General features: G+C 43.6%; 5 protein-coding genes across 7 annotated transcripts; 4 read left to right on the forward strand and 1 right to left on the reverse strand.

Annotated features, from left to right (window-relative positions):
- Positions 1 to 2,886: 2,886 nt before the first annotated feature.
- On the forward strand, positions 2,887 to 6,154 carry LOC115122702 (zinc finger protein 616-like). 2 transcript variants are annotated; one of them, XM_029651944.2, is made up of 2 exons: positions 2,887 to 2,963; positions 3,564 to 6,154. In XM_029651944.2, the coding sequence occupies exons 1-2, from the start codon at positions 2,925 to 2,927 to the stop codon at positions 5,079 to 5,081; spliced, it is 1,557 nt and encodes a 518-aa protein (XP_029507804.2). In that variant the 5' UTR covers positions 2,887 to 2,924; the 3' UTR covers positions 5,082 to 6,154. The 2 variants fall into 2 exon arrangements, with proteins under 2 accessions (XP_029507804.2, XP_029507805.2); XM_029651945.2 differs by having other exon boundaries at positions 2,888 to 3,057.
- Positions 6,155 to 6,340: 186 nt separating this feature from the next.
- On the forward strand, positions 6,341 to 12,055 carry LOC115122704 (small nuclear ribonucleoprotein G). Its single transcript, XM_029651948.2, has 4 exons — positions 6,341 to 6,435; positions 11,180 to 11,202; positions 11,570 to 11,694; positions 11,829 to 12,055. Exons 1-4 carry the CDS (start codon positions 6,404 to 6,406, stop codon positions 11,877 to 11,879), a joined length of 231 nt encoding a protein of 76 aa, XP_029507808.1. The 5' UTR covers positions 6,341 to 6,403; the 3' UTR covers positions 11,880 to 12,055.
- Positions 12,056 to 12,377: 322 nt separating this feature from the next.
- plpbp (pyridoxal phosphate binding protein) lies at positions 12,378 to 28,167 on the forward strand. 2 transcript variants are annotated; one of them, XM_029651946.2, is made up of 8 exons: positions 12,378 to 12,502; positions 18,052 to 18,159; positions 18,259 to 18,294; positions 18,387 to 18,462; positions 18,750 to 18,890; positions 27,030 to 27,172; positions 27,292 to 27,390; positions 27,532 to 28,167. In XM_029651946.2, the coding sequence occupies exons 1-8, from the start codon at positions 12,413 to 12,415 to the stop codon at positions 27,679 to 27,681; spliced, it is 843 nt and encodes a 280-aa protein (XP_029507806.2). In that variant the 5' UTR covers positions 12,378 to 12,412; the 3' UTR covers positions 27,682 to 28,167. The 2 variants fall into 2 exon arrangements, with proteins under 2 accessions (XP_029507806.2, XP_029507807.2); XM_029651947.2 differs by lacking the exon at positions 12,378 to 12,502 and adding an exon at positions 12,686 to 12,790.
- Positions 28,168 to 28,195: 28 nt separating this feature from the next.
- On the reverse strand, positions 28,196 to 30,921 carry LOC115122701 (transmembrane emp24 domain-containing protein 4-like). The gene is made up of 5 exons (XM_029651943.2): positions 30,705 to 30,921; positions 30,286 to 30,386; positions 30,015 to 30,140; positions 29,754 to 29,900; positions 28,196 to 29,573 (listed from the first exon to the last, which is right to left on the reverse strand). The coding sequence occupies exons 1-5, from the start codon at positions 30,841 to 30,843 to the stop codon at positions 29,424 to 29,426; spliced, it is 663 nt and encodes a 220-aa protein (XP_029507803.1). The 5' UTR covers positions 30,844 to 30,921; the 3' UTR covers positions 28,196 to 29,423.
- A 62-nt stretch (positions 30,922 to 30,983) lies between these two features.
- On the forward strand, positions 30,984 to 39,244 carry fam50a (family with sequence similarity 50 member A). The gene is made up of 13 exons (XM_029651942.2): positions 30,984 to 31,300; positions 31,465 to 31,549; positions 31,667 to 31,766; positions 31,917 to 32,053; positions 32,154 to 32,230; positions 36,758 to 36,824; positions 36,994 to 37,055; positions 37,196 to 37,272; positions 37,572 to 37,626; positions 37,719 to 37,767; positions 37,912 to 37,982; positions 38,093 to 38,203; positions 38,848 to 39,244. The coding sequence occupies exons 1-13, from the start codon at positions 31,190 to 31,192 to the stop codon at positions 38,854 to 38,856; spliced, it is 1,011 nt and encodes a 336-aa protein (XP_029507802.1). The 5' UTR covers positions 30,984 to 31,189; the 3' UTR covers positions 38,857 to 39,244.
- Positions 39,245 to 63,244: the final 24,000 nt, after the last annotated feature.

A 63,244-nucleotide genomic window follows, 5' to 3' on the forward strand; every position in this document is an offset into this window, starting at 1 on the left:
TGATATTGGGGTTATGTCGTAGCCTACCTGCCTTGACCTCACTTAGCTGATGTAAATCAGGAATAGTAATTACATTTCCAACTTTCATACCCATTTCTCTGCTATGGTAGGAAAGATGTGACAGTCATTCTTGTATTCATGGTTGCTTGTTTCGTCACAATATGGTTTTGAACGTTTGTTTTGAACTGATGCCCGAGACTGAGCATTCTACTCAATGCATTTTAGATCAAGGGCAGATGGAGAACGTTCATAAGAATGGTATGACGCGACCGAGTGATGGAGGTGCAACCAATGAATTGATTGGCATTTAGGTTCAGTTTCAACAATATGGGTTAGGGTTAGTTTTGTCAGGTTTTTTTTGTGACCCTATGACAACCTAACATAATAAAACTGAAGTACCTTTTTTCGTGCATCAGTTTTTCTGGCACAATCTGAAGATCCTGGTTAGTTTTTCAATAATCAGTGCTAGAACAGTGAACTTGGTGGTATTGGATGTGTAATCATGATAATGAGAAAACTGAAGTGCCATAACTTCTGTACCAGTATAATTCTCATATTGGTTTTTAACATCACTATGTAGTTCAATTGGGATTTTTCTGCAATTAAATCATCTAATTGTCATTCTACTTTAGATTTCTGCTTGTTCCAGGTACATATTTTACCATATCTTCTGAAGTCAGTGTTTTTGTAGGAAAAATGCAGACTTGTGTTCTTAGTTGGCATTTTCACATTTTATAATGATTTGTTGGTGTATTTAAGTAGTTGCCTTTCAGCCTTAAACTGTGCTCTGTCCTCATTTGTTTATTTGCTCAAAAAAAAATCTGACTTTGTGTCATTTTAATTTAATTCATTCTACGATTGTATTATTCACTCCATGTCGCACTGTTTTATGGTCATGCAAAGGTTCACTGCATTTTGATTTTAAAAACAGGAGATTATAGGACAATGAAACCTGAAGTCATTGTCTAAATTCAAATTTCCAATCATTCATTTGTCTTTTTCTAATCTTCAATGCCAAACTATTCGGCCAATAATTATTTTCTTTCAGTTCCATGCTTCTGTAGTCATTACTGGTTTTAGCCTTAAATGGAGGAAATATTACAGTATTCTGCTGTATATTAAATTGAGGAAATATTACAGTAATCTGCTGTATATTAAATGGAGGAAATATTACATTATTCTGCTGTATATTAACTTTCTGTTTATATTAAACGATTGTTACCCTTTGTTTTGACTGAGCCATGTTGTTATGTGTTGTGCATTAGGGGGGTTTAGTGGGAGTGATCGATGCACACATCACCTCACTGACATGCACCCAATCAGATTTATACTCCTCTCTGACTAAATCAAATATTTGTATATTTTACATTCCACTTAATTCTCTAATCATAAACTTTGGGGTTCATCCAATGATATATATATATATACACACACACTAGATAACTGATAGGGGTTGCTGTTTTGAAGCCAACGCGCCTCCATTTTAGTACTACTCCACTGGTGTAACAAATATTTTGGTTGGTTGTTTAGCAACCAAACCGATGTGCGCGCAACCATGGGGCAAAACAGACTGGTTTGACTTTGATTTTTGACAACATGTAAACTATATTTCATCTCCATGTTTATTGAAAACATAAATAAATTGGCGCAATGAGCACTTGTTGTCTCTCAAATACATTGTTACAGTTGTTGGTTAGCTAGGGAATTCTTTGCCATATTAGCATCAGTCAAAACACCTCAAAACAGGACATGGTATCAAGAACCAGTTAAAAAACTAGCTGAAACAAGTCACTTATGATTCCCCCACATGGCAGTTTCTTGTCATTGTTGATAGCTATCTGGCCATCTAGAATCACAACAACTTGCGGACTTCTGCCAGAAGTCAAGAGACCTGGCAGTGTGGTGCCAGGACAAAACAGCAAACTCTCCCTCAACGTGATCAAGACAAAGGAGATGATTGTGAACTAGAGAAAAGGAGGACCAAGCACGCCCCCATTCTCATCGACGGGGCTGCAGTGGAGCAGGTTGAGAGCTTCAAGTTCCTTGGTGTCCACATCACCAACAAACTATCATGGTCCAAACACACCAAGACAGTCGTGAAGAGGGCACGACAATACCTATTCCCCCTTAAAACACTGAAAAGATTTGGCATGGGTCCTCATAAAGTTCTACAGCTGCACCACCAAGAGCACTGGTTGCATCACAGCCTAGTATGGCAACTGCCCAGCCTCTACAGAAGGTAGTGTGTACAGTCCAGTACATCACTGGGGCCAAGCTCTTACCATCCAGGACCTATTTATTTTTTACCTTTATTTAACTAGGCAAGTCAGATAAGAACAAATTATTATTTTCAATGACGACCTAAGAACAGTGGGTTAACTGCCTTGTTCGGGGGCAGAACAACAGATTGTTTTACCTTGTCAACTCAGGGATTCAATCAAGCAACCTTTTAATTACTAGTCCAACGCTCTAACCACTAGGCTACCTACCGCTATATACTGAGTGGTGTCAGAGGAAGGCCCTAAAAAAATGCCAAAGACTCCAGCCACCCAAGTCATAGACTGTTCTCTCCGGAGCTCCAAGCCTCGGACCAAAAGGCTCCTAAACAGTTTCTTCCCTCAAGCCATAAGACTGCTGAACAGCTAATTAAATGTCTAACTGGACTATTTGCATTGACACCCCCCCCACACACACACACATTTTTAACCTGCTGCTACTCGCTGTTTATTATCTATGTATAGTCACTTTACCCCTACCTATATGTACATTACATCATTGGGTTGTTCTATAACATTACCAACTTTCCTGAACCCGTTAGTGTTCTTGAATGACTCATTGGTGGAAACGGAAGTACCAGAATGCTAGGTTTTGTAGTCTTATCTAAACTCAAAGTACACAAACAACTTGGCTTCACTTTGGAACACATGGCAACGGTGTTACATGGAAATGAAAACAAAGTTTTGGTAACGTTAGCCAAGTGCTTATCTTGAAAAATTACTTCTACACTTGTTGGAAACGAATATGTTGCCTGTATTCAAGTTTGTTTGACAAAAAAAGGTACGCTCATTTCGTTGTAGGAGTGGGGGCACTTTTAACATTCGGTCTTGTTTAGCTAGCTAGCTAACACAACTAGCTAACGTTATAGCGATTTCCTGCTATTGGTTTTATTACCACTGCCTGTAGACTTTGTTAAATACTCAACTACCACATTTGCAGTGCCTGCTATAATTTGAATTGCGAGACGCCGTATGTAGTTAAGGAATTTATATATGAAATGTAGCAGACACTTTTATCCAAAGCGAATTACAGTCATGCGTGCACGCATGGGTGGTCTCGGGAATCGAACCCACCACGGTGCATGCGCCATGCTCTACCAACTGAGCTACAGAGGGTGACAAATGTACGGCCGTCTCTGCAGCCAACCGTTGTACTATAAAAAGAGAGAACAAGGAAATGTTTTGTAGGTTATATCTACGTTTCCCCTTGTATTAGGATGATGAATTTTCTATATTGACTTTATTCATTAACGTGTCTAATAGACTGTCCTCTGTACCTTCAACTAGGTGCCTTGGTTGAAGATGGATGCAGTTCCCTGCAGTTGGAACACAACAAGAGTTCAGGAGTCGTTTGCTCGGACTAAGCCTGCATCAGACGCGCTAACAAAGCTGGCAAAACTTGTGGCACAAAAGCAAGAGAGTAAAAGCCAAAACCAACTACTGCCTGATGTGTGCCCGTGTGTGTGTGCAGAGTGCGGACAGGGATTCTCTGACATGGCCGAGTTATTGCACCACCAACAGGGAGAACATGCCTTACCTAAGCGTCACCGATGCCTTTCCTGTGGCAAGGAGTTCTCTCTCCTATCCTCTTTGCAGTTGCACAAGTGCATTCATGATGCTGCTCCTTGTCAGGTCTGTTGTGGTAAACCTCAGCTAGATGCTCCATGCAATGCATGCAAGGCTTCAACCTCAGACTCTCAGAGTGTCCAGGATAAGTCCCTTCATCACCAGTCCCACCATCATGATAGCAGATCATATGCCTGTGCTCCGTGTGGTAAAGGCTTTAGCCAAAAGCAAGCGCTGCTTCACCATCAGCAGGCTGGCTGTAGTAAATCTGCCTCACGAACTGCAAAGGTTGTCAGCCCTCCCGCTGACTCTCCCTCGCCTGAATCTGCCCTGTCTGACTCTTCTCCCCCTGACTCTCCCCCCTCGGACTCTCCTTCCCCTGATGCCACTAGTGCTCCAGTTCCTGACAGGCCAGAACAATGCCCACTTTGCTCCAAGAGCTTTCGCTCAGGGGCTGGCCTTGCCTGCCATCAGCGATCCTCACATCAGAAGGAGTGGAGTATCTCTAAGTATCTCCCGCCAAAAGGAGGCACAAATGGGGTAAATAGAAGATCCAAGCAGAAGAGTCAACTCCTCTCCTGTCGTTCCTGTGACATGGTCTTCCCAAGCACTGCCAAGCTGTACTTGCACAGACAAGAATCCCACAGCAGAGAGAAGGATATCAGAAGAGATCCAAGGCCGCTGATTAGCAAGCGGAGGAAAAGAGAGACTTACCCGTGTGACGTTTGTGGTAAAGTGTTCTTGCACCATTTGTCACTTAAAGCACACGTCAAGAATCATAGTCAAGAACCACCAAGCCATGTTCAGCAGGTTGGGAAAGCAGCCAAGGAGCCCAAGTTAGCTGAGAAGATGCCAAAAAAGACTAAACGCAACCTATCACGGAAGATGAGAGGAACTTTGGTCAAGGCTAGCAGAGGGAGACCAAAGAAAATTCCCATGAAAGAGGAAGAGGGAGAGTTTCCTTGCCCGTCTTGTGCTGAGGTGTTTTCTTTGCAGTCTGCCCTGAAGGAGCATGAGGAGTTGCATCAGCCTACAGGGAGTATGAGACACTGCAGCGTGTGCAATCAGGGCATGAGTATCTCTAAGAAGCCTGGGGCCAAGCTTCGGAGGGCCTACCATTGTGTTCCCTGCCTGAAGGCTTTTGTAACACTGGACACTTTCTTACAACACTGCCAAGATCACCTCGTTGTCAGTGGCGATGAGGAGAGGAGCTATTCAGACACTGATGGCAAAATCTGAGATGATGTACTCTTCCTTTTTTTAACAAGCTGTACTGAGTTTCCAAGAGAATATTATGTGTACAAGTACATTTTAAAGTGTGAAATATTTAGGCCTCTCGCCAGAATAGCTGTTTGGATGTAACTCATGTCAACATGCCATTCCAGTTGCAACAATACATTGAAACAACAAAAATGTGTGTGTTGTCTGATACCTTTTGTGACTGACCAACAATGGTACACTGGAAGCGCTGAAGACAATCTTCCTAGGCCTAAATCCTTGTCATGTTAATTCTTGATTTCTACATTTTATATCCCATCACAAATCAGATCCAACCATCCATTTGTTGATTTGGTTTAAATGAAATTAATATACGCAAGACCTAATTTAGCATGTTGCTGGATCATTAAAATATATTACTTTTCATCTTTAAAAACAACACGATTCAACTTCCAACAAATCTGGGTTGCAATATTAACTGCACTGTTACAAATAACATGGCCTAAGATGTGGTTTCAAAAATCTTTTAAATAAAGTATTTTTTTATGGAACATAGCAGTTGGAATGGACAGTGATATAGTTTACTATAATATTGACAGGTTTTGATTTGATGACTCAAATGAAGACCATATTTCCATTTAATGTGATATTTTTTTTTTCAACTCTTGATGGCATTGTACTTGTAAGTGTGACACTGGTTTAGCATCAATTTCATGATTATTTACCTGTGTGTGTTTGTGTATGTGTGTGTGTGTGAGAGAGAGAGAGATATGCATACTCATGGAGCCTCTTAAGGCCGTCTAACAATGTGACATAACAGGTTCATTTTCTCTGGAAGAAGCTTTGTCTTGGATATTATTATGCAAAACAAGCAGTGATAGCAACCTTCCTGCAATTGTTTGTTAGCAATTGGTGTACCAGGTTATCCATTTTCTGCTGTTTTGTAAAAAAATTAAATATAATAAAATCTTAAAAGAATGTCAAATGTTATTTTTAAAAAGGATTTTAGGTTTCAACTTAGGAAAGTGCCTTTGTATCCGAGTTAGCAAACTTTTCTTAGAACATACCTCATTAAAAGTATTCTCCCATGAAAATGTTTTGTGTTTACTCCATTCGTGTAGTTACAGAATTCAACATGGCAAGACACTTGTAAGGAATATGTTCTTAATGTTTTGTACACCGTGTGTATACGAAGAGAAAAAGCAAGCTGCAATTACATCTAGTCAGTAGGCGGCGATGTGCCCACTTATGTTAGAGGAAGTCTGCATGACTGTTTCCGATTCTGCTTGTTGCGCATTCTTTCCGCCTTTTCACGAACTGAAGGAACCACTATAAAAAGAAACATGAGTAAAGCACACCCACCAGAGTTGAAAAAGTGAGTTCCTTTTTTAATACACATTTGGTCTACGATCATATTTCAATTCGCGTTATTGGCATGACGTAACAATGTACATATTGCCAATATTACCATATTTCACGGTCCATTGTAAGATCATGTGCCTAGCAAGCTAACATGATTAGCTACGCGCTAGCCAACAAAGCTACCGGTAGTCGGTAACGTTAATGAATGAAAATGTCAGCTAGTTAAACCATGCAAACATGTACATTGAATATCGTTAAAAAAATGTTAATGTTTTACAAACGAAAGTGTTTTTTTAATGGATGGGGTCTCTGTTTTTGGTTTATTAATCTTGTGGCAGTCTAGTTCTGGTCCATTGCCGACGCTCTGCGCTCAGTCACATTAAAATGAGTCCTCCCCCACATGTGGGTTAGTGTCAGTCCATGTTCAATAGTGGTTGGAAAGATTATGGATATACTGACAAGATACATGTCTCTCCGTCCATCCTTCCTTTGGATTGGTGGATACAGTATTGTAATCTTATTTTGAATGTTCGTGTTGTTGACGTGAACCCGCCTGTATTCAATGGAAAGACGATATGATATTAGCCTCAAACCCTTTAATATGCATAGCCATCTCGAGGAAACTCTGCTATAAAGTTTTTTTTCTTATTTTTCTCAAAGTTGACAGGATGTCACGTGTCCTACTGATATCAGTACACTCGTAATAATTTAAGCGTATACAAAAATACAAAAAACCCTTGTTTGGTGGGCGAAAACGCCACCTGCTGGGGGGAGACAGATTTCCACCGAATTGGGCCGCTCCTCCTCTGGTGGTGGTGAGGAGTCAACCCAGGGGGCCAGGGTTCTGGTCTAAAAGCACGGTTTCGACTGCTCCTACAGTTTTTTTTGTTTTCGTTACTGCAGTTTAACTGAAGCCCGACCCAGAAAGACAATTTTCGTACACAGTCAAATTTGAAACGTTAGTCATCACCTTTGTGCACAAAACATCCATAAAATTATTTTAAATGTAGCTGAGGCCAAAGATATTTACATTTAATATTCATCCAATGTAGGGCTGGATGATACACATTGTGTGACGATAGAAAAACGTCTTATCGTTTCATATTATGCTGTATAATTTATTTTGTGTCACAAATCACTCTTTACGGCAATATTTTTAGTCAATTGGATAACGCTTTGCACAAACAAACACGGAGGAGAGTGAACGTGACACAGAGCACGGAGACCGTACCTAAAAAAGGGGCAACTTCGGTCTCATGGACGTGGTTTGGGTATGAAAAGTCTGACACGGACCAGAAAACTGTCCTCTACAGAATATGCAGCAGACCAGTCCTGACAACAGACTCAAACACCACTAACCTCTTACCACCTACACGGTCCTGACAACAGACTCAAACACCACTAACCTCTTACCACCTACACTGTCCTGACAACAGACTCAAACACCACTAACCTCTTTTACCAGCTACACGGTCCTGACAACAGACTCAAACACCACTAACCTCTTACCACCTACACGGTCCTGACAACAGACTCAAACACCACTAACCTCTTACCACCTACACGGTCCTGACAACAGACTCAAACACCACTAACCTCTTACCACCTACACGGTCCTGACAAGACTCAAACACCACTAACTTCTTTTACCGCCTACACTGTCCAGACAACAGACTCAAACACCACTAACCTCTTTTACCAGCTACACGGTCCTGACAACAGGCTCAAACACCACTAACCTCTTACCACCTACACGGTCCTGACAACAGGCTCAAACACCACTAACCTCTTTTACCAGCTACACGGTCCTGACAACAGACTCAAACACCACTAACCTCTTACCACCTACACTGTCCTGACAACAGACTCAAACACCACTAACCTCTTACCACCTACGCAAGAATCATGTGAAACAGAACGGGAAGAGTCTACGGACGAGACACAAAAAAGTACAGTCGAGTGCTCAAAACAAACCCCCGTCTCAGACGTTGCAAGAGGCTTTTGCCCGCGGCACAACATATGGTAAAGAACCATGAAGATGGAAGGAGAGAACAGCTGCAGTTACAACTTACATCTGTAAAGACATGGCACCATTTACACTGTTGGGAAACGGGGGTTTCGTGAGTTGGTGCCAACACTCAACCCAAGGTACCACATGCAAATTGATATGTACACGTATTAATGCCAAAATAACATGCAAAACAGGCAAGCCCCCCCAAAAATATATATGTATTGTAATGAAACAGGCAGGGAGCAGGCCTCAAACCCTCGACCTTCTAGCCCGAAGTCCAGCTCGCTGTCGACTGTGCCCCAAAATCATGCTCAAGCGGCAGAGTCCATTTCCGCGCTTATAAACCCAGGTTCGTTATATATATATTAGTATTTTAGGCCTATATTTATTTTTGTTTGCAACTATAGTTGAAGTGTTTTCTATTTACTTTTTTTTTTAAAAGATTTTATACATTAATATTTTATATTTTATTACATGCTTAATTGAAAATTTGCACATGTTTTAAATAATAAAATATGAGTAGGTACCTTTTTATTTGTTGAGTATAATTCAAAATGTAATAAGAAATAGGCCTTTACATGTGGTCATTTTATATAAAGTATTTATTCATTGAATTTACAGAAAATGTGCAATATCGTGATATGTATCGTTATCGGGATATGAAATGACCTATATCGGATATGAGATAATGGCCATATCGTCCAATATATGTTTTTGGATGATGTGATGATGCTACTTCCTGTGCACATGGAGTGCTAGTGCGCATGTAATTTTGGTCCATATAACCCGGATATAGACGGTTCATGAATCGGCGTATGCGAACGTGAGTTACCTTGAAAACAACTGGGTGGACATCTTGGACGCAGTCTCCAGTTCTTATTGTACTTCAGGTTCGGCAGCGACTTCACCGTTCATTTATTTTGGGAGAGGCTATACGGACACGCCTGCTGCCCAAATGGATAACTTATGTTGCGCAGCTGAGAGTCAAGTGTGGAGACGAATGGATTCAGTTCAGTCACTGGTCCTGATGAGCCCTTCCCAGCTAGCTAGTTTATGCTGGCAACAACAGCAGCATGGCACTAGTAAAATAAAGTGTTTATTTTGATGGGTAAGGGCGGGGGGAAACATGTAGTATTGGTCACCATCTGGATTTGGTCCCATCTCCAATTTGTTTCCTCCCACTTGATTCGATTTGTAGTAGGATAGCAGCCTACACGATAAATAACTTGTGCTTTAGCTGTTACCCTGGCCTGCTATTGGCTACTTCCCTCTCTTTACTGCCAGACAGCAGTCGGCAAGCAGGCCAAAGGTCACTGTGCCCAGTGTTCTTGTGTTGCCGGCTTGAAACGCACACTCTCCCCATTGAGAAGTGTAGACTGTATCACAGTGACAGATGGGTTTCTACCAACATTACATTTATTGTAGTCATTTTCACTGAAAATGTACAACTACAACATTAACGTTTCACGTTACATGTTTCTAATAAAAAAATAATAATAATAATAATTACTCAGATAAACTGAAAGATTCTGAACACTCAAATCAAAAAGACGTTTCAATTTCTTGCTAAGGTTTCTATCCACAAGCATATTAATTTGACCTTTATTTAAAAAGGCAAGTCAGACGGCCTAGGAACAGTGGGTTAACTGCCTGTTCAGGGGCAGAACGAGAGTACCTTGTCAGCTCGGGGATTTGAACTTGCAACCTTTCGGTTACTAGTCCAACGCTCTAACCTCTAGGCTACCCTGCCGTCCCAGTGTGAAGACCTGTTACCTATGTTTGCCAACACAGCCAGACACAGTTTTGTACACTTAACTTTTTTTTTTTTAATTGACTTGTCATATTTGGTAATCAAATCACACTATTAATATAGTGAGTAATCTAGGAAAGCCAGGAGTTAATTGACATGAGAAAACTCGAGAAAATAGCAACTCTCCTAAAGCTCCGACCTGGCTGCACTCCTCTTTTCGCAGTTATGGTTCCGGAACTGAGACACCCACTCACGTGGTTCCAAACGTTGAATAGGTATAACAATCTCCGGGGTGAAGCATTCATTCAAAAGATAAGAAATCACTTTTTTTTTTTTAAGTTATATGAAAGAAAAGTCAAGACTGTGTACCTACCAGAGTTAGTTGGCAAACAAACTAATCATCCAATACAGCATTGCTGTCTGTTTCGTCCAATCACAGAGCAGATACAAGTCACGTGATCGCTAACCGATCACATGACTTGTATCTGCTCTGTGATTGGACGATAGTGACCACAAGGCTCATGGTTAGTGTACGTTTTGGTGCCCTTTGAGACGAAAACTGACGAACAATAAAAACCAACGTATTTTTACCAACACAGAGGCTGATGGGCTCTACATCAACATATGAATTGTTTTGCGATCTCTGTAGAAAATAGAAAGTACTGCATCTCAGTGCTAGAGGCGTCACTACAGACCCTGGTTTGATCCTGGGCTGTATCACAACTGGCCGTGATCGGGAGTCCCATGGGGCACAATTGGCCCAGCGTTGTCCATGTTAGGGGAGGGTTTGGCTGGGCGAAGGCCATCATAAGAATTTGATCTTAACTGACTTGCCTAGTTCAATAAAGGTTCAATTTAAAAAATGACCACGCAGCTCGTTGACCAGAGCTAGTCTGGTACACTCACACATAGCCAATCACTCTGGTATAGCCATACAGTTTGTGGTGTAACTATCTTTATTAATAATAATAATAACATGTTTTCTGCTCATTTCAGGTTCATGGACAAGAAGCTTTCTCGTGAGTACTGATTCTGAATATCGATGGTTCTGCCGAGTTGAATTGACAAACTATGAATGATGTATTTGCATGCAAAGCCAAACAAGGCTTTGATTACATGAATTGACAAACCCAATTTACAATTTCTTAGCCATAACTTCAAGGACTGACATAGAAAGTGTCTCCAATTTGGCTTGCCTCATTATTACTGTTGTTGAAATGTTGTCCACGGGTGTAATCATTAAGTCCAAACGGAGAGTTTCTAGCGGACAAATTCTGGTATGTCCTTCCCTGTTGACTTTGCTAGCATTTTTATGAAACTTTTTGGAACAGAAGCTGTGTAATTAATGCACCCCGGGTCTTCAAAGTTCTACATCTCGTTCCTCAGTGAAGCTGAACGGTGGCAGGCAGGTCCAAGGAGTCCTGCGAGGTTTTGACCCCTTCATGAACTTGGTGATGGATGAGTGCTTGGAGATGGCCCCTGGGGGAATACAGAACACCATAGGCATGGTGGTCAGTACCAACGGCGTTGTCAACTACATTTACACACTACCTCTGGGGACAGACACATTTAGATTTTATTCATCAATGTCACCACACTTTTTTTTTATGCGTGTAAATCTTTTTTGTTTGTTTACTTTCTGTAGGTAATCAGAGGAAACAGCATCATCATGTTGGAGGCACTTGAGAGAGTATGAGGGCGGGGATGACAGAATCATCTTGAAAGAAGTGGAATAATGGACATTACACTTTTTATGTCATTTCCTTGTTTTTCCTGTTGATAGATTATGTATTTGATACATTTAGACAGATATTTCAGTTGGAAATGTTTTAATTTTGAAATCTTGTGAATAAACTGGGTATTTTGTTTTTATTTTTGCGCAAATGTGTTTTTTACCTCTACATGTTTCAAGCACTTGATGGATTACATTTAATGTCAAATTATAGTTAGGTGATAACATACAATATAGATATATCTATTCAAACATTGAGGGCTATTATCCCTAATAAATTCGTGTTACTGACTGCCCCAATTTCTCACCTTTCTTTACACACATGACTACAATTAATGGACACGGGTTGATTTCTCTGCAGTCAACACAAGGGGTCGCCGTCTCACTTCACACAGGCTTTCTATGGTAGAGAAAGGACTTTTATTTTGACGGGTTGATCACGTTTGTGTTGATTACGCAGAGCCGGTCTCTACCATTGGTTGCAGTGTATTGAGGGTATGTGGAAAGTAGGAATGTCGGAGGAGGTTGGAAAAGCGTTACACGCGGTGGTAGAAAGGGTCAATCAAGCCGCGGCACGTCGCCCCAAGGTAAGTCAAGTTGGGTAGAACCCGTATCTACTTTAGTCGTGAGAAATTGTCATATTTAAAAGCGGGGGTGGACCAGTTGTATGTCAGGCAAAACACCTCAACCTTTGAGACGTTACACCATAAAATGCACATTGCATTTTGATATCACCTAATTAGCTAACAAACTTAGCGCTTTCCTATCGCATGGCCCGTGAAGCCAACTCTTGAACCACCTCTACCACGCGGAGGGTTGTACACGATCTGCTCGCTGCAGTGATTATTCCACTATCATGTTAACGTCAATGTTTCGTAAGTATTGCAAAACATTTTTTCTATCAACTTCCGTGCACACCTGTTTAGTAATTGAATTAACGTTTGTATTGGTTCAATCGACACCATCCCACTACAATTGAACTAGCCTAGGCAGCCTATGATAGTGAGCGCTAGATCTGCACCAAAGACAGTCATGTAGAGATCCTAAAATTGCTCCTCCAAATAGAAATCCCCGATGACACTTGTAGGCGATGTCGTGGTGACGTTGGCCATCTAATCTCATGCGTAGATTCACGTCATTGGGTCATAACGGTTATATCGCGCCGAACTGCGCATGTGTAGGCCGTCAACTCAAAGGCACCCCTTTCGATATATATGTAAAGTTGTTTTTGACTGGGGGGAAAAATCACTTTCACGAGGTTGTAGTTAATAACATGTTCAACTACATTATTTAAGATATTGGCTCGAATCTAGGTTGTCTTTTTAGATTTCGAGAAAATTAACTAAGGAATAATTGTTCACTTCTCATTGACTTATCAAACCCCGGCCTGGTAAATGTGGTAATGTTTCGCAAGCGTTCCCGGAAGTGTTGCGGTGTTACACGCCTCTGGGTTTAGAAACTGCACCATCGTCTATAGGGTTGATTTTCCCAGCCGGTAGGTAAATACGAGAGAGGAAGAGATGCCCAACTCTACGGAAAATCTATCTCCATCCAGCAGGTGGCGCTTTTTTGTTGTTTAGCCCACCAAGCAAGGACTTTCTGTGTGGAGGTCAATGACCACGTTACATGCACACCAATATCCCGTTATTCTGGATACTCAAGTATTCTGTTTTTGACTTGACACGTATAAACATATCACGTTTACAATAACCCCAAAAAGCTTGTATCCCGGTTATGAGAAACTCGGATAAGATGCCTGGGATATGCTGATCTTAGATGGGATACCGTGGCGTGCAAACATCTTACCACATTTACTGCTGTTTTTCGCAGGCGGTCTGATATGGCTCAGTTTAACATCATGGGTGTTTAGAATTTGTTTTCTTCGTCTGATTGTCAAACAAATAACTTTGTAGGCTACACGTGCGCGTCAAACAAATCACTTTGTAGGCTACACGTGCGCAGTTCGATACACCATAATTCCATAATGTATTTTGTTGGTACTCTGTACATCACCGTATAGGCTTCTGGCTACATTCAACCCGAATTTAGGCCACTTTCAATTTATAATTTCAGACATTTAGTAGGCTATATTATAATTGGTAGGCCATTTTTACATGTATCTTGTCTAATGTCATAACTTGTTGCCCCAGAAGACTAAATAAAGTAGTGCTCACCAGAATAATATCTTGCATTGATATAATTAATGCATTTAGTAACCGGGGAGAACGCAAAAACACTGGAAAGATTGATCCTGTGGAAAATGTCCAAATGTTATCAGTTTGACCGGTTTTAATGAAATGAAAAGTTGAGAAAAGGATGAAACACGTTTCTGATAAGACTTCAGTTCGTTTTGAGTGCATATTTTATGTGGTTGAAATACTGTCTGCTTGCATAAGAGTCAAAGATAACACAACACCGAATTCGCATTTTCTCAAGAGATGCTGAAAGTAATAAATCATAATTCTCCACTCTCTTCCTGAGACAAAATTAACATTTTGTTGTATAATTTTACTGCAAGAAATACATCATTCTGCAGAAGTTAGGATACATGTGAAAGGTCATAGATCTAAAGACTGTGTCCATATTTAAATTACTATTTCATTTAACCCATATTAGGAATATTCTGTTTAGTCACGGATAAAGGGTTACTCGTTAGCGGGATATGAAAGGTGCATCGAAACATCTTATCCCAAATAAGACCTTAAGCGGGATATTAGCTACTATCTGGGAATACTGTGCGCACGTAAACTTGAACTCGGGGGTCCCGAGTTTCCGACATTAACGCAGCATTATTAAATATTGATTTGATTGTATATTTGATAAACAATACAGAACATACACATACAAACGACAGCTACATCACACCTGCCCAGACCCACTAGCCCCCATCTCCAGCGCCCGCATCATTTTCCTCCACGTGGCCTGAAACTGCAACATTTGGTTTCTCGCCGTAGCTCACGCACTTAAAATATTTAAATAATAAATCATATTTTTCCATTGTGTTAAAGATGAGCGGTGAGAAGAGAATCGATCAACCCATCGGATATCTCACTAATAATTTGAGTTCATTTGAACTCATTTCTGACACGATTAACGCGACATAATATCCAACTGCGTGGACAGACTCACAACCATTTCCGATTTCAATGACAGGTTGTCATCTTGTAAGGAAATTTCAGCAGGCTAAAATAAGTGCATTTGGACAGTATATCTGGGTAGTGTTGTAAACGTTGCCACCGCAAACCCTAATGCCTAACCTTGACCACACTGCTAACCCTAATGCCTAATCTTGACCACACCGCTGACCCTAATGCCTAACCTTGACCACACTGCTAACCCTAATGCCTAACTTTGACCACACCGCTAACCCTAATGCCTAACCTTCACCACACTGCTAACCCTAATGCCTAACTTTGATCACACTGCTAACCCTAATGCCAGCGAGCACAATTCTTCATTGTCTACACCAGGGGTGTCAAACTCAAATACCCAGTGGGCCAAAATGTAAAACCTGAACAAAGTCACGGGCCAACATTGAACAAATTAACCTTTTAATATGGACCCAAACAAGTTTTGCTTTAACATTGAATATGGAACAAGCATCGCTTATTACCATACAATATATAATTTAATAGTGGAGACATGCAAAATCGAATTTCAAATGAAAAAACACATCAATGGCATTCATTTATTAAATAAATACAATTTAAATAAAAATGGTATGCCTCTTTTCTATTTGCAGCCTTCTGATTTAAATACCAAAATAAACTTTTTCCACTGGCTAATAATTTTACAAATAAAATGATAATAAATCAATCAACCATTTAAGCCCATGCCTTGTAGCAAGAAAAAGTGCATAAAGAAAACGTTAATTATTGCACACTGGTCTAATCTGATGTGCCCAAGCCAGATACCTGGCATCTCTTCTTGGATGCTAGTTCATCAATGTCTGGGCTCAAGCTCTGAGCTGAAGAAATCCTCAGTATCGAGCGAAGATGTTCATCAGTCAGACGTCTCCTGTGAGTTGTTTTGGTCATCTTCATCGAGGAGAAAAGTTGCTCGCATAGATAAGTGCTGCCGAACATGGAGAGCATCTGAGCAGCTTGGGTGCGGAGCTGAGGCATTGTGTCAGGGATGAACCGTGGAAACTGTGCGGCGCCCACAGCATCATACTTTGACTTCAGCGTGTCGTTGCACTGGAGTTCAATCAGCTCCATTTGGATGTTGGTTGGTGCATTTTCCACATCAACTGCGAAGGGATTACTAAGCAGTTCAAACTTGCATTTCTGGGCATCGAAGTCTGCAAATCGCCGGCTAAACTCAGCGGCGAGAACACTGAGTTTTTCAGCAAACTGTGCGCATGGGAACACGGCGGTAGAGATCTGCGCTTTTATGGATTGGCAGCAGGGAAAATGGCAAGGGTTTCCTTGCAGCATCTGATTCTCCCACAGGCACAGTTTAGGCCCTCACTGCAGCGTACATGTCTGTGATGATGCGCCCCCGCCCCTGAAGCTGCAGGTTCAGCGCATCGAGATGGCTCGAGATGTCACAGAGAAAGGCCAGCTCACACAGGAACTTTTGCTCCCGGAGCTCTGCTGTATCCTTCCCTTTGGTTTCCAGGAATTGACATATTTCCTCACGCAGCTCGAAACATCTGTTCAGTACTTTTCCTCTGCTTAACCATCTCACCTCTGTGTGATACGGCACGTCTGCGTATTCCAAACCACACTCCTCCAGAAAAGATTTAAACTTTGGCTCTTATAAAGTTAACTACCTGTGTTACTGTGGTCATAACATGTTCCATCTTTAGGGCTTTGGCACACAGTGCTTCCTGATGTATGATGCAGTGGTAAACAGTTAGCTCACCTGCACAGTTCTCTTCCCGCATCTTCTCCCGAACCATGCCCACCAGTCCACTCTTTTTACCGCACATCGCTGGCGCACCATCTGTCGTTAATCCAACGAGTTTATCCCACGGCAGCTTTATTTCAGTTACACATTTGGAAACCTCCTCAAAGATTTCCTTTCCTGTGGTTGTGCCATGCATTGATTTGAATCCTAATAGCTCCTCCGTAACACACAGATTTGAGTCCACTCCACGGATGAAGACTGACAGCTGAGCAGTATCAGATGCGTCGCAGCTCTCATCCACAGCGAGGAGAACGCAACAAAATCTTTTCCCTTTTCCATCAGCTGGTCATACAGATTGGTGGCAAGATCACATGTGCGATCAGCTACTGTGTTCCTGCTCAGGCTCACGTTTGAAAATGCTTGTTTTTCTCTGGGCATACGAGGTCACAAACCTTCATCATGCACTTTTTCATGAACTCTCCCTCATTAAAGGGCCGGGCTGATTTTGCGATCTCTGCTGCCACTATATAACTAGCCTTTACAGCAGCCTCGCTTTGTGATGTGGCTTTTTTAAACATATTCTGTTGTGAAACCAAACTTCTTTTCATCTCCTCTACTTTCTGGCTCCTTTGAGTCATGTCCAGGTCCTTGTATTTGTCATGGTGTTTCGTTTCATAGTGTCGTCTAATGTTGTACTCCTTACTTACAGCCACGTTGACTCCACAAACAAGACAAACAGGTTTGTCTTTTACATATGTAAACAGATATTCTGCCTCCCACTTGTCCAGAAAGCTCCTGTTTTCTGCCTTTCTTTTCGCCATTTTTGGGAAGGGTTAGCTCGCTGACAGTTGTAGCGTCTATGTTGCTATGACTACTGTCACAGAGGAGAGAGCGTTTCTGGGTCCTGTCCTGATTGGCGCGCGAAAACAGCAGAGCATTATGGGATTCGTAGTATTAGTGGTGAATGCGCTGTATAATACCGGCGGGCCAGCTCTAGTAGTAATTTGGTATTGTCTCGCGGGCCAAATATAATTACCCCGCGGGCCAAATTTGGCCCATGGGCCAGAGTTTGACACCCATGGTCTACACCATCTATTTCTCTTCGTTCCATATTGTGCCCCCAATATGCCCTCCTGAAGGAGCACCAGATATGTACTGGACTGTCCTGAAGTAGTTTATCAAGATGTGACTATCCCTTTGTCTATGATGATGTCATCCACACATCTATTCATTTATTCACCATATATTATATTGCTCTTCTTTTTCCTCTGCTCTCCCATTCAAGACGTTGCCTGTGGTGCCGCCTCGCCTGGTAGCCGTAAGTAAGACCAAACCACCTGACATGGTGATCGAGGCGTACCGAAAAGGGCATCGCAATTTTGGTGAAAACTATGTGAGTATTTGTATTGAACATGTTATACAGTTACACACAACTTTTATTGCTAGTGTTACGACATTGGTGGCTTTTTAAACTTTTTAATTTGACTTTTAGGTGAATGAACTTGTGGATAAAGCATCAAATCCTCAGGTTGGTTCGAAGGTTTGAAGTCACATTATTCTTCATCTCATGACATGTCTATCCGACATCCGTTAAAAATGTTTATTTATGTCCTAATGTAGATTTTAGAATCATGCCCAGAAATCGAGTGGCATTTTATTGGCCATTTACAGAAGAATAATGTCAACAAACTTTTGGGTAAGTAACATCTTGTGAAACATGTTTTGTTTTGTGTTTAATATTTTTAATAGTGTAGTGTTCTGCTCAGGTGCACCAAAGGCCTCTATTTAACGCTTTCAACATCAACTTGCATGTCTCCCAAAACCCATCTACGCACACATTTAAAATAAAAAAATTATTAAAAAAGCTGACATGTTTCATCTTTCGACCTCAAAATCGGTATTTTTCAAGCTTTGAACACATGTCCATAGAAACCTTTAGTAGAGCCGACAGATCTTAATTCTACTCACACACATATCCCATAGGTGTACCAAACCTGTTCATGGTGGAGACGGTGGACTCAGCCAAGTTGGCCGACAAGGTGAACAGCTCCTGGCAGAGGTTAAGAGCAGCTAGTACGCAGAAGTTAAAGATCATGGTTCAGATCAACACCAGTGGGGAGGAAAGTAAGTGTACACACACACACACAGGTTGGATTTTATTGATGGCTCATGTACTGGAGGCATTTGTTGAGATGGCTCATGTACTAAAGGCAGCTCTGCAGAGAGGCTAACCCTAATGCCTAACCACAACCTCACTGCTAACCCTAATGCCTAACCACAACCTCACTGCTAACCCTAATGCCTAACCACAACCTCACTGCTAACCCTAATGCCTAACCACAACCTCACTGCTAACCCTAATGCCTGACCACAACCACACTGCTAACCTTAATGCCTAACCACAACCTCACTGCTAACCCTAATGCCTAACCACAACCTCACTGCTAACCCTAATGCCTGACTACAACCTCACTGCTAACCCTAATGCCTAACCACAACCTCACTGCTAACCCTAATGCCTGACCACAACCACACTGCTAACCCTAATGCCTGACCACAACCTCACTGCTAACCCTAATGCCTGACCACAACCTCACTGCTAACCCTAATGCCTGACCACAACCACACTGCTAACCCTAATGCCTGACCACAACCACACTGCTAACCCTAATGCCTGACCACAACCACACTGCTAACCCTAATGCCTGACCACAACCACACTGCTAACCCTAATGCCTAACCACAACCTCACTGCTAACCCTAATGCCTGACCTTAAAGGGGAATGGAAACACCAGGATTTAGAACGTCAGCTAACCCTAATGCCTGACCTTAAAGGGGAATGGAAACACCAGGATTTAGAACGTCAGCTAACCATAATGCCTGACCTTAAAGGGGAATGGAAACACCAGGATTTAGAACGTCAGCTAACCCTAATGCCTGACTTTAAAGGGGAATGGAAACACCAGGATTTAGAACGTCAGCTAACCATAATGCCTGACCTGAATGGAAACACCAGGATTTACCACCAGGATTTAGAACGTCAGCTAACCTAATGCCTGACCTTAAAGGGAATGGAAACACCAGGATTTAGAACGTCAGCTAACCCTAATGCCTGACCTTAAAGGGGAATGGAAACACCAGGATTTAGAACGTCAGCTAACCCTAATGCCTGACCTTAAAGGGGAATGGAAACACCAGGATTTAGAACGTCAGCTAACCCTAATGCCTGACCTTAAAGGGGAATGGAAACACCAGGATTTAGAACGTCAGCCCCTAATGCCTGACCTTAAAGGGGAATGGAAACACCAGGATTTAGAACGTCAGCTAACCCTAATGCCTGACCTTAAAGGGGAATGGAAACACCAGGATTTAGAACGTCAGCTAACCCTAATGCCTGACCTTAAAGGGGAATGGAAACACCAGGATTTAGAACGTCAGCTAACCCTAATGCCTGACCTTAAAGGGAATGGAAACACCCCTAATGCCTGATTTAGAAACACGGATTTAGAACGTCAGCTAACCCTAATGCCTGACCTTAAAGGGGAATGGAAACACCAGGATTTAGAACGTCAGCTAACCCTAATGCCTGACCTTAAAGGGGAATGGAAACACCAGGATTTAGAACGTCAGCTAACCCTAATGCCTGACCTTAAAGGGAATGGAAACACCAGGATTTAGAACGTCAGCTAACCCTAATGCCTGACCTTAAAGGGGAATGGAAACACCAGGATTTAGAACGCTAACCCTAATGCCTGACCAGCTAACCTAATGCCTGACCTTAAAGGGAATGGAAACACCAGGATTTAGAACGGCTAACCTTGCCTGACCTTAAAGGGAATGGAAACACCAGGATTTAGAACGTAACCCTAATGCCTGACCTTAAAGGGGAATGGAAACACCAGGATTTAGAACGTCAGCTAACCCTAATGCCTGACCTTAAAGGGGAATGGAAACACCAGGATTTAGAACGTCAGCTAACCCTAATGCCTGACCTTAAAGGGGAATGGAAACACCAGGATTTAGAACGTCAGCTAACCCTAATGCCTGACCTTAAAGGGGAATGGAAACACCAGGATTTAGAACGTCAGCTCACTGTAACTGTGAATCTCCATATTGACATTGTTGCATCACTGACAGGAGAGAACATTTTGGAATTTACCGAGTAGCTCCGAGACTGAGAATGAGTTCATAACAGAGAATGAAATCACTTTAGTTAGGGAGCCAATAAACCTACTGAAGCCGTTCATGTTTGAGCCAATCGTTGCCCCAGATCAGAGTTTGTTCTCGTAGCAGTAACAACGCAGACATGCCACCTGAAACACCTCAGCTAGAGGGTTTGCCTAGGCAAACACAAACTGGTGTGAGTGGGGATGCTGCCAGATAATGGCTAGAGTATGAGTGTGTGTGTTGTAGAGAAATTGGTGGCGATACAGCACAAAATCCCACTGTATTCCATCCAGGTCAGAGGTTCCTGTCAGTCTGTCTGGATGGTGATGTATTACATTCTGTCTGGATGGTGATGTATTACATTCTGTCTGGATGGTGATGTATTACATTCTGTCTGGATGGTGATGTATTACATTCTGTCTGGATGGTGATGTATTACATTCTGTCTGTCTGGATGGTGATGTATTACATTCTGTCTGGATGGTGATGTATTACATTCTGTCTGGATGGTGATGTATTACATTCTGTCTGGATGGTGATATATTACATTCTGTCTGTCTGGATGGTGATGTATTACATCCTGTCAGTCTGTCTGGATGGTGATGTATTACATCCTGTCAGTCTGTCTGGATGGTGATGTATTACATCCTGTCAGTCTGTCTGGATGGTGATGTATTACATCCTGTCAGTCTGTCTGGATGGTGATGTATTACATCCTGTCTGTCTGGATGGTGATGTATTACATTCTGTCTGGATGGTGATGTATTACATTCTGTCAGTCTGTCTGGATGGTGATGTATTACATCCTGTCAGTCTGTCTGGATGGTGATGTATTACATCCTGTCTGGATGGTGATGTATTACATTCTGTCTGGATGGTGATGTATTACATTCTGTCTGGATGGTGATGTATTACATTCTGTCTGGATAGTGATGTATTACATTCTGTCAGTCTGTCTGGATGGTGATGTATTACATCCTGTCAGTCTGTCTGGATGGTGATGTATTACATTCTGTCTGGATGGTGATGTATTACATCCTGTCAGTCTGTCTGGATGGTGATGTATTACATTCGGTCTGGATGGTGATGTATTACATTCTGTCTGGATAGTGATGTATTACATTCTGTCAGTCTGTCTGGATGGTGATGTATTACATTCTGTCTGGATGGTGATTTATTACATCCTGTCAGTCTGTCTGGATGGTGATGTATTACATTCTGTCTGGATGGTGATGTATTACATCCTGTCAGTCTGTCTGGATGGTGATGTATTACATTCTGTCTGGATGGTGATGTATTACATCCTGTCAGTCTGTCTGGATGGTGATGTATAACATCCTGTCAGTCTGTCTGGATGGTGATGTATTACATTCTGTCTGGATGGTGATGTATTACATCCTGTCAGTCTGTCTGGATGGTGATGTATTACATCCTGTCAGTCTGTCTGGATGGTGATGTATTACATCCTGTCAGTCTGTCTGGATGGTGATGTATTACATCCTGTTGTCTGTCTGGATAGTGATGTATTACATCCTGTCAGTCTGTCTGGATGGTGATGTATAACATCCTGTCAGTCTGTCTGGATGGTGATGTATTACATCCTGTCAGTCTGTCTGGATGGTGATGTATTACATTCTGTCTGGATGGTGATGTATTACATCCTGTCAGTCTGTCTGGATGGTGATGTATTACATCCTGTCAGTCTGTCTGGATAGTGATGTATTACATCCTGTCAGTCTGTCTGGATGGTGATGTATTACATTCTGTCTGGATGGTGATGTATTACATCCTGTCAGTCTGTCTGGATGGTGATGTATTACATCCTGTCAGTCTGTCTGGATGGTGATGTATTACATCCAGGTCAGTCTGTCTGGATGGTGACTGTATTACATCCAGGTCAGTCTGTCTGGATGGTGATGTATTACATCCAGGTCAGTCTGTCTGGATGGTGATGTATTACATCCAGGTCAGTCTGTCTGGATGGTGACTGTATTACATCCAGGTCAGTCTGTCTGGATGGTGACTGTATTACATCCAGGTCAGTCTGTCTGGATGGTGACTGTATTACATCCAGGTCAGTCTGTCTGGATGGTGACTGTATTACATCCAGGTCAGTCTGTCTGGATGGTGACTGTATTACATCCAGGTCAGTCTGTCTGGATGGTGACTGTATTACATCCAGGTCAGAGGTTCCTCTCAGTCTGTCTGAATGGCGATGTATGTATTGGACGTGTCATTAATCCTTATGAAGGACCTCCTGGTAGAAGAGGTTACTCAACCAGTCAGCAGCCGATATGCCAGTTAAATAATTGGTGAAGTTTTGCTTGATTATAAATATAAGGTTAATATCAGTAGTAGGTAGGTGCTCAATAAATATAATCTGTATCCTATAAAGATGTTTATTATCAGTGCTGTTTGGCGCTATGGTAACACGTTTACCTTTTAAATTAGACGACCGGAGTTCGAATCGCAGACAGATTCACGAAATCTCATTCTAACCAATAATGGGACGTGCTCATTAAACACTGCTCAAAAAAATAAAGGGAACACTTAAACAACACAATGTAACTCCAAGTCAATCACACTTCTGTGAAATCAAACTGTCCACTTAGGAAGCAAACACTGATTGACAATACATTTCACATGCTGTTGTGCAAATGGAATAGACAACAGGTGGAAATTATAGGCAATTAGCAAGACACCCCCAATAAAGGAGTGTTTCTGCAGGTGGGGACCACAGATCACCTCTCAGTTCCTATGCTTCCTGGCTGATGTTTTGGTCACTTTTGAATGCTGGCGGTGCTTTCACTCTAGTGGTAGCATGAGACGGAGTCTACAACCCACACAAGTGGCTCCTGTAGTGCAGCTCATCCAGGATACCACATCAATGCGAGCTGTGGCAAGAAGGTTTGCTGTGTCTGTCAGCGTAGTGTCCAGAGCATGGAGGCGCTACCAGGATACAGGCCAGTACATCAGGAGACGTGGAGGAGGCCGTAGGAGGGCAACATCCCAGCAGCAGGACCGCTACCTCCGCCTTTGTGCAAGGAGGAGCAGGAGGAGCACTGCCAGAGCCCTGCAAAATGACCTCCAGCAGGCCATAAATGTGCAAGTGTCTGCTCAAACGGTCAGAAACAGACTCCAATGAGGGTGGTATGAGGGCCCGACGACCACAGGTGGGGGTTGTGCAGAGAACACCAATATTGGCAAATTCGCCACTGGCGCCCTGTGCTCTTCACAGATGAAAGCAGGTTTACACTGAGCACATGTGACAGACGTGACAGAGTCTGGAGTATACAGGCTGGCAGTTTATCGCCAGGTCACCCTGTGGGCACGAGGGAGAATTAGAAGGGGTGTACGGCATTTCATCCCCGCGCATATTGTTTCTTCCAAAAGGCGCATAATAGCCAGAAGCAAAGGCCTTGAATAGAACCCGTTCATTTAGTACATCTAGGCTAACCTGAGACAGAGACATAATGCCTGCGCCTTATGTAAAAATAGTATTAGTTAGCTTGTCCACTATAACAACAGGTTCAAGTGTAACCAGATATACTTGCTTTGAAGATAAACGTCTTTCAGTGCGCACTAATCCCCGTGTCCCTGTCGCTAGATTAGTGACTTCAACTAGCTTTGGCTGCCATCTATTGGAAAGGAATGGTAACTACACTGGGCAGCTAGTTGTCAAAGTAGACTTTAATAATATATACCATTTAGCAGACGTCTTTAACGAAAGCGAACTGAGTACACGGTAGTGGCAGCAGATCATAGAAACAGGATTACAATGTTGATGTCATGGATGGTCAGTCATTCTATCTATACATTTGAGAGTAGTTATATTTCTCCAGCCCCATCCCTCAGCTTTTTATCAAAAGAGGAGCAGGGAGACACTTTATAAATGTTTCTACTACTACAGATTAAATACGCAACAACATTTGTTACAGATACTACAAACATGTCCCATCACTCAGACAGTGAATATCCAGCACAGCAAACAATCAATCAAATGTATTTTACAAAAGCCCTTTTTACATTAATATACTAACCACAAGGCCTCCCGAGTGGCGCAGTGGTTCGAGCCCAGGCTCTGTCGCAACCGGGAGGCCCATGGGGCAGCGCACAATTGTCCCAGCGTCGAATGGTCGGTCGGTAACCCCTACACCATAACCCTCAATTTCAAATGGAGGCGCAAGCAGAGGGCTTCAACGTGGGCATACGACTCCTTTCCATTCGGAAACTCCCGGTTGCAGCATCGAACGTGCCCTTCATCGCAAAGTGCTGTCTGCAGATCCTGCTGCTCGATCTGGCACGTCCTTCCTCTTCAGGACATGAAGCCACTTCTTCAAAAGTTGTGGTTCCTTGGGCAGCCGATGGTAGTTTACCGAGGGATTGTTGTTGTTGAGCCAGTTCATACAGCCTGGTGCTATACAGTTCATACAGCCTGGTGCTATACAGTTCATACAGCCTGGTGCTATACAGTTCATACAGCCTGGTGCTATATAGTTCATACAGCCTGGAGCTATACAGTTCATACAGCCTGGTGCTATATAGTTCATACAGCCTGGTGCTATACAGCCTGGTGCTATACAGCCTGGTGCTATACAGTTCATACAGCCTGGTGCTATACAGTTCATACAGCCTGGCGCTATATAGTTCATACAGCCTGGTGCTATACAGCCTGGCGCTATACAGTTCATACAGCCTGGTGCTATACAGCCTGGTGCTATACAGTTCATACAGCCTGGTGCTATACAGCCTGGTGCTATACAGTTCATACAGCCTGGCGCTATACAGTTCATACAGCCTGGTGCTATACAGCCTGGTGCTATACAGTTCATACAGCCTGGTGCTATACAGCCTGGTGCTATACAGTTCATACAGCCTGGTGCTATACAGTTCATACAGCCTGGTGCTATACAGTTCATACTGCCTGGTGCTATACAGCCTGGCGCTATACAGTTCATGCAGCCTGGTGCTATACAGTTCATACAGCCTGGTGCTATACAGTTCATACAGCCTGGTGCTATACAGCCTGGTGCTATACAGCCTGGTGCTATACAGTTCATACAGCCTGGTGCTATACAGTTCATACAGCCTGGTGCTATACAGTTCATACAGCCTGGCGCTATACAGTTCATACAGCCTGGCGCTATACAGTTCATACAGCCTGGTGCTATACAGCCTGGCGCTATACAGCCTGGTGCTATACAGCCTGGTGCTATACAGCCTGGTGCTATACAGCCTGGTGCTATACAGCCTGGTGCTATACAGTTCATACAGCCTGGTGCTATACAGTTCATACAGCCTGGTGCTATACAGTTCATACAGCCTGGTGCTATACAGTTCATACAGCCTGGCGCTATACAGTTCATACAGCCTGGTGCTATACAGCCTGGCGCTATACAGCCTGGTGCTATACAGTTCATACAGCCTGGTGCTATACAGCCTGGCGCTATACAGCCTGGTGCTATACAGTTCATACAGCCTGGTGCTATACAGTTCATGCAGCCTGGTGCTATACAGTTCATACAGCCTGGCGCTATACAGTTCATACAGCCTGGTGCTATACAGTTCATACAGCCTGGTGCTATACAGCCTGGTGCTATACAGTTCATACAGCCTGGCGCTATATAGTTCATGTTTGAATTACTACTTGTTGTTGCCATCTTCGTTGTCCGCACCTAACCTCTCTTTCTCTTCCATTAATTCTCTGCGTGAAAACTCAATACCAGACAATTAGCTGGTTCCTGCCTGTGATGCGCTGACCATAGCTCAAATAAACCTTGTCGGCAATCAAAATATATAAGAGATGTTTTTATGTTAAATGAACATGTTTTAGTATTAGTGGATTGAATACATCTCTTTACTTAGATTTACTTCCTAAAGTGTTTCCATTCCCCTTTTTAAATTAAGACCAAAAAGCAAATGTTTGTTTTCGCATGTAATATATATATTTTTTACCATATAGCCAATTGCAACTGGCCCATCTAGAGGAACCCGCTCAGTTTTCCCTCCTGGCTAAGACTCATGGCAATAAACGTCAACTTTGCCTGCCAGACAGACAGACAGACACACTAACTACCGTTCTATGTCTCCTCTAGGTAAACATGGACTGCCTCCTGGTGAGACCGTGAACACAGTGAAACACATTTTATCCAAATGCTCTGCCCTACACTTCTCTGGACTCATGACCATTGGTCGCTATGGCTACGACCTAGCTGATGGCCCTAACCCAGATTTTCAGGTATTTGTCTTTTCTGATTACCCTGACTTGCCGAGTTAAATAAAATAAAAAGTTTTATGTTAAGGCTTTTGGTAAAGATCTATAAGTGTGTGTTAAGTCTGTTGTGCATCACCAACCAGGCTTTGCTGAGTCGGCGACAGGAAGTGTGCGCCAGTCTACAGCTGCCCCTTGAGGATGTAGAACTTAGTATGGGCATGTCCACTGACTTTGAGCACGCTGTAAGTTCCACTGTCTCAGCCTTCTTATTGGCTAATACAATATGTTCTTAACATATTAACTACCCGTTACTACTCGAATGCTCACGCTGTTTGTATAAATTATACCCTTCTGAGGTATTCTTTTTCATTTCCCTCCTTTAGATTGAGGTGGGTTCAACCAACGTGCGAGTTGGTAGTACTATTTTTGGTAATAGGGATTATCCCAACACTCCCAGTCCAGAGAGAAAGTCAAAGGTGCCGACAGAAGAGGCAGCTAAGAAGATGGAGCGTCTCACTGTGACAGAACAGTGATGTTTCTCCTTCCTACACTCACAACAGGCTGAAAAGGAATTCAGTATTTTATGAGAATTAACTGGGGGAAAAAATGTCTTTGGTTGATGTAGATTTTCAATTCATTTCTACGGAGCCCATTCATTTGAGCGTTTTCGGAAGGAATTCGATCTTCAAGTTGACGTTACAAACAGATTTTTAAACTACTTCTCACATCAGGCATAGATTCTCATTACTCAATTGATGATGTTGGATATAAGAAGCTATAGCTCACATCTCGATCTTGTGCCAACCCTAGATTCAATAGAGACCGTTTAACATAACACAGTTTATCGATCATTCAGAGAGTCAAGCAGAGGTGAGTTTATATCTAGCAAATGTTTTGATAATTAATATACTGAACTCTTCACTGTTTTGAATATCCCAGTGATTGGGAATCTTACATAGTAAAATGTCCTATTTTTCTGGCAAAATACTTGTGATTTAATAAACATAACCCCCCCTTTATGATGGATGGTATTGTCAAATACTTTTTTTTTATTCACAAATACAAAACTGCAGGTAGATTCACTCAATGTTTACACTAGTGTTATTTGTGATTATTTTGGTCTGAGTTGTGTTGGTGCAAAGAAAGTTTCAATCTATGATTTTCAGTTATCAATGTAAAACTACATCCATAACTAAGGGAACTGAAAATAAACAGCAAAACATTCACTTAAATTGATACTGCAGAAGTTGACAAACAAAATAATTGAAAATAACTTGGGTTTTGTATTTTTCCGATACAGTAATTTGACAAAGAATCACATGATAACCAATTACTTTTACTGCATACATTGAAAATGACAGCCAACAAAGTAAAAACCGTCATAATTACAAATTAAGTCGTTGAATTTATACCTCATATTGTATTCACATTTTACTGATATCTAGATCAGTTTGGAATAACTTGAGGGTATTTTATCATAGGCCTTCATTTCATTCAAATGTAATCTGCACCTGATTCAAAGATATGGTCTTTGGAAGAAAATAAAAATGGTACTGCTTGGACCATCCTCTAAAAATCAATAATACCTTGCTTCCTGGAATGATACTGCTCTTCAACAGAAGTTAAGGATGTTTGTGAACAGGTTAGTCATTGAGCTAAAACTATTATTAGCTCTGCTATAATGTTATCAGACTAAATCACAATAATCGAAAGGAAAGGGGGATAACTAGTCAGTTGTACAACTGAATGAGTCTTCCACATTTAACCCAACCCCTTTGAATCAGAGGGGGGGGGGGGCTGCCATAATCTTCACGTCTTTGGCGCACGGGGAACAGTGGGTTAACTGCCTTGCACAAGGGCAGACTGTCAGCTCGGGGATTCGATCCAGCAACCTTTCGGTTACTGGCCCAACGCTCTAACCACTGTTTAAACCACCACCTGTTTAAACCAAAAGTATACAGTATGCAGAAAGAAATCTACAAAACAAAGTGGAACAGAATTGAACGTTACCTTGGGTACATTTGCCACTCCTTATGTGCAGTCCAACAAAGTTGACATGAAACAATACAAAAGTGTGGGGAAAAAAACAAGGAAATGGACACAGGTGTTTGCTTACTGATCACAAGAATTTAAGTCACGGAATAATTAATAAATGGACAAAACATAACACACTGGATGAATTAATCTGCTTCCCGGGTTGAAGAGTCTCTCTGCCAGTCAGCTCTGTATGGTTGTCACTCCTGTCTTGAACTCAATCAGTGATGTCCTGTGAGCATTACACCAACTTCTTGGCCTCAAAGAAGCTCTTGAGGTGCTTGAGCTGCCAGATGCCAGTGAAGATGAGGATAAGTGTCTGAGCTATAGACCACCAAAGCACATGCTGATTGGTGCTCTCACTAGTCATGCGGAACCGCTCCTCACGATACTGTTGAGAGAGAGATACACAGACAGTCACTAGATCGTTAAAAGACAAGGGTAAGATGTGGATTCCACAACAGCTTTGTGTGACATTATACAGGTTAAAATAAATGTAAATATTTATTATCCTCTTATGGTTGTGGCGTAGTTACTCAACTCAAAATTTAGATGTTCTCTTTCAACCCACCTGCTGATAGTTCTGCTCTTTCTGGATTTGTTCTACTTGGTCCAGTAATTGTCGAGCTCTCAATTGCAGCTCTGTGAGCTTGTCTTTTGCTGCGATTTCGGGGTAGTTGTTGGTATGTTCACCAACCTGAATATCCAGGTGGACTCGCTAAGATGGAACACAAGGTTAGAATGCCAGACTATCTGCATATTTACTGCTATACGAAATGTTTTATTTTTTCACTGTGAGAAGAAAATGTCCAGAACAACATTCCATTCATACCAGTTTTCCGCCAGCGAAAATGGCCATCTTGGTGGAGTTGGAGTGCAGGCAGATCTGGTGCTCACCTGGTGTATGGGAAGTAAAGGTGAACCGTCCATCTGACCCATACTGACGAGACAGAATTATCTAGAATAGAGGGTTGGAGAGAGAGACATACCGATGAAACATACGTGGAGGCATTGTGTGTATGAAGATTCATTACAGTTTGTGTAAGTCTGTTCACTTTTGAGTGTGGTAACCATGTATCTAATCTTCTCATTTTTTGACTGACCTTAGTATCCGGATCTTTGATCTCCACATGCATTCCAAGGCCAGGGGTGGTTTGGAGGAAGGATCCCATCTGCTTGTCCCACAGCTGGGTCCTGTATTTCCCTGATAATAGAGAGATGCCAGATGAAAGGATATTCCTCCCATCCTCGATAAAGGGCATATTCCATATGAAATAACACGGTGGCTAATCCCACAGTCACATACTGTATAATCTTCTCATCTTTTGTAACTAGCCAGCAAAACATTTTTTATTTATTAAGACCCATGATATATTTTTTATCCATCAAATCTAGCTACATCTGTCAGGAAATGAAAGACATGCATGTACTAACTGACTGAATTAATCAAAATAGCCTATGAGCCAGAAGCAGCTGACTAGTTAACCAGTTAACGTTATCTAACGCAAAAATAATAATTTACCAATAACCATAGTCTCATCTGGAATTTCCTCTATAAAGCATTTTTTCTCCGTCTCTCCAATGTGAAAATAGAGAGCGTAACTTGGAGAGAGCCAAGCAAATAGTACGATAATTCCAGCGCCAGGTGCAGTGAGCATCATGTCAAATCAGCTTTGTTGTCCCCTGCAGCAGGGTCAGTGTAGTAAATGCAACCAGCTGCTACCTTACTTTTATTTTGAAATGATTGAAACCCCTCCGGAAGTGGTTGCACGGGCCTTTTTTTTTACTGATTCGCACACTACCCAGAATGCACTTCATCGATACCATTTTCGGTTGTGTTTGTTATGATGCGTGGACATTTCAGCATCTAGCTACAATAACGTTTCGCTCTACACTGTTATAAAAACAGTGATTAGTTGTTGTTTAGACAAGTTCTCTGTGACTGTAGCGTTTAGCGACTTTTTTTCCAGATTATTATTGCTGTTTGATTCTCGGGAAGATATAGGCATGGCGCAGTACAAAGGTGCAGCAAGCGAGGCTGGAAGAGCCATGCAGTTGATAAAAAAGCGTGAAAAGGAAAGAGAACAACTTTCACAGCTAAAGGAGAAAATTGCTCAGGTCAGTCACTTGTTAGCTAAGTAATAGTATTGCTTATTCACTGCTATCTAGTTACTGAAATATCAAACGAGCCATCTATAGCCTTTGCGCTAGACTGTTTACAGGAGTAGCCTTAACGTTCCTTGCTATGTGTCCCCCTCTTACTATCTGAATATCTCCTACAGGACAACATGGTCAAGTCCAACATAGACAAGAAGTTCTCAGCTCATTATGATGCGGTGGAAGCAGAGCTCAAATCCAGCACTGTTGGTAAGTATATTATGGAACTTTTTCCATGTCAGACTTGCCTTTTTTAATAATGATGAATGTTTGAATACATAATTGTGAAGAACACAATCTTACTACAATACGGTCTTCCCTTGTCAGGTCTGGTGACACTCAATGATATGAAGGCCAGGCAGGAGGCTCTTGTGAAAGAACGAGAAAAGCAACTGGCCAAGAAGGAGCAATCAAAGGAGTTGATGCTGTGAGTTACTGTATTCCGCGAGTTACTTTGATTCCCTGACACTTTTCTATCTCTTTAATGATCTCTCAATGACCCCTGATTATGGGTGAAATCTTCAGTCGAAAGCTTTTGTCAGTGTCTCATCTTGGCTCTCTTTCTGTCTACCTTCAGAAAGCTGGAGAAGCAGAAGGAGAAGAAAAGAAAGGAAGAGCAGAAGAGAAAGATTGCCAGTTTATCCTTTAATCCTGAAGATGAAGAGGAGGAGAAAGAGGAGACTGAGGAGGAAGAGGAGGAGGAGGAAGAGGACTGTGAGTGGTGTTCATAATACATCTGTTGTTTATAGCCACAATACTTGTGTATATTATTGTCTAAGAACAATCAATAAATACTGACTTGTATCTTCCATAGATTTCCCCGCTAAGAAGAAGAAGCTAGGGAAGAACCCAGATGTGGACACCAGTTTCCTGCCAGACCGGGACAGAGAGGTGAGCCTTATGTATATACAACCAGTCACACTTATTCTCTCCAAATCAAACCTCCCTTACATTGAGGGAGAGTATTTGCATTTATTAATGATCCCTATTAGCTGCTGCCAAGGCAGTTTAAAATCCAGGTTTACCCCAAGCAGTTTAGTCACAGCCTTATTCTAAAATGGATTAAGTTCATTTTTTCCCCCAACTTGATTGGAGTCCACATGGGGTAAATTCAATTGATTGGACATGATATGGAAAGGCACACACCGGTCTATATAAAGTTCCACAGTAGAGAGTTCATGTCAGAGCAAAAACCAAGCCACGAGGTCGAAGGAATTGTCCATAGAGCTCCGAGACAGGATTGTGTCGAGGCACAGATCTGGGGAAAGTACCAAAAAATTACTGCAGCAATGAAGGTCCTAAAGAACACAGTGGCCTCCATCATTCTTAAATTAAAGAAGTTTGGAAACACCAAGACTCTTCCTAGAGCTGGTCGCCTGGCCAAATTAAGCAATCAGAGGAGGATCTTGGTCAGGGAGGTGATCAAGAACCTGATGGTCATCCTGACAGAGCTCCTCTGTGGAGATGGGAGAACCTTCCAGAAGGACAACCATCTCTGCAGCACTCCACCAATCAGGCCTTTATGTTAGAGTGGCCAGCCGGAAGCCACTCCTCAGTAAAAGGACTCTCAGACCATGCGAAACAAGATTCTCTGCTCTGATGAAACCAAGATTGAACTCTGGTCTGAATGCCAAGTGTCACGTCTGGAGGAAACCTGGCACCATCCCTACGGTGAAGCATGGGTTTGGCAGCATTGTATTGTGGGGATGTTTTTCAGTGGCGGGGACTGGGAGACTAGTCAAGATTAAGGGAAAGATGAACAGAGCAAAGTACAGAGGGATTATTGATGAAAACCTGCTCCAGAGCGCTGAAGACCTCAGACAGGGCGAAGGTTCAGTTTCAACAGGCCAACGGCCCTAAGCACACAGCCAAGACAACACGGGAGTGGCTTTGGGAGAAGTCTCTGAATGTCCTTGTGTGGCCCAGCCAGAGCCCAGACTTGAACCCGATCGAACATCTCTGGGGAGACTTGAAAATAGCTGTGCAGCGACCCTCTTCCACACTCACTTTACAGAATAAAAAATGACAATGCTTGTCTTTTAATAATTTGATCATTTATACTTGGATGTGTAGTGTCAGTGTTTGTTGCTGGCATGTCATGCCTAAATTTGCTAATCTTGCCAAATAAAAAATAATTGGAAGTAATTGGCAATATCAGTGTTTTCTGATGAATGAGCCACCTGATTCAATGAATGGTGGCGCTGAGTTTGCCTTTTTGGCCAAAATGTAATTTAAGGTGCTCCAAAGCTTCTTTTTTTTTTTACTATCATTCTTTGTCATTTCTTTGTTTTCATAGTGTAGTTTCTTCTTTTTATTCAGTTTAGTTGCAGGATTTCTCTATTTGCAGTACGTTTGCCAATCGGTTGTAACCAGACTTATTTGCCAATCGTTTTGCCTCATCCTCCTCAACCATACCATTTTTCAATTCCTCATCAATCCACAGGGAATTAACAGTTTTTTTTAAACAATCGTTTTCTTTATAGTTGCATGCTTATTAGTAACTGGAATAAGCAATTTCATAAATATGTCAAGTGCAGCATCTGGTTGCTCCTCATTACACACAACAAATATTCTTTACATCAACAACATTGGAATCACTACAAAACATATTGTATGACCTCTTATACACTATATTAGCCCCAGCCTTTGGAACTTAGGTTTTCCTAGATATGGCTACTGTATTGTGATCACTACATCCGATGGATCTGGATACTGCTTTAGAGAACCTTTCTGCAGCATTAGTAAAGATGTGATCAATATATGTTGATGATTTCCTGTGCTGTTTGACTAGCCTGGCAGGTTGACTGATTAGTGCCAGTGACCTGGTTCAGTTTGTTATAGTTTGAAGCTTTTTCTTGAGTGGGCAGCTTGAGAAAAGCCAGTCAGTTTTTAAATCACCCAGAAAATATACCCCTCTGTTGATATCACATGCATTTCACACATGTTGTCTAGATACTGACTGTTAGCACTTGGTCTATAGCATCTTCCCACAAGAATGGGCTTTAGGTTAGGCAGATGAACCTGTAGCCATATTACTTCAACAGTATTTTACATGAGATCCTCTCTAAGCTTTATAGGAATGTGGTTCTGAATATAAACAGCAGCACCTCCACCTTTGGCATTTCTGGCTTTTCTGTAGATGTTATAACCATGTATTGCTACCACTCTATCATCAAAGATATTATCTAAGTGAGTTTCAGAGATTGTCAGAATATGACTGTCATATGTTAGTAGCAAATTATTAATTTCATGAGCCTTGTTTCTTAAGCTACATATTTTGAGCACTTTTTTTCTGGGATGCTTTCTTGTTTTCATTGTTTAACTGGGAAGTTTAGCTGAGGTAGATTAGCTCTTGTTATTTCTGTCAGTGCAGGGTGAGCTGCACACAGTGGACTTCCTACTAGGGCACCGCCTCAGTGCTAACAGTATAACTCTGGTTCATAGGCACATGATTGCTGCATACAATAGCTGTAGGATCAGCCGAGGCATTCAGGGCAGTCAGAGGGACATAAATGAGGTTATTAACATTGTGTCTTCCAACGCCCCTGGGATTATGACAACTCAGCGACACAACGGTGGGGATTAATTGAGCTGCACCTGGGTCATTGATAAATCATTGTCCCAACGCAGCCTGATAATGGTGTGAAAAGATCCAGGAACCCAAATTATTTGGGTGGATCCCATCCTCCTTTATAAAACCAGCTTTGTTTCCAGAATGTATTATCATTGTCAATAAATGTTACACCCACAGAGCTGCAATAGTCTGGTAGCCAGTTATGGGAGGTTGAAACGTTCAGTGCCACGATTTGGCTGAGGGCCAGATATTATGGGGAGTTTGTTGGTGTCAAGCAGAGACCCAATCAGTTCTTTAAAATCCATCTTCAGCTGTTCTGAGCGGCCCCTTCATAATGTCATTGAATCCTACATGAACTATGATGGCCTCAATTTCATTTTTGCTCCAGGGACTGAGTCATTTCTCACCATTGAACTGCCCAATACAACAGCTGGAGAAGGGGATGGAGAAATCTGCCCATTCCTACCCCTTTGACTCCTGTCCAGTATGCCCAGGGCATACACTATATAAATGTGCCTTTATACACACACACAGGGTGTACACTATATAAATGTGCCTTTATACACACACACAGAGCCCAGGGCATACACTATATAATTGTGCCTTTATACACACACACAGAGCCCAGGGCGTACACTATATAAATGTGCCTTTATACACACACACAGGGCGTACACTATATAAATGTGCCTTTATACACACACACAGAGCCCAGGGCATACACTATATAAATGTGCCTTTATACACACACACAGGGCGTACACTATATAAATGTGCCTTTATACACACACACAGAGCCCAGGGCGTACACTATATAAATGTGCCTTTATACACACACACACACAGAGCCCAGGGCATACACTATATAAATGTGCCTTTATACACACACACAGAGCCCAGGGTGTACACTATATAAATGTGCCTTTATACACACACACAGAGCCCAGGGCATACACTATATAAATGTGCCTTTATACACAGAGCCCAGGGTGTACACTATATAAATGTGCCTTTATACACACACACAGAGCCCAGGGCATACACTATATAAATGTGCCTTTATACACACACACAGAGCCCAGGGCATACACTATATACATGCTGTGTGTGTGGGCATACATGCATATATATAGATATACACACACACATACAACCGTTCAAAAGTTTGGGGTCACTTAGAAATGTCCTTGTCTTTGAAAGAAAAGCACAAAAAAAATGTGTCTGTCAAAATAACGTCGAATTGATCAGAAATACAGTGTAGACATTCTTCTGAAACTCGTCCGTCTATTGTTCTGAGAAATGAAGACTATTCCATGTGAGAAATTGCCAAGAAACTGAAGATCTCGTACAACGCTGTGTGCTACTCCCGTCACAGAACAGCGCAAACTGGTTTTAACCAGAATAGAAAGAGGAGTGGGAGGCCCCAGTGCACAACTGAGCAAGAGGACAAGTACATTAGAGTGTCTAGTTTGAGAAACAGACGCCTCACAAGTCCTCAACTGGCAGCTTCATTAAATAGCACCCGCAAAACACCAGTCTCAACATCAACAGTGAAGAGGTGACTCTGGGATTCTGCCCTTTCTAGGCAGAGTTCCTCTGTCCAGTGTCTGTGTTCTTTTGCCCATCTTAATCTTTTATTTTTATTGGCCAGTCTGAGATATGGCTTTTTTCTTTGCAACATTAACAATGTCTACACTGTATTTCTGATCAATAAGATGTTATTTTAATGGACAAAAAAATGGATTTTCTTTCAAAAACAAGGACAAGTGACCACATTTTTGAACGGTTGTATATACACACACACAGAACCCAAGCTTAAAATGTGTTTATTATTGGGAGTTCAGGAGGAGGAGAATCGGCTTCGAGAGGAACTGCGCCAGGAGTGGGAGGGAAAGCAGGAAAAGATCAAGAGTAAGAGAGAGATTGATTACACGCGACAATCACACATGGCGATTACATCCAGTGCTCTTTTTATATTGGTCCCTATGGTAATGATGAGCTTAAATTAATAGTTCACTACCCTTGCCATGATAATGACACTTATTGATAATGCCATGATAATGACACATCTTCTGTGCAGGTGAAGAAATTGAGATCACGTTCTCCTACTGGGATGGATCGGGGCATCGTAAGACTGTCAAGGTACAGTAAGAGAGAACCGGTTGCTTAGCAATGGATGTGCTGCCGGAAAGCAAATGGAGCCATACATGAACTTTGGTCGCATGAGATACACCTGTATACTATAGCATGTATCAGTGTGCACTGTTGTGTGTTTACTGCAGATGAAGAAGGGCAATACCATGCAGCAGTTCCTTCAGAAAGCACTGGAGGTCTTGAGGAAAGATTTCAGTGAGCTCCGGTAAGAGTAGATGTGACTGAAGTGGTGGCTTTGGTTTTATCTAGGCGGGTGTATTCACTAGAAAACAGAAGCAAACAAAATGAAGCGGGGAGGGACCTGAATTTGTCAAATAAAAACTTTGACATTTTTTCCGTTTTGTAGTAGACGTTTTCCATTGTAAAAACCTTTTGCGACTGTTTGCTACGTTCTTCGCCTAATGAATACACCCTAGGTGCCCATTGGCACTAACATTTATAGGATTTCCTTTTAATGTTATTCTTTATGAAGGAAGGTTGTAAAAGGTTGGGGTGTCTTTGTAGGGCTGCTGGTGTCGAGCAGCTGATGTACATCAAAGAGGATCTGATCATCCCACATGTGAGTGCTGCTGTACATCGATCTGAACTATTATAAATGTACGTCTCTTCTTCATATTAAACTGAACAATTATCTCGTGTTTTATGTTCTAGCATCACAGTTTCTATGACTTCATTGTGACAAAAGCTCGAGGCAAATCTGGTGAGCCAGTGGTGACTTCAAGGGGCATCTAAAAATCCTACGTTATATTTAAACATTTATGTAACTTCACTGATGGCATTATATATATATATGTATATGTGTGTGTATTTTTTTTATTTTTATATATACTTTATTCCTCTACAGGTCCACTCTTCAGCTTTGATGTCCACGATGACATTCGGCTGGTGAACGACGCCACTGTTGAAAAAGACGAGGTGAGGAGATCCGTATTGTTTTAATATTCAATATCCAAGTGTGTTTTGAATCCAAGTTATTTGCCAGTGCAGCAGCGTTAACAATAACGAGTGTCCTTGGTGTGTCGTAGTCTCACGCAGGTAAAGTGGTGCTGAGGTGCTGGTATGAGAAGAACAAGCACATCTTCCCTGCTAGCCGCTGGGAGCCCTACGACCCAGAGAAGAAATGGGACAAATACACAGTGAGTGGTGATCTCTAACCTTAACACACTTGTCAATATCTGCGTAGGAATATTAGAATAGCTTTCTTATAGTTTTATCAAACGATCTGATTGGTATTCTAGGTTTATGTAGAGTGTGGTGTAATGTGTTCCTCTACATTATATTTCCTGCTGTGGCCAATCACAACGTCACGGTGTACAAATGAAACAGCAAAATAATGTAGCATCATTGGCTAGATAGATCATCGTGCATTTAATGGCTTGTGATTTATACCCTTTTCCAACTTTTGGGCCGAAACGAACAGGATAGTGTCATAAGCATTCTCCGAAACGAACAGGATAGTGTCATAAGTATTCTCCGAAACGAACAGGATAGTGTCATAAATATGCTCCGAAACGAACAGGATAGTGTCATAAGTATTCTCCACGTGACGTTGTATGAGTGTTGATGCTTGCAGAGCTGCATGCATATGGGCCTGTTCACTTTCAGCTGTTAGTTCATAAAACATGTAGGAAATAGCTAATATAGGCCTATTATCAATAATTGAATCATTATAGCCCAAAACCTTTATTATTAGGTAAAGAATGGATATGAAGTTGAGAGGTTTATCGTAAAACATGCAGATGATGCAACGTAAATTATTTTTTTATTTCTTGTTTTTCAGATCCGGTGAAAATATTGTCTTCAGGATCTTTCTGGACACACATTTTTTCCCCATGTTTTACTGTTAATGTATTGTCAGAAGCATTTTACTTTCAGATTGATAAACTATATTCACTTTAAATCATTAAGTTTCTCTTCATTGTCACTCCTCAACCTTTTTTTTCTTCATTTCCCCAAAATGTTGTTGCCTAACAAACCATAGTGATTTCTTTACCATAACATAACCATTCTGTTTATGAAATATTACTGCTTTAATTTCTATGAAAATGTGTGATCCCAAATCATTAAAAAAAACACACAAAAACAAAACAAACCTACACTTGGACGCTGTTCACTATGTTAATTAAATTCGATCAACTTTACTAATTTATATTATTAAAAACAACATTTTTATTTGGCCTTGTTTATTGTAATTTGTGTCCTGAATGTGGTTTGTTTGGCATCTCCGTTACTATTGTAAGATAATTGAAGAAATGGAATAATACTGTCAACTTGCCGTTTGAGCTACAACTGCCAGTTGCCCATCCCTGCACATAGAAGAGGAATCGGGCCGTATTCTTCTGGACCACGACTTGTTGACTTGATTGTAACATTGGGCAATATTTTGGCAGCTTCACTGTTTCCAGGTCCGTGTCAGGTGAAATGCTAAAGAAATGCTTCTATTTCTGGTGCTATACACTTATATGCCAGGTTTTATCATATTTTATTTATCATAGGTTTTATCATTAGCATTGCTGAAATGTTACCAGGGCAACTGAACCTGGATAAGTGAAGGATGGCCATGCAGGATTAAAGAACCTGGATAAGTGAAGGACTTTTTAAAATGATTAATTGTAGAGTTGATTTAGAGTAGAACTGTGATTGGAAGTTTTTACCCTCGTATGGTCACTTCTCTCTTTAGGACGTAACAATATGCCATTTAGCAGACATTTTATCCAAAGTGTGCAATGCTAGTGAGCATGATGGAAGCCATTAGTCTACCTGCTATACTACCTAGCTGACAGTTGAAGGCCTTTGCCTCGGGCTGTTAATGTTTTCTCATTTACTCCAGCTGTGTTTTGTTCCCTCTTAAGAATATTTATTTAACCTTTTATTTAAATGGGCAAGTTAGTTAAGAACAACTTGTTTTCTATGACTGCCTACCCCAGCCAAACCCTAACCCGGACGACGCTGGGCCGATTGTGCGCCGCCCTATGGGTAACAATGACTTCCAGATAACCGAGCGTAAAGAAAAGGATCAGACGGTTGGGCTCCTCCACCTCTGTGTTTACCTATTCACTGTGACATACATCGTTAGTTCCATTACGCCTATATACCTATACATACTCTCTTGTGATAGAAGTTGTTTTAGGACAAATATTGAATCTCTCCTTGGGAGTTGGATTTATTGTGACGCCAAATGAAAATGTACTGCATTACTGGGCGTACATCATTTTACACTGTTCCTTTCTCTGCCCAAATCAAATAATTTATGTATATCCTGTCCTCTCATGCACCATCTTATGGGCGGTCCAGGCTGTGAATTCTGCAGAATCAACAGAGATGTTGGAAGAACCCATTTCCTCTGCCGAGGCGTTTTGAGGTACAATAAGTGCGTGTCAGAATAAACACAGTTTCACCCTACAGACCTTGTACCTTCTACGATGGTATGGTTTCACCCTACAGATCTTATACCTTGAAGGTATCTTCTACAATGGTATGGTTTCACCCTACAGATCTTATACCTTGAAGGTATCTTCTACGATGGTATGGTTTCACCCTACAGATCTTATACCTTGAAGGTATCTTCTACGATGGTATGGTTTCACCCTACAGACCTTGTACCTTCTACGATGGTATGGTTTCACCCTACAGATCTTATACCTTGAAGGTATCTTCTACGGTGGTATGGTTTCACCCTACAGATCTTATACCTTGAAGGTATCTTCTACAATGGTATGGTATGTGTCACTGCATAAGGCACTGTATTGCACATAAGTGAGATGAGAAGGAGCCTTTGTCTGTTATTTTGTCTGTTATTTCTGAAGACCGAACCAAAAACAACGTAAGTGTTAACGTTCTGTCTTTTCACTTGTGATGTTTGTTTTCAGATTTTGAAGAATGTTAAGAATTTACCTCTGAACAGGTCAAGGTGTCATAGACTAGTGCCATCACCTAAAAATAAAGTTATTTACTGTACCTCTGAACAGGTCAAGATGTCATAGACTAGTGCCTGTCACAATTGTTTTAATTTACTATACGATATTCTTGCATGTCTACCATGGCCATTTTAGGCATTGTATTTTAAAGCTGTTTGTTCATTGTAATCATTATTACAATGATCCTATTCTTAGCATAATCTTCCCCAGGTTGTGTTCAGTGGCCATGTTTTTTTCTTTCTGGGTGGACAGATGTGGGCCACAGCATTATGTCCGCGCTCCACAAGATGTGACTGAGTTAGTAGCTGATCAGAATCCTAAATATGACACACTCATTGTCTCCTGGCAACCCAGCCAGTTTGGTAAGGGCAAACAAGATACAAACCTTTTCTTCCAATTATCAATCATATACTGTAGAACCAATGAAGTGGTCATTACAATTGGTTGTTTAAAGTCCACAAAACCCACTAAAACTTTTAGATAATGTGATTTTACTGAAAATAGAATATTAAATTGTCGTTGGCATCATTAAACTGAAGATTAATCTTTATCAAATGACTCTCTGTAATTATTATTATGCGATTAAACTGATTAATCATGTAACTGTAATTAACTAGGAAGTCGGGGCACCAAGGAAAATAGGGTATGGCAACTGCTCGGCCTCCGACCGCAAGGCACTACAGAGGGTAGTGGGTACGGCCCAGTGCATCACTGGGGCCAAGCTTCCTGCCTTCCAGGACCTCTATACCAGGCGGTGTCAGAGGAAGGCCCTAAAAATTGTCTAGTCATAGACTGTTCTCTCTGCTACCACACGGCAAGTGGTACCGGAGCGCTAAGTCCAGGTCCAAGAGGCTTCTAAACAGCTTCTACCCCAAAGCCACAAGACTCCTGAACATCTAATCAAATGGCTGTATTTAAGATGTATTTAAGACCCGTAGTTTTTTGTTGTTGTTAATGACCCATTCTGATACTGTCTCACTTATACTCAGTCCTTGCTGAGAGTATAAGTGAGCTCCCTGGCTGTAGGTGCTGATGTGTAGCGTGTTCCATGATCTCGCCATCACGGTTGACAACTCCATTGTGTCCTCCTCCCAGAGCGCTAAGAACCTTGGCGTGATCCTGGACAACACCCTGTCGTTCTCAACTAACATCAAGGCGGTGGCCCGTTCTTGTAGGTTCATGCTCTACAACATCCGCAGAGTACGACCCTGCCTCACACAGGAAGCGACGCAGGTCCTAATCCAGGCACTTGTCATCTCCCGTCTGGATTACTGCAACTCGCTGTTGGCTGGGCTCCCTGCCTGTGCCATTAAACCCCTACAACTCATCCAGAACGCCGCAGCCCGTCTGGTGTTCAACCTTCCCAAGTTCTCTCACGTCACCCCGCTCCTCCGCTCTCTCCACTGGCTTCCAGTTGAAGCTCGCATCCGCTACAAGACCATGGTGCTTGCCTACGGAGCTGTGAGGGGAACGGCACCTCAGTACCTCCAGGCTCTGATCAGGCCCTACACCCAAACAAGGGCACTGCGTTCATCCACCTCTGGCCTGCTCGCCTCCCTACCACTGAGGAAGTACAGTTCCCGCGCAGCCCAGTCAAAACTGTTCGCTGCTCTGGCCCCCCAATGGTGGAACAAACTCCCTCACGACGCCAGGACAGCGGAGTCAATCACCACCTTCCGGAGACACCTGAAACCCCACCTCTTTCAGGAATACCTAGGATAGGATAAAGTAATCCTTCTCACCCCCCTTAAAAGATTTAGATGCACTATTGTAAAGTGGCTGTTCCACTGGATGTTTTAAGGTGAACGCACCAATTTGTAAGTCGCTCTGGATAAGAGCGTCTGCTAAATGACTTAAATGTAAAATGTAATGTAAATGTGTTTAATTCCCCATTCTGACACTGACTGTAACACCTTACTAAGAGTATAAGTGAGCTCCCTGGCTGTAGGTGCTGATGTGTAGCGTGTTTAATTCCCCATTCTGACACTGACTGTAACACCTTACTAAGAGTATAAGTGAGCTCCCTGGCTGTAGGTGCTGATGTGTAGCGGGCAATCATCAGCATACATAGTTCTTTTCTCTTCTTGTAAGACAAGTCCCAAATAATTAGTCAAAATAAAGAGTAACGGCCCAAGGAAACTGCACTGTACATGTCTGACGTTAGAGAAACCTCCATTTGAAGATTGATCTGAGTTCTATTGGATAAGTAACTCTCCAACCATGTGATGGCAAGTGAGCTTTTTTCAAATAAGAAGAAAGGCTGCACTAAAATCTTAACAATATAATATAGTTACAACTATCATCTTATTATCCATTTCTTTTAACCAATCATCAGTTATCTGAGTCAGTGCAGAACAAGTTGAGTGCCCTTCCCTATTTACATGCTGAAAGTCCATCTTTGAAAAATAACACTGTATTTGTTCAAGCACAATTTTCTCCATCAGTTTACCCTCAGAGGGTTCCAGCTCTCCGTTCAGGCCTTGTCCTTCCAGGGATCTCCTTCCTCAGAGGGTTCCAGCTCTCCGTTCAGGCCTTGTCCTTCCAGGGATCTCCTTCCTCAGAGGGTTCCAGCTCTCCGTTCAGGCCTTGTCCTTCCAGGGATCTCCTTCCTCAGAGGGTTCCAGGTCGTGGGAGGATCTCATATCGCCTGTCAGCTCTTTCTCTTTCACAGTAATATCTCTCTCTCTGCCTCACATGCCCAAAAGGATTGGACACCATGATTACATGACCATATTTTTATAAAGGTAAACCTCTCCAGGTTCTTACATAAAGTGGTATACACTATGCTCACTGAAAGGTAACAAAGGAAAACTATTGTAAAGTGAATAAGATTTAGAGTAAGAATGATTGAAGTTATTGGGCCAATAAAAACAAGTGTTGTCTTTTCAAGATTCCCACGTCGTCTAACAGTGTTTACTGGTGTTGTACTGTAGGTGTACCAGTCAGACACCTTCCTCCCTTCTAGCCCTTGGGGCCCAGTATGCTGTCGCTTTGATGGCCTTGCCAGTTCCTGACTTGTGGGATCAATTCTACCGCAGCAAAAAAAAAAATTCCACACACAGTCAAATCTTCCTCATACTATACAGTCCTTCATGCTGTTGGACATAAATGGAACGCAGGAACATTGTTCACTAACACTGTTTGCTTCCACTATGACAACGTTTTATTTGATTTGACCGTTTATTTACAATGAACCATTATCCAGTAAATTCAATGGAAACGGTACTGAACGACCAGTTGAAGAACATTGTGATTATAGTGTCCCCGAAGGGCGATGGCGTGTGTCACGCTGCACTGTCATTTTAAATGGTCAAACCCATATTGATCATGCCACACCTACCAAATACACCGCACGGGTATTGATCTGATGAAAAGGCAAGTAAAGAGCAAGACAAATATTTAGCTGAGTCATTTAGTCGTGTCATTTAGCCGACACTCTTATCCAGAGTGATTTACAGTAGTGGTCCACCGTGGGAACTGAACCCACAACACCGGCGTTGCTCTACCAGCTGAGAGCCACACGGGACAAACTGGGCCATAGGTGTAATGAGTGGCATCCTCCCCGTTGGGCTCTGCAAACTCAGTGGCCATTTAGAACGACCGGGACTGTTGAATGGAATTTATTTGTGTAAAAAAACAAACATATACAACAATATGTACAATGTATTCCCAGAGGATAGCACTTAAAAGTATGAATTAAAACAGCTGTTTCCAAAGTGGTCCTCAACGGGGAACTATTCTGTGACTGGTGAACCAAAATAAGCTTTTAAAAATGGCCCTGTTTTTATATGTTAAAAGGACTATAATTCTTGGTGTGTTATATGTGCTGCGATAAGGGTTGGCCATGGGCTATGGTGGATCATTTTAGATTCACTAGTCTCAGAGGATACCAGCAAACTGGAGTAAAGAAATATTGAAATCTATACATTTTCATGAGATGATTTTGGCATGTAAATATTGTTGTAAATAAATTGCCACATTAACATATCTCTCAAGAAAATACATCCGGCTATAGTGTTTGTTCAGATCGCTACACCCCGGCCAACAGATTGATCTCTACAATGCCCACAGATTGATCTCCACACCCCGGCCAACAGATTGATCTCTACACTGGCCACAGATTGATCTCTACACTGGCCACAGATTGATCTCCACACCCCGGCCAACAGATTGATCTCCACACCCCGGCCAACAGATTGATCTCTACACCCCGGCCAACAGATTGATCTCCACACCCCGGCCAACAGATTGATCTCTACACCCCGGCCAACAGATTGATCTCTACACTGCCCACAGATTGATCTCTACGCTGCCAACAGATTGATCTCTACACCCCGGCCAACAGATTGATCTCTACACCCCGGCCAACAGATTGATCTCTACACTGCCCACAGATTGATGTCTACACTGCCCACAGATTGATGTCTACACTGCCCACAGATTGATCTCTACACTGCCCACAGATTGATCTCTACACTGCCCACAGATTGATCTCTACACTGGCCACAGATTGATCTCTACACTGTCCACAGCTTGATCTCTACACTGGCCACAGATTGATCGCTACACCCCGGCCAACAGATTGATCTCTACACTGCCCACAGATTGATATCTACACTGCCCACAGATTGATCTCTACACTTGCCAAAGATTGATCTCTACACTGGCCACAGATTGATCTCTACACTGCCCACAGATTGATCTCTACACTGCCCACAGATTGATCTCTACACTGCCCACAGATTGATCTCTACACTGGCCACAGATTGATCTCTACACTGTCCACAGATTGATCTCTACACTGGCCACAGATTGATCTCTACACTGGCCACAGATTGATCTCTACACTGCCCACAGATTGATCTCTACACTGGCCACAGATTGATCTCTACACTGCCCACAGATTGATCTCTACACTGCCCACAGATTGATCTCTACACTGCCCACAGATTGATCGCTACAACCCGGCCAACAGATTGATCTCTACACTGCCCACAGATTGATCTCTACACTGCCCACATATTGATCTCTACACTGCCCACAGATTGATCTCTACACTGCCCACATATTGATCTCTACACTGCCCACAGATTGATCTTTACACTGCCCACATATTGATCTCTACACTGCCCACAGATTGATCTCTACACTGCCCACATATTGATCTCTACACTGCCCACAGATTGATCTTTACACTGGCCACAGATTGATCTCTACACTGCCCACAGATTGATCTCTACACTGCCCACAGATTGATCTCTACACTGCCAACAGATTGATCTCTACACTGCCAACAGATTGATCTCTACACAGAATGTTCAGATCGCTACACTGCCCACAGATTGATCTCTACACTGCCAACAGATTGATCCCTACACTGCCCACAGATTGATCTCTACACCCCGGCCAACAGATTGATCTCTACACTGCCCACAGATTGATCTCTACACTGCCCACAGATTGATCTCTACACTGCCAACAGATTGATCTCTACACTGCCAACAGATTGATCGCTACACTGGCCACAGATTGATCTCTACACTGGCCACAGATTGATCTCTACACTGTCCACAGATTGATCTCTACACTGCCAACAGATTGATCTTTACACAGAATGTTCGGATCGCTACACTGCCCACAGATTGATCTCTACACTGCCCACAGATTGATCTCTACACTCCGGCCCACAGATTGATCTCTACACTGCCCACAGATTGATCTCTACACTGCCAACAGATTGATCTCTACACTGCCAACAGATTGATCGCTACACTGTCCACAGATTGATCTCTACACTGGCCACAGATTGATCTCAACACCCCGGCCCACAGATTGATCTCTACACTGTCCACAGATTGATCTCTACACAGAATGTTCAGATCGCTACACTGCCCACAGATTGATCTCTACACTGCCAACAGATTGATCTCTACACTGAATGTTCAGATCGCTACACTGCCCACAGATTGATCTCTACACTGCCCACAGATTGATCTCAACACCCCGGCCCACAGATTGATCTCTACACTGCCCACAGATTGATCTCTACACTGCCCACAGATAGATCTCTACACTGCCAACAGATTGATCTCTACACTGTCCACAGATTGATCTCTACACTGTCCACAGATTGATCTCTACACTGTCCACAGATTGATCTCTACACTGTCCACAGATTGATCTCTACACTGCCAACAGATTGATCTCTACACAGTATGTTCAGATCGCTACACTGCCCACAGATTGATCTCTACACTCCGGCCAACAGATTGATCTCTACACTGTCCACAGATTGATCTCTACACTGTCCACAGATTGATCTCTACACTGTCCACAGATTGATCTCTACACTGCCAACAGATTGATCTCTACACAGTATGTTCAGATCACTACACTGCCCACAGATTGATCTCTACACTGCCCACAGATTGATCTCTACACTCCGGCCAACAGATTGATCTCTACACTGTCCACAGATTGATCTCTACACTGTCCACAGATTGATCTCTACACTGTCCACAGATTGATCTCTACACTGCCAACAGATTGATCTCTACACTGTCCACAGATTGATCTCTACACTGTCCACAGATTGATCTCTACACTGGCCACAGATTGATCTCTACACTAGCCACAGATTGATCTCTACACTGTCCACAGATTGATCTCTACACTGTCCACAGATTGATCTCTACACTGCCAACAGATTGATCTCTACACAGTATGTTCAGATCGCTACACTGCCCACAGATTGATCTCTACACTCCGGCCAACAGATTGATCTCTACACTGTCCACAGATTGATCTCTACACTGCCAACAGATTGATCTCTACACAGTATGTTCAGATCACTACACTGCCCACAGATTGATCTCTACACTGCCCACAGATTGATCTCTACACTCCGGCCAACAGATTGATCTCTACACTGTCCACAGATTGATCTCTACACTGTCCACAGATTGATCTCTACACTGTCCACAGATTGATCTCTACACTGCCAACAGATTGATCTCTACACAGTATGTTCAGATTGCTACACTGCCCACAGATTGATCTCTACACTGCCCACAGATTGATCTCTACACCCCGGCCAACAGATTGATCTCCACACTCCGGCCAACAGATTGATCTCTACACTGCCCACAAATTGATCTCCACACCCTGGCCAACAGATTGATCTCTACACCCCGGTCCACAGATTGATCTCTACACTGGCCACAGATTGATCTCTACACTGCCCACAGATTGATCTCTACACTGCCCACAGATTGATCTCTGCACTGCCCACAGATTGATCGCTACACCCCGGCCAACAGATTGATCTCTACACTGCCCACAGATTGATCTCTACACTGGCCAAAGATTGATCTCTACACTGCCCACAGATTGATCTCTACACTGCCCACAGATTGATCTCTACACTGCCCACAGATTGATCTCTACACTGCCAACAGATTGATCTCTACACTGCCAATAGATTGATCGCTACACTGTCCACAGATTGATCTCTACACTGGCCACAGATTGATCTCTACACTGCCAACAGATTGATCTCTACACAGTATGTTCAGATCACTACACTGCCCACAGATTGATCTCTACACTGCCCACAGATTGATCTCTACACTCCGGCCAACAGATTGATCTCTACACTGTCCACAGATTGATCTCTACACTGTCCACAGATTGATCTCTACACTGTCCACAGATTGATCTCTACACTGCCAACAGAGTGATCTCTACACAGTATGTTCAGATTGCTACACTGCCCACAGATTGATCTCTACACTGCCCACAGATTGATCTCTACACTGCCCACAGATTGATCTCTACACTGCCCACAGATTGATCTCTACACCCCGGCCCACAGATTGATCTCTACACTGCCAACAGATTGATCTCCACAACCCGGTCAACAGATTGCTCTCCACACCCCGGTCAACAGATTGATCTCTACACCCCGGTCAACAGATTGATCTCTACACCCCGGCCAACAGATTGATCTCTATGGTGCCAACAGATTGATCTCTATGGTGCCCACAGATTGATCTCCACACTCCAGCCAACAGATTGATCTCCACACTCCGGCCAACAGATTGATCTCCATACCCCGGCCAACAGATTGATCTCCACACTCCGGCCAACAGATTGATCTCCACACTCCGGCCAACAGATTGATCTCCATACCCCGGCCAACAGATTGATCTCCACACTCCGGCCAACAGATTGATCTCCATACCCCGGCCCACAGATTGATCTCTACACTGCCAACAGATTGATCTCTACACTGCCCACAGATTGATCTCTACACTGCCCACAGATTGATCTCTACACTGGCCACAGATTGATCTCTACACTGTCCACAGATTGATCTCTACACTGCCAACAGATTGATCTCTACACAGAATGTTCAGATCGCTACACTGCCCACAGATTGATCTCTACACTGCCAAAAGATTGATCTCTACACTGTCCACAGATTGATCTCTACACTGTCCACAGATTGATCTCTACACTGCCAACAGATTGATCTCTACACAGAATGTTCAGATCGCTACACTGCCCACAGATTGATCTCTACACTGCCCACAGATTGATCTCTACACTGCCCACAGATTGATCTCTACACTGCCCACAGATTGATCTCCACACCCCGGCCCACAGATTGATCTCTACACTGTCCACAGATTGATCTCTACACTGCCAACAGAGTGATCTCTACACAGTATGTTCAGATTGCTACACTGCCCACAGATTGATCTCTACACTGCCCACAGATTGATCTCTACACTGCCCACAGATTGATCTCTACACTGCCCACAGATTGATCTCTACACCCCGGCCCACAGATTGATCTCTACACTGCCAACAGATTGATCTCCACACCCCGGTCAACAGATTGATCTCCACACCCCGGTCAACAGATTGATCTCCACACCCCGGTCAACAGATTGATCTCTACACCCCGGCCAACAGATTGATCTCTATGGTGCCAACAGATTGATCTCTATGGTGCCCACAGATTGATCTCCACACTCCAGCCAACAGATTGATCTCCACACTCCGGCCAACAGATTGATCTCCATACCCGGCCAACAGATTGATCTCCACACTCCGGCCAACAGATTGATCTCCACACTCCGGCCAACAGATTGATCTCCATACCCCGGCCAACAGATTGATCTCCACACTCCAGCCAACAGATTGATCTCCATACCCCGGCCCACAGATTGATCTCTACACTGCCAACAGATTGATCGCTACACTGTCCACAGATTGATCTCTACACTGGCCACAGATTGATCTCTACACTGCCCACAGATTGATCTCTACACTGCCCACAGATTGATCTCTACACTCCGGCCCACAGATTGATCTCTACACTGCCCACAGATTGATCTCTACACTGGCCACAGATTGATCTCTACACTGGCCACAGATTGATCTCTACACTGTCCACATATTGATCTCTACACTGCCAACAGATTGATCTCTACACAGAATGTTCAGATCGCTACACTGCCCACAGATTGATCTCTACACTGCCCACAGATTGATCTCTACACTGTCCACAGATTGATCTCTACACTGCCAACAGATTGATCTCTACACAGAATGTTCAGATCGCTACACTGCCCACAGATTGATCTCTACACTGCCCACAGATTGATCTCTACACTCCGGCCCACAGATTGATCTCTACACTGCCCACAGATTGATCTCTACACTGCCCACAGATTGATCTCCACACCCCGGCCCACAGATTGATCTCTACACTGCCCACAGATTGATCTCTACACTGCCCACAGATTGATCTCTACACTGTCCACAGATTGATCTCTACACTGGCCACAGATTGATCTCTACACTCCGGCCAACAGATTGATCTCTACACTGTCCACAGATTGATCTCTACACTGCCAACAGAGTGATCTCTACACAGTATGTTCAGATCGCTACACTGCCCACAGATTGATCTCTACACTGCCCACAGATTGATCTCTACACTCCGGCCAACAGATTGATCTCTACACTGTCCACAGATTGATCTCTACACTGTCCACAGATTGATCTCTACACTGTCCACAGATTGATCTCTATGCTGCCAACAGATTGATCTCTACACAGTATGTTCAGATCACTACACTGCCCACAGATTGATCTCTACACTGCCCACAGATTGATCTCTACACTCCGGCCAACAGATTGATCTCTACACTGTCCACAGATTGATCTCTACACTGTCCACAGATTGATCTCTACACTGTCCACATATTGATCTCTACACTGCCAACAGATTGATCTCTACACAGTATGTTCAGATTGCTACACTGCCCACAGATTGATCTCTACACTGCCCACAGATTGATCTCTACACCCCGGCCAACAGATTGATCTCCACACTCCGGCCAACAGATTGATCTCCACACTCCGGCCAACAGATTGATCTCCATACCCCGGTCCACAGATTGATCTCTACACTGCCCACATATTGATCTCTACACTGCCCACAGATTGATCTTTACACTGGCCACAGATTGATCTCTACACTGCCCACAGATTGAGCTCTACACTGCCCACAGATTGATCTCTACACTGCCCACAGATTGATCGCTACACCCCGGCCAACAGATTGATCTCTACACTGCCCACAGATTGATCTCTACACTGCCCACAGATTGATCTCTACACTGCCCACAGATTGATCTCTACACTGCCCACAGATTGATCTCTACACTGGCCAAAGATTGATCTCTACACTGCCCACAGATTGATCTCTACACTGCCCACAGATTGATCTCTACACTGCCAACAGATTGATCTCTACACTGCCAACAGATTGATCGCTACACTGTCCACAGATTGATCTCTACACTGGCCACAGATTGATCTCTACACTGGCCACAGATTGATCTCTACACTGTCCACAGATTGATCTCTACACTGCCAACAGATTGATCTCTACACAGAATGTTCGGATCGCTACACTGCCCACAGATTGATCTGTACACTGCCCACAGATTGATCTCTACACTGCCAACAGATTGATATCTACACTGCCAACAGATTGATCGCTACACTGTCCACAGATTGATCTCTACACTGGCCACAGATTGATCTCTACACTGCCCACAGATTGATCTCTACACTGCCCACAGATTGATCTCTACACTGCCAACAGATTGATCTCTACACTGCCAACAGATTGATCGCTACACTGTCCACAGATTGATCTCTACACTGGCCACAGATTGATGTCTACACTGGCCACAGATTGATCTCTACACTGGCCACAGATTGATCTCTACACTGTCCACAGATTGATCTCTACACTGCCAACAGATTGATCTCTACACTGCCCACAGATTGATCTCTACACTCCGGCCCACAGATTGATCTCTACACTGCCCACAGATTGATCTCTACACTGCCAACAGATTGATCTCTACACTGAATGTTCAGATCGCTACACTGCCCACAGATTGATCTCTACACTGCCCACAGATTGATCTCCACACCCCGGCCCACAGATTGATCTCTACACTGCCCACAGATTGATCTCTACACTGCCCACAGATTGATCTCTACACTGCCAACAGATTGATCTCTACACTGTCCACAGATTGATCTCTACACTGTCCACAGATTGATCTCTACACTGGCCACAGATTGATCTCTACACTAGCCACAGATTGATCTCTACACTGCCCACAGATTGATCTCTACACTGCCCACAGATTGATCTCTACACTGCCCACAGATTGATCTCTACACTGCCAACAGATTGATCTCTACACTGTCCACAGATTGATCTCTACACTGTCCACATATTGATCTCTACACTGGCCACAGATTGATCTCTACACTAGCCACAGATTGATCTCTACACTGTCCACAGATTGATCTCTACACTGTCCACAGATTGATCTCTACACTGTCCACAGATTGATCTCTATGCTGCCAACAGATTGATCTCTACACAGTATGTTCAGATCACTACACTGCCCACAGATTGATCTCTACACTCCGGCCAACAGATTGATCTCTACACTGTCCACAGATTGATCTCTACACTGTCCACAGATTGATCTCTACACTGCCAACAGATTGATCTCTACACAGTATGTTCAGATTGCTACACTGCCCACAGATTGATCTCTACACTGCCCACAGATTGATCTCTACACCCCGGCCAACAGATTGATCTCCACACTCCGGCCAACAGATTGATCTCCACACTCCGGCCAACACATTGATCTCCATACCCCGGTCCACAGATTGATCTCTACACTGCCCACATATTGATCTCTACACTGCCCACAGATTGATCTTTACACTGGCCACAGATTGATCTCTACACTGCCCACAGATTGAGCTCTACACTGCCCACAGATTGAGCTCTACACTGCCCACAGATTGATCTCTACACTGCCCACAGATTGATCGCTACACCCCGGCCAACAGATTGATCTCTACACTGCCCACAGATTGATCTCTACACTGCCCACAGATTGATCTCTACACTGCCCACAGATTGATCTCTACACTGCCCACAGATTGATCTCTACACTGGCCAAAGATTGATCTCTACACTGCCCACAGATTGATCTCTACACTGCCCACAGATTGATCTCTACACTGCCAACAGATTGATCTCTACACTGCCAACAGATTGATCGCTACACTGTCCACAGATTGATCTCTACACTCCGGCCAACAGATTGATCTCTACACTGTCCACAGATTGATCTCTACACTGTCCACAGATTGATCTCTACACTGCCAACAGATTGATCTCTACACAGTATGTTCAGATTGCTACACTGCCCACAGATTGATCTCTACACTCCGGCCAACAGATTGATCTCTACACTGTCCACAGATTGATCTCTACACTGTCCACAGATTGATCTCTACACTGCCAACAGATTGATCTCTACACAGTATGTTCAGATTGCTACACTGCCCACAGATTGATCTCTACACTGCCCACAGATTGATCTCTACACCCCGGCCAACAGATTGATCTCCACACTCCGGCCAACAGATTGATCTCCACACTCCGGCCAACAGATTGATCTCCATACCCCGGTCCACAGATTGATCTCTACACTGCCCACAGATTGATCTCTACACTGCCAACAGATTGATCTCTACACAGTATGTTCAGATCACTACACTGCCCACAGATTGATCTCTACACTGCCCACAGATTGATCTCTACACTCCGGCCAACAGATTGATCTCTACACTGTCCACAGATTGATCTCTACACTGTCCACAGATTGATCTCTACACTGTCCACAGATTGATCTCTACACTGCCAACAGAGTGATCTCTACACAGTATGTTCAGATTGCTACACTGCCCACAGATTGATCTCTACACTGCCCACAGATTGATCTCTACACTGCCCACAGATTGATCTCTACACTGCCCACAGATTGATCTCTACACCCCGGCCCACAGATTGATCTCTACACTGCCAACAGATTGATCTCCACACCCCGGTCAACAGATTGATCTCCACACCCCGGTCAACAGATTGATCTCCACACCCCGGTCAACAGATTGATCTCTACACCCCGGCCAACAGATTGATCTCTATGGTGCCAACAGATTGATCTCTATGGTGCCCACAGATTGATCTCCACACTCCAGCCAACAGATTGATCTCCACACTCCGGCCAACAGATTGATCTCCATACCCCGGCCAACAGATTGATCTCCACACTCCGGCCAACAGATTGATCTCCACACTCCGGCCAACAGATTGATCTCCATACCCCGGCCAACAGATTGATCTCCACACTCCGGCCAACAGATTGATCTCCATACCCCGGCCCACAGATTGATCTCTACACTGCCAACAGATTGATCGCTACACTGTCCACAGATTGATCTCTACACTGGCCACAGATTGATCTCTACACTGCCCACAGATTGATCTCTACACTGCCCACAGATTGATCTCTACACTCCGGCCCACAGATTGATCTCTACACTGCCCACAGATTGATCTCTACACTGGCCACAGATTGATCTCTACACTGGCCACAGATTGATCTCTACACTGTCCACAGATTGATCTCTACACTGCCAACAGATTGATCTCTACACAGAATGTTCAGATCGCTACACTGCCCACAGATTGATCTCTACACTGCCCACAGATTGATCTCTACACTGTCCACAGATTGATCTCTACACTGCCAACAGATTGATCTCTACACAGAATGTTCAGATCGCTACACTGCCCACAGATTGATCTCTACACTGCCCACAGATTGATCTCTACACTCCGCCCACAGATTGATCTCTACACTGCCCACAGATTGATCTCTACACTGCCCACAGATTGATCTCCACACCCCGCCCACAGATTGATCTCTACACTGCCCACAGATTGATCTCTACACTGCCCACAGATTGATCTCTACACTGCCAACAGATTGATCTCTACACTGTCCACAGATTGATCTCTACACTGTCCACAGATTGATCTCTACACTGGCCACAGATTGATCTCTACACTCCGGCCAACAGATTGATCTCTACACTGTCCACAGATTGATCTCTACACTGCCAACAGAGTGATCTCTACACAGTATGTTCAGATCGCTACACTGCCCACAGATTGATCTCTACACTGCCCACAGATTGATCTCTACACTCCGGCCAACAGATTGATCTCTACACTGTCCACAGATTGATCTCTACACTGTCCACAGATTGATCTCTACACTGTCCACAGATTGATCTCTATGCTGCCAACAGATTGATCTCTACACAGTATGTTCAGATCACTACACTGCCCACAGATTGATCTCTACACTGCCCACAGATTGATCTCTACACTCCGGCCAACAGATTGATCTCTACACTGTCCACAGATTGATCTCTACACTGTCCACAGATTGATCTCTACACTGTCCACAGATTGATCTCTACACTGCCAACAGATTGATCTCTACACAGTATGTTCAGATTGCTACACTGCCCACAGATTGATCTCTACACTGCCCACAGATTGATCTCTACACCCCGGCCAACAGATTGATCTCCACACTCCGGCCAACAGATTGATATCCACACTCCGGCCAACAGATTGATCTCCATACCCCGGTCCACAGATTGATCTCTACACTGCCCACATATTGATCTCTACACTGCCCACATATTGATCTTTACACTGGCCACAGATTGATCTCTACACTGCCCACAGATTGAGCTCTACACTGCCCACAGATTGATCTCTACACTGCCCACAGATTGATCGCTACACCCCGGCCAACAGATTGATCTCTACACTGGCCACAGATTGATCTCTACACTGGCCACAGATTGATCTCTACACTGTCCACAGATTGATCTCTACACTGCCAACAGATTGATCTCTACACTGAATGTTCAGATCGCTACACTGCCCCCAGATTGATCTCTACACTGCCCACAGATTGATCTCCACACCCCGGCCCACAGATTGATCTCTACACTGCCCACAGATTGATCTCTACACTGCCCACAGATTGATCTCTACAATGCCAACAGATAGATCTCTACACTGTCCACAGATTGATCTCTACACTGTCCACAGATTGATCTCTACACTGGCCACAGATTGATCTCTACACAGATTGATCTCTAGCCACAGATTGATCTCTACACTATCACTGCCCACAGATTGATCTCTACACTGCCCACAGATTGATCTCTACACTGCCCACAGATTGATCTCTACACTGTCCACAGATTGATCTCTACACTAGCCACAGATTGATCTCTACACTGTCCACAGATTGATCTCTATGCTGCCAACAGATTGATCTCTACACAGTATGTTCAGATCACTACACTGCCCACAGATTGATCTCTACACTCCGGCCAACAGATTGATCTCTACACTGTCCACAGATTGATCTCTACACTGTCCACAGATTGATCTCTACACTGCCAACAGATTGATCTCTACACAGTATGTTCAGATTGCTACACTGCCCACAGATTGATCTCTACACTGCCCACAGATTGATCTCTACACCCCGGCCAACAGATTGATCTCCACACTCCGGCCAACAGATTGATCTCCACACTCCGGCCAACAGATTGATCTCCATACCCCGGTCCACAGATTGATCTCTACACTGCCCACATATTGATCTCTACACTGCCCACAGATTGATCTTTACACTGGCCACAGATTGATCTCTACACTGCCCACAGATTGAGCTCTACACTGCCCACAGATTGATTTCTACACTGCCCACAGATTGATCGCTACACCCCGGCCAACAGATTGATCTCTACACTGCCCACAGATTGATCTCTACACTGCCCACAGATTGATCTCTACACTGCCCACAGATTGATCTCTACACTGCCCACAGATTGATCTCTACACTGGCCAAAGATTGATCTCTACACTGCCCACAGATTGATCTCTACACTGCCCACAGATTGATCTCTACACTGCCAACAGATTGATCTCTACACTGCCAACAGATTGATCGCTACACTGTCCACAGATTGATCTCTACACTGGCCACAGATTGATCTCTACACTGGCCACAGATTGATCTCTACACTGTCCACAGATTGATCTCTACACTGCCAACAGATTGATCTCTACACAGAATGTTCGGATCGCTACACTGCCCACAGATTGATCTGTACACTGCCCACAGATTGATCTCTACACTCCGCCCACAGATTGATCTCTACACTGCCCACAGATTGATCTCTACACTGCCAACAGATTGATCTCTACACTGCCAACAGATTGATCGCTACACTGTCCACAGATTGATCTCTACACTGGCCACAGATTGATCTCTACACTGCCCACAGATTGATCTCTACACTGCCAACAGATTGATCTCTACACTGCCAACAGATTGATCGCTACACTGTCCACAGATTGATCTCTACACTGGCCACAGATTGATCTCTACACTGGCCACAGATTGATCTCTACACTGGCCACAGATTGATCTCTACACTGGCCACAGATTGATCTCTACACTGTCCACAGATTGATCTCTACACTGCCAACAGATTGATCTCTACACTGAATGTTCAGATCGCTACACTGCCCACAGATTGATCTCTACACTGCCCACAGATTGATCTCCACACCCCGGCCCACAGATTGATCTCTACACTGCCCACAGATTGATCTCTACACTGCCCACAGATTGATCTCTACACTGCCAACAGATTGATCTCTACACTGTCCACAGATTGATCTCTACACTGTCCACAGATTGATCTCTACACTGGCCACAGATTGATCTCTACACTAGCCACAGATTGATCTCTACACTGTCCACAGATTGATCTCTACACTGTCCACAGATTGATCTCTACACTGCCAACAGATTGATCTCTACACAGTATGTTCAGATCGCTACACTGCCCACAGATTGATCTCTACACTGTCCACAGATTGATCTCTACACTCCGGCCAACAGATTGATCTCTACACTGTCCACAGATTGATCTCTACACTGTCCACAGATTGATCTCTACACTGCCAACAGATTGATCTCTACACGGTATGTTCAGATCACTACACTGCCCACAGATTGATCTCTACACTGCCCACAGATTGATCTCTACACTCCGGCCAACAGATTGATCTCTACACTGTCCACAGATTGATCTCTACACTGTCCACAGATTGATCTCTACACTGCCCACAGATTGATCTCTACACAGTATGTTCAGATTGCTACACTGCCCACAGATTGATCTCTACACTGCCCACAGATTGATCTCTACACTGCCCACAGATTGATCTCTACACCCCGGTCAACAGATTGATCTCTACAACCCGGCCCACAGATTGATCTCTACACTGCCAACAGATTGATCTCCACACCCCGGTCAACAGATTGATCTCCACACCCCGGTCAACAGATTGATCTCTACACCCCGGCCAACAGATTGATCTCTATGGTGCCAACAGATTGATCTCTATGGTGCCCACAGATTGATCTCCACACCCCGGCCAACAGATTGATCTCTATGGTGCCAACAGATTGATCTCTATGGTGCCAACAGATTGATCTCCACACTCCGGCCAACAGATTGATCTCCATACCCCGGCCAACAGATTGATCTCCACACTCCGGCCAACAGATTGATCTCCATACCCCGGCTAACAGATTGATCTCCACACTCCGGCCAACAGATTGATCTCCACACTCCGGCCAACAGATTGATCTCCATACCCCGGCCAACAGATTGATCTCCACACCCCGGTCAACAGATTGATCTCTACACCCCGGCCCACAGATTGATCTCTACACTGCCAACAGATTGATCTCCACACCCCGGTCAACAGATTGATCTCCACACCCCGGTCAACAGATTGATCTCTACACCCCGGCCAACAGATTGATCTCTATGGTGCCAACAGATTGATCTCTATGGTGCCCACAGATTGATCTCCACACCCCGGCCAACAGATTGATCTCTATGGTGCCAACAGATTGATCTCTATGGTGCCAACAGATTGATCTCCACACTCCGGCCAACAGATTGATCTCCATACCCCGGCCAACAGATTGATCTCCACACTCCGGCCAACAGATTGATCTCCACACTCCGGCCAACAGATTGATCTCCATACCCCGGCCAACAGATTGATCTCCACACTCCGGCCAACAGATTGATCTCCATACCCCGGCCAACAGATTGATCTCTACACTGCCCACAAATTGATCTCCACACCCTGGCCAACAGATTGATCTCCACACCCCGGTCAACAGATTGATCTCTACACCCCGGCCAACAGATTGATCTCTACACCCCGGCCAACAGATTGATCTCCACACCCCGGCCCACAGATTGATCTCTACACCCCGGCCAACAGATTGATCTCTACACCCCGGCCAACAGATTGATCTCTATGGTGCCCACAGATTGATCTCCACACCCTGGCCAACAGATTGATCTCTACACTGTCCACAGATTGATCTCTACACTCCGGCCAACAGATTGATCTCTACACTGTCCACAGATTGATCTCTACACTGTCCACAGATTGATCTCTACACTGCCAACAGATTGATCTCTACACAGTATGTTCAGATTGCTACACTGCCCACAGATTGATCTCTACACTCCGGCCAACAGATTGATCTCTACACTGCCAACAGATTGATCTCTACACTGTCCACAGATTGATCTCTACACTGCCAACAGATTGATCTCTACACAGTATGTTCAGATTGCTACACTGCCCACAGATTGATCTCTACACTCCGGCCAACAGATTGATCTCTACACTGTCCACAGATTGATCTCTACACTGTCCACAGATTGATCTCTACACTGCCAACAGATTGATCTCTACACAGTATGTTCAGATTGCTACACTGCCCACAGATTGATCTCTACACTGCCCACAGATTGATCTCTACACCCCGGCCAACAGATTGATCTCCACACTCCGGCCAACAGATTGATCTCCACACTCCGGCCAACAGATTGATCTCCATACCCCGGTCCACAGATTGATCTCTACACTGCCCACATATTGATCTCTACACTGGCCACAGATTGATCTCTACACTGCCAACAGATTGATCTCTACACAGAATGTTCGGATCGCTACACTGCCCACAGATTGATCTGTACACTGCCCACAGATTGATCTCTACACTCCGGCCCACAGATTGATCTCTACACTGCCCACAGATTGATCTCTACACTGCCAACAGATTGATCTCTACACAGTATGTTCAGATCACTACACTGCCCACAGATTGATCTCTACACTGCCCACAGATTGATCTCTACACTCCGGCCAACAGATTGATCTCTACACTGTCCACAGATTGATCTCTACACTGTCCACAGATTGATCTCTACACTGTCCACAGATTGATCTCTACACTGCCAACAGAGTGATCTCTACACAGTATGTTCAGATTGCTACACTGCCCACAGATTGATCTCTACACTGCCCACAGATTGATCTCTACACTGCCCACAGATTGATCTCTACACTGCCCACAGATTGATCTCTACACCCCGGCCCACAGATTGATCTCTACACTGCCAACAGATTGATCTCCACACCCCGGTCAACAGATTGATCTCCACACCCCGGTCAACAGATTGATCTCCACACCCCGGTCAACAGATTGATCTCTACACCCCGGCCAACAGATTGATCTCTATGGTGCCAACAGATTGATCTCTATGGTGCCCACAGATTGATCTCCACACTCCAGCCAACAGATTGATCTCCACACTCCGGCCAACAGATTGATCTCCATACCCCGGCCAACAGATTGATCTCCACACTCCGGCCAACAGATTGATCTCCATACCCCGGTCCACAGATTGATCTCTACACTGCCCACATATTGATCTCTACACTGCCCACAGATTGATCTCTACACTGCCCACAGATTGATCTCTACACTCCGGCCCACAGATTGATCTCTACACTGCCCACAGATTGATCTCTACACTGGCCACAGATTGATCTCTACACTGGCCACAGATTGATCTCTACACTGTCCACAGATTGATCTCTACACTGCCAACAGATTGATCTCTACACAGAATGTTCAGATCGCTACACTGCCCACAGATTGATCTCTACACTGCCCACAGATTGATCTCTACACTGTCCACAGATTGATCTCTACACTGCCAACAGATTGATCTCTACACAGAATGTTCAGATCGCTACACTGCCCACAGATTGATCTCTACACTGCCCACAGATTGATCTCTACACTCCGGCCCACAGATTGATCTCTACACTGCCCACAGATTGATCTCTACACTGCCCACAGATTGATCTCCACACCCCGGCCCACAGATTGATCTCTACACTGCCCACAGATTGATCTCTACACTGCCCACAGATTGATCTCTACACTGCCAACAGATTGATCTCTACACTGTCCACAGATTGATCTCTACACTGTCCACAGATTGATCTCTACACTGGCCACAGATTGATCTCTACACTCCGGCCAACAGATTGATCTCTACACTGTCCACAGATTGATCTCTACACTGCCAACAGAGTGATCTCTACACAGTATGTTCAGATCGCTACACTGCCCACAGATTGATCTCTACACTGCCCACAGATTGATCTCTACACTCCGGCCAACAGATTGATCTCTACACTGTCCACAGATTGATCTCTACACTGTCCACAGATTGATCTCTACACTGTCCACAGATTGATCTCTATGCTGCCAACAGATTGATCTCTACACAGTATGTTCAGATCACTACACTGCCCACAGATTGATCTCTACACTGCCCACAGATTGATCTCTACACTCCGGCCAACAGATTGATCTCTACACTGTCCACAGATTGATCTCTACACTGCCCACAGATTGATCTCTACACTGCCCACAGATTGATCTCTACACTGCCAACAGATTGGTCTCTACACTGCCAACAGATTGATCGCTACACTGTCCACAGATTGATCTCTACACTGGCCACAGATTGATCTCTACACTGGCCACAGATTGATCTCTACACTGTCCACAGATTGATCTCTACACTGCCAACAGATTGATCTCTACACAGAATGTTCGGATCGCTACACTGCCCACAGATTGATCTGTACACTGCCCACAGATTGATCTCTACACTGCCAACAGATTGATCTCTACACTGCCAACAGATTGATCGCTACACTGTCCACAGATTGATCTCTACACTGCCCACAGATTGATCTCTACACTGCCAACAGATTGATCGCTACACTGTCCACAGATTGATCTCTACACTGGCCACAGATTGATCTCTACACTGGCCACAGATTGATCTCTACACTGGCCACAGATTGATCTCTACACTGTCCACAGATTGATCTCTACACTGCCAACAGATTGATCTCTACACTGAATGTTCAGATCGCTACACTGCCCACAGATTGATCTCTACACTGCCCACAGATTGATCTCCACACCCCGGCCCACAGATTGATCTCTACACTGCCCACAGATTGATCTCTACACTGCCCACAGATTGATCTCTACAATGCCAACAGATTGATCTCTACACTGTCCACAGATTGATCTCTACACTGTCCACAGATTGATCTCTACACTGGCCACAGATTGATCTCTACACTAGCCACAGATTGATCTCTACACTGCCCACAGATTGATCTCTACACTGCCCACAGATTGATCTCTACACTGCCCACAGATTGATCTCTACACTGCCAACAGATTGATCTCTACACTGTCCACAGATTGATCT

The sequence above is a fragment of the Oncorhynchus nerka genome, linkage group LG7, assembly GCF_034236695.1.
Source record: "Oncorhynchus nerka isolate Pitt River linkage group LG7, Oner_Uvic_2.0, whole genome shotgun sequence".
Classification (NCBI taxonomy): Eukaryota; Metazoa; Chordata; class Actinopteri; order Salmoniformes; family Salmonidae; genus Oncorhynchus; species Oncorhynchus nerka.

Coding starts and splice junctions, on each gene's coding strand:
- LOC115122704 (XM_029651948.2), top strand. CDS start 6,404: ATGAGTAAAGCACACCCACCAGAGTTGAAAAA. Junction 6,436..11,179: donor CACCCACCAGAGTTGAAAAA/GTGAGTTCCTTT, acceptor TGCTCATTTCAG/GTTCATGGACAAGAAGCTTT. Junction 11,203..11,569: donor CATGGACAAGAAGCTTTCTC/GTGAGTACTGAT, acceptor CTCGTTCCTCAG/TGAAGCTGAACGGTGGCAGG.
- fam50a (XM_029651942.2), top strand. CDS start 31,190: ATGGCGCAGTACAAAGGTGCAGCAAGCGAGGCTGGAAGAGCCATGCAG. Junction 31,550..31,666: donor GCTCAAATCCAGCACTGTTG/GTAAGTATATTA, acceptor TTCCCTTGTCAG/GTCTGGTGACACTCAATGAT. Junction 32,231..36,757: donor TGCCAGACCGGGACAGAGAG/GTGAGCCTTATG, acceptor TTGGGAGTTCAG/GAGGAGGAGAATCGGCTTCG.
- LOC115122701 (XM_029651943.2), bottom strand. CDS start 30,843: ATGATGCTCACTGCACCTGGCGCTGGAATTATCGTACTATTTGCTTGG. Junction 30,387..30,704: donor AGATGAGACTATGGTTATTG/GTAAATTATTAT, acceptor CTCTATTATCAG/GGAAATACAGGACCCAGCTG. Junction 29,574..29,753: donor AAGAGCAGAACTATCAGCAG/GTGGGTTGAAAG, acceptor CTCTCTCAACAG/TATCGTGAGGAGCGGTTCCG.
- LOC115122702 (XM_029651944.2), top strand. CDS start 2,925: ATGGCAACGGTGTTACATGGAAATGAAAACAAAGTTTTG. Junction 2,964..3,563: donor GAAATGAAAACAAAGTTTTG/GTAACGTTAGCC, acceptor ACCTTCAACTAG/GTGCCTTGGTTGAAGATGGA.
- plpbp (XM_029651946.2), top strand. CDS start 12,413: ATGTGGAAAGTAGGAATGTCGGAGGAGGTTGGAAAAGCGTTACACGCG. Junction 12,503..18,051: donor CCGCGGCACGTCGCCCCAAG/GTAAGTCAAGTT, acceptor CTCCCATTCAAG/ACGTTGCCTGTGGTGCCGCC. Junction 18,160..18,258: donor GCAATTTTGGTGAAAACTAT/GTGAGTATTTGT, acceptor TTTGACTTTTAG/GTGAATGAACTTGTGGATAA.